Source organism: Heloderma suspectum, chromosome 2 (genome assembly GCF_057233095.1).
Source record: "Heloderma suspectum isolate Gila_16-S chromosome 2, 16-S_ref, whole genome shotgun sequence".
Taxonomy (NCBI): Eukaryota; Metazoa; Chordata; class Lepidosauria; order Squamata; family Helodermatidae; genus Heloderma; species Heloderma suspectum.
Window position 1 is genome coordinate 97,253,206 of NC_139459.1, and position 59,214 is coordinate 97,312,419.

The following is a 59,214-nucleotide window of genomic DNA, read 5'->3' on the forward strand; positions in this document are numbered from 1 at the left end:
ATTGAAACGAATTAGGGCATGGACGCCCTTGTGCCGACAGAGGCAACTCCAAGGCATTTGAAGTCGAGGATTTTGCAAAGACAGCTCATCCCCTGCTAAAAGGAGTGGCACGAGTGCACATGCACCTTCTTCCCGCCATAGGAATGCATCGAATTTTCGACACCGGGCTGCGTTTAAACCAAGAGATCATCCCCAACTAGCAAGCTGGTCAAGTACTGTCCGTCCTTCCAGATGGCTGCAACTGCAGTTGTGTGTAGCAGTCGAACCTGTTCCCAAGGTTAAGGCCATTCAGTGGGCCAATGTGGTGCAGTGGTTTTGGACTTGGACTGGGGAGATCAGAGTTCAAATCCTCCCATATCCAAGAACCTCACTGCTGGATGACTTTTGTCCATTCACTCAGCTTAACACTCCTTGAAGAGAGGGAGGTAGAACATAGGAAGCTGCCTTATTCCAAGTCAGACTGTGGGTCTATCTAGTCCAGTATTGTCAACACTGACCAGCAGTGGCTCTTCAGGGTTTCAGGCATGCATTTTACCTGCCCTACCTGGAGATGCCGAAAGGAGTACGACAAGGCTGCATATTGTCACCCTGCTTATTTAACTTATATGCAGAGTACATCATGAGAAACGCCGGGTTGGATTAATCACAGGTCGGAATTAAGACTGCCGGGAGAATTATCAACAACCTCCGATATGCGGACGATACCACCCTAATGACAGAAAGCGAAGAGGATCTAAAGAGCCTCTCGTTGAGGGTGAAAGTGGAGAGTGCAAAAGCTGGTTTGAAACTCAACATTAAAAAAACGAAGATCATGGCATCTGGCCCCATCACTTCCTGGCATATAGAAGGGGAAGAAATGGAAGCAGTGACAGATTTTATTTTCATGGGCTCCGAGATCACCGCAGACGGTGATTGTAGCCATGAAATTAAAAGACGCTTGCTCCTTGGGAGGAAAGCTATGGCCAACCTAGACAGCATAGTAAGAAGCAGAGACATCACCTTGCCGACAACGGTCCATCTAATCAAAGCTATGGTTTTCCCAGTAGTAATGTATGGCTGTGAGAGCTGAACTTCGGCTGAGCGCCGAAGAATTGATGCTTCCGAACTGTGGTGCTGGAGAAGACTCTTACGAGTCCCCTGGACTGCAAGGAGGTCACATCAGTCAATCCTAAAGGAAATCAACCCTGAGTGCTCATTGAAAGGACAGATACTGAAGCTGAAGCTCAAATATTTTGGCCACCTAATGCGAAGAGAAAACTCTCTGGAAAAGACCCTGATGCTGGGAAAGACTGAAGGCAAAAGGAGAAGGGGACGGCAGAGGATGAGATGGCTAGATAGCATCACCGATGCAATGAATATGAACTTGAGCATGCTCCGGGAGAGAGCACAGGGCAGGAAGGCCTGGCATGCTATGGTCCATGGGGTCACGAAGAGTCGGACACGACTGAACAACTGAACAACAACCTGGAGATGCCAGGGATCAAACCTGGGGCCTTCTGCATGCAAAGCACATGCTCTACTACTAACCTACCACCCCTCCCCAAGTGGGATGTGATATAAAACCCCAGGTTCAGAGGTGGGGGGCTCCTTATGTGCCCCTGTGACTAAGAATGGGAATCCTTCCCAGAACTCTGACAGAACTAAGAGGCAGCGGCACTAAAATGGATTTCATGAGCTGGATTGAATGGATAATACAAAAACACCCAGTATATGGATCCTACTTCTCCCCCCACCCCCAACAAACACACCAGTTACAATACAGCTCTGTATGCAACTGCTTTGCACAATGTGCAACAGTAATAATTCCTAAACTCCTACATTCCTAAAAGCACTAAGTAACTGAGCAATGTTGATTTGATACAACTATCCGCGTTTGCTACAGCTAGGCTGTCATCTACTTGTTGCATTGCAGCTACACCACAGCTTAATAGTACAATAGGCTGCAGCCCAGCCTGTATGTGTACTGCAATTCTAGTCACCTGCCTGTTTACAAGCATGAAATTGGACAGCTTTGAGCTGCAAGCTGTTTGACATCACATTTGTTTTAGATTCACAAGTGTCACAAATGATTCACAAGTGATCAAGGATCTGAAAGGATCCTTGATCACTTGCTACACATCCATCCTTGCATTTGGACTCACTTGCACTTACTTACAGTGGCTTTGCACAATGGGTAGAAGAACTGAACACAAAGGTTTAAATACACCAGGAACAATGGGCAGCCTTCTTTTTAAGGAAGAGCCATACCTTACTTTTCAGACAAAAGGTCCAGGTTCAATCTCCAGGCAGGACTGCAAAAGACCTCTGTCTGAAACTGGAGACCCACTGCCGGTCGGTATAGACAGTAGTGAACTAGTTGAACCAACAGTCTAACTCAGTATAAGGCAGCTTCCTATGCTCACCCTGTCAGAAAACCAGTTCTTTCCACATTTGTCTCATTGGGAAGGGGCTGGGAATCAGGGATGTGATGTACTCTTTCAGTGTTATATTCAGTTCCTTTATTAATTCAGATCAAGGTTCAATTATTCATGGAGACAAATAGCGCAATCCTCACCCCACTGAAAGCCATGCAGTGCAGGGGGCGGGGAAAGCCACTGATTTTTAAGGGATGTGGATTGCCCTCACAGCACATTCCACAGATTATGAAATGGACAAACTGACGTCACGTATGAAGGACAAATGCTCTCGTCAGCTATGCAGGAAGCTGGCAAAATGGTCACTGAATTACTGCAGAAGACTTTATAGAAGGACCAAGAAACCAATGCCTCATGTAGAAGAATTGCAGAATTATTCTGTTTGCAGAAGAATTGCAAACTACTGAGAAACTGTCCAACCAACCAACTAAGCAGACACCTTTTAACTTGCATCATCAGGAGTGAACAGAACTTGTAAAGTGACAAATCCAGGTAATGGACACTGCAAGACATTCTGATAAATTATGCAACAAAAAGGGTCAGTGTATCGATTTAAAACTTTTGCCATCTCAAACATGAAGTACTCAAAAGTAGATCATTAACTATTATGCATGGTATTGGGGAGGTGTTTTTTTTAACCAAAATTCAACTATAATGGAGACAGTTCTATGCCTTTACATACCATATATATTACCTATGTGCTTCTTAAAGCAAAATAGACATATTGTTTTTATAAAAACAAAAAAGCCTTAAAATCAAGACCAAGCATTTACTACTAGCATGCAAAGCAGTTAAATTATCTTCATAGATTCCATTTAGTCAAGACGGAAGTATTATGAAATCCTCCTGCCATTTTAATTTTAGTAAAAGTAGTTACTCCTGAGCCACTGGCTCTCTATGGAAAACAAAATCAATTTGAGGGTTTTCAGTCAACTCGGGTTTAATGATAAGGATAATTCTTTTTTAAAGTGGGTAAGGTACCAAATTATTCACTGTAGGCTGACATCCAATATTACTTAGGCCTGGTTCACACGTGCATATACACAGTTATATTTATTGCTTGCTGAATGCCTAAAAACTAGGCAGTGTGTAAAACACATAGTAAGACCAAATAGGCTTTCAATCTAATACAAACGACAAAATATTTTGTTCTGAACTAGCCAAAGTTTCTGAGTAGTCTTCAAAGGTAACACATAACACACTGCATCAGCCTAATCATGTGTAAAGAAATTAAATGCTATCCTTTTAAATAATACAAATCCTGTTAGACATTTAAAAAATTCTTAGCTCTTTTGCTGACTCAATGTTTTCTTCCATACCCTTGTAATTAATACTTCTATTGAACGTTATTTCTGAGGAAAGAGTCTGTTTCCTCAGAGAACTCTTACTATTTGTATGAAAGATGTTGCTGCAATAAATCATGGGCCTAATCCATTTGCAGCAGCATACTACGGATATAGAACTATGTGAGTGTAGTTCCCTATAGTAAGCTGTTTCTGAGAAACAGCTTCCCATATGGCTTGCAAAGATGGTATTCTGAAAAGAAGATGTTACACTAGTGTGGCTGAAATCTGTTTCACACAATCAGCCTGCTCCAAAAACCACATGCTTCTGTGTTTGTATTATAGATGAAACAATGACCTGGTTCGCACGTAACGAACTGGCCTACAAACTCTTCTCCATTTACTCCAGATAACTCAAAATGGTGGAAAAGCACTTGCTAATTTTCCCAGCCAGACCTTTTTCTACTTCACTTTACCTTACATTAAACAGCAAAATCAATGAGCCTATCAAAAGATTTAAACTCCATTTTTTGCAGCTTCGTTACGCTTCTGCTCCTTAAAGGCACTGATCTATTGGCACAGCCCTGGCTATATAGGTCAATGATTATTTATATTCAATTGCCTGGAAATGTGGTTTGGGCAGGGGACTCAATTAATTTCTACAGAAGTGAGCATGCATTCACAGGAATGTAGCATACTTGTCTTTAATTCTTTTGTCATTAGGGTAAAGAGCCGGGGTTACATATTGCCTACGTAACCTTATTAATTTACAGATCTTTCACATGCAAAAACTGAACTATGAGAATATGCCAGTCTTACATATTGAAGAGCAGATAAAATAACCTTCATATTAAGTAGTTTTCATAAAAGGGGAGAGCAGCTCTCTGCAGCTGCATACAAAAGAAAAGTTCACTAAATTTCAGAAGGCCAGCGTTAGATTAAATATTACGGAAGTTTCCTAGCACTACAGTAATTGGACAACAGAAACAAAAGGTCATCTATATATACTCAGTTTTTAACGCTGACTCGGAGATGCTATTTGAATGTACATAGCTATAAAATACATCTATTGAAGTTGCCCCAGAAAGCTTTTCTGTTATAACCTTAAGCTGACAATCACAACAATTAAGCTCTGCACTGGGGTGGGCAACTTGTGGTCCTCCAGATGTTTTGGCCTACAGCTCCCATCAGCCCTACCAATATACTACTTTTGGCCTACAGCTCCCATCAGTCCTAGCCAGCCTAGCCAATGGTGTCACTGACACTGATACCCACTTTCGATACTTATCCAAATCTCCAGCAAGTCCAGAAATTGGAATTACTGGCTCTCCCTCCCTTTTCGGAGCAGTTACTGTGCTCCAGTGGATTTGTGCAAATCTCCTGAACAGTAAAAAAAACAAAAACCCTTAGAAGGCATGGGTTGGAGTGAATGGGGGCTGTGGTAGATGTAATTATACTGCCCATTTGCTCTGTCCCATTCAGCCACCATCTAAGGTGTTGTTGTTTTTTAAGTCAGAATATTTGTGTGAATTTAAAGGCTGGGAAGTAAATGGAGGTGAAATTGGCACATATTTAGAGGCTGGGCAGTAAACGGAGGTGAGATTTGCACACCTGCAGTAACTGCTCTGAAAAACAGCAGCGAGAAGTGGGGGGAGCCAATAATTCCCACTTCTGGACTTCCTGGAGAATCGGGTGTTAAACAGGGGGAGGATACTGACAAGTGTCAGTTCAAGGTTTAACAGCGGGAAGATGACATTGCCAAGTGGGAGTTATTGTCCCCGCCCCTTTTTGGAGGACATTTCTTTCGTATTTTCCCCCTTTTTCAGTGCTTCTGAATTGTGCAAATGGGTTCCTCCTTTCTCTTAGTATTACTTCCCCCCCACCCAGTCCGTCGCAACTGTATCCAAATTAGCCTATATGAAGTCTTGCCTTGTCATTTTCCTTGTATGTTACCTACTCCACATTGGCTCCCTTTGACAGCTGAAACACACAAGGAAATTGACAGGACTACAGGTATCAGACAGCTGAAACAGTGCTCTTTCACACTTGCATAAGGCTGTTAAAAAAAAAGAGAGACACCATTTGCGTATTCTCAAAGCACCGAAAAATATAATTTAAAAAAAGGTGGCAAACAAGTGATGGTCCCTCCAAAGTGCCATTTGTGCAATGGTGGAGGGGCAGACACTGGTGAGGAAGGCAGGAGGCGGCACTGGCGAAATCGTGCAGAGTGGCAAAGGCTTTTTTTCCTGCTCTCGCCAAGCAGCTTTGTAGCTGCTTTGCACAAGCTACAGTGCCAGGTTCAGACATCACGACAAGCCACCCTGAGAACAAGCTATTCTCAACAACCATACTACAAGCCATAGGTTCTCAGAGTGGCTTGTTGGGTGAAAACAACCCACACTGAATCACCTGCACCATTTTGGACATCACAGTAAGCCACACTGACAGTAACATGGCTCATAACCCACCATGGCTTATCATGACATGAGAATCCAGTCAAAGTATCCTCTTGGATCATAACGGATGCAAACTGAACATTATTCAATCAGTAATGGTATTTACAGAATCTTCACAGCTGGTTTAATTGTTTTAACATCTTTGAAGGTCTGTAGTAGTACTATAGGGTCTCTGCTGATTGATGGCAGTAAGTTAGTTTTAGTTTGAGGTGGCTTTTACCTAAAACTGTTGTTAGCAAGACTTTTATTCTGTGCTAGTTTTGGTTTTTAGTGTGGAATTTGATTGTAGTACGATTATGTTTCTTAATCTTGTTTTATATTTAACTGGATTGTATGCCACCTAGAGTATCTGTTATGAGGCAACTAATAAATTAATTAAAAAAAGAAACAAAAGCCCTTGAAATATTCAGTTTAATCAATATGGCTCCTCTTATTTAAAGTTATATATCTCCCCCCTCAAAAAAAGCAATGCTAAAAAGGAGGTACAGGTTTTATTTCTATATCTGATTCCCAATATTAATGGAAATTCACTTCGTGAATAAATACCTTACATAATATTAGGCATTACATTTGCCATCAAAATAAGTACTGACATAATAAACTATTTTTTTTAAAAAAAATCACTCAGTCATTTTATTCACTTGGAACTGTATCATTTGAAAACTTTACTCACGTTAGAATTATAGATGACAATTATCTGAACACTTGAGATTCTTTATAAAATTATATACAAGAAAAATGCACAATCAATCCTTTTGGATATTGCCAACACGTATTCTTGCTAAGATTTACATAGCAAGCAGACAGACATGAAGTAAATCATAGAGTGTAGGTTGTTGCATAAAATTTAAGAATATATTTCTCTCAAAAGACCCACAAAGTGAATGGATCACAGCAAGCTACCTACTGGGAATGGATTTTTCAAACACTTGAGATAGAATGGATGCTTTCTTGTATTTCAGAATCAGACCCTATTGTGTCATTTCTAGAAGGAGCACTTTGATGTATACTTTGATCTCCTCTAGCAGCAAAGCTTGCAGTATAGGGAAGTCCTTTTGAAGTAACTTTACTATTTTCACTAGCTAGAGCACTGCATTTATTGCTGTGCCCACTATATACATTTACACTGGGATCAGAGATTGAATGCTGACTAATAACTGGTTGCCTCACAGAGGAATCTTTTGCTTCCAATTCCACAGGTTGACTGCTCTTTTTAGAAGGTGTTGCCTGGCTGATTTTTGATGCGCTGTCTTCCATTCTCCAACTACCAACTTTACCTTCAGTGTTTTGCCATAAGCTTTGCTGGGACTGACCAATGACCTGAAGTTCTTGTGCTTTTGTTGTAGCAGGTAGGACATTATTTGCAAATTGACTTGGACCTAAATTAGCCTGGAAATAGACAGGACCACAAAGAACAGCCGATCCAGAATTCTAGGAAGAAGAAGAAATAAAATCAACTGAAGCCCAGCAAGTGTGCTGTACTTATAAACTTAACAAGCATTATGGGAGAAAGATTGCTCCCCCTGGTATAAGACATCCTCAGTATGCTCAGAACTGACTGCCACTTTCTCTGTTGCTTTATTCACACTGAAAAAAGGAAGGTAGCTGGAAAATGTGAGAATGAGCAAATCTCACCACATTACAAGAATGCAGCTAACAATTCTTTCCAATTCTTTCCTTTGTTTGCTGGTTCAGTCTATTCCCATCTCTTAAGAATTCTGATGGCATATGCTGCTATAAGTTACAAGGATGATAACGCCCATGAATTTTAGAGTTCATCACTTGGAAGTACAGGTAAAGAAATGCCACTTGACCACTTGGTATGTCTGACCAAAGAGTTTAAGAAGAACTTAGAGGACTTCCTTACCACCATAATCCAGGGAACATTAAGATAATTAGGACAAGCAGAGGAATTCTCTACACAGCTAATCCTCCAGCTATGGACTTTCTCCAAGTATAGGTTTAAAGATCAAGTATCATTTAGAAGCACTCTGAGGCCTTAGCATTTCAGTTGGCTTTTTAGGGTCAGAACCAAACTATGAGAGTGAGTTCTCATCATTTAATTGTATTTCTTATCTGGTACACAGTGTGTGCATACATGTATATATCCATAACAGTTTCTATTACATTTATAAGGGGATGTGGTTTTAAAAGTTCCGTTATCAAATCATCGGGCATTTCACTTCAAGACTTACAGCCCTGCATTCTCCTTGGGCAGATATATTCTAAGGATCTCAATGGAGACCACTTTATGTAAAGTACCTGAAGCACAATTTCCTGGCATGGAGACATACGACAGCAGCCTTGTATTTAAGCAGTCACCCGGTAGCCATAGGCAACACGGAACTGCAGGCAAGTGAGTGAACAGGCTGGCAGAGGAGGGATGGAGTGCTCCGTTCCTCCTCTAGGAGTCCATAGCAAGCTAGTGAATAAATAATCTGCAGGCTAGTAACACTTGTGGACTTATTTCATAGAATCATACAATAGTATGGTTGGAAGGGGCCTATAAGACCATCCAACCTCCTACTCATTGCAGGAATCCAAGTCAGCATCCCTGACAGATGGCTATCCAATTTCATCTTGAATGCCTCCAGTGTGGAAGAGCCCACCACCTCCCTAAGTAATTGGTTCCACTGTTGTATTGCTCTAACAGTCAGGAAGTTTTTCCTGATGTTCAGCCAGAATCTGGCTTCCTGTAACTTGAGCCCATTATTCCGTGTCCTGCACTCTTAGGATGATCAAGAAGAGATCCTGGCCTTCTTCTCTGTGACAATCTCTGACGTACTTGAAGAGTGCTATCATATCTATCTCAGTCTTCTCTTCCCAAGGTTAAACATGCCCAGTTCTTTCAGTCTCTCCTCATAGGGCTTTGTTTCCAGTTTCTTCATTAAGCTGTCCACCACAACCCCAAGATCTCTTTACAGGGCTCCACAACCGCATAAGGGGAAGGGGCAGTGTTGGAACCAAGAAACCATGCAGAAAGATTTGTAGGTAAGAGCAAAAAAGGAAGGATTTTAAGAACACAGGTCATTAATTTTGGGTAAGCAGTATTCTTCACTTGTCACTTTACTTACTTTGAAATTCTCCATGTGTTCTTGTCTTTCTTCCTCAAATGACTTCTCCCTTTGTGTTACTGCAGGTTTAGTTAGAGTAGAGGTCATTTGGGGATGCCGTAATAAGCCAAAATCTGATTGGTCTATCCCAGCCATTGCTGCAAGCTGTCCAAGTCTGCAGGATACAAGAAATCATATGCTAAATGCAGCTGTTCATAGCACAAGTATACAGAAGGACGTGGTATTATATAGATAAATGTAATAAACTCATAAGTATTAATGAGTTTCTCTATAATAAAAATAAACAGTAAAGAAAAATTAAAACATAAAATATATAATTTATATAATCACATTAAACACTAAAATCAACAAGTAAAAAGCAACACAAACAATACTCAAACCAATTAATACAACACAAACACAAGAGGATTCCATAACTGAATCCCTACAATATTTTTGTATTGTAACAGTCATAATCAGACTATACAAATGCGCAGATCATCAAGTTCACTGTGCTTCTTATGTCTGGAGAGAAGAACAGGATCACAGATTAGTGCCAAAGGTGGAATGTTGTGTCCTCCCACATCCTTAAACACCCATCTCTGATAATAACTATTTTAACCATTTAGCTGGATACCGGTATGTGCTCAAAATGATCTCTGAACATCTTGGTCTCAAATGTAGGGAAACCACCAATGCTTCCCCAACTCTGCCAGTGGAGCAGTGGCATCTTGAATCTTCCTTATGTATTACACTTTCCGTGCAGCGCATCCAATCGTATACACAGAAATAAAAAAAAGAGTAGCCACTGCTGCTATTGTCAGGAGCATGAAAAGAATTTCTGCAGTTTCAGATACATTGACTGAATCAGGATAATTTTTTCTCTTTTAACAATGATGGCTTTGATCCCAAAAGATTGTGCACAGAACATAACAAGACCCTAGCACTGTTCCACAAATGCCTAAGAGCTTGTGCAAAGGTTCACACAGTGTAATAATAAGAAGAATAGGTAGGTTCTATAACAGTTCTCATGCTTCTGCAAAACATTTCATATGCTGTTGAACAAGAACATCTTTAGATTTAGTTTCAATTTTCTCATAAAATGCTGTAGTACGAGGTGCAGTACAGCTAGCTATTCCACAAGCAGGAGACACATTCCACATGCAGAAGAGCACCTTGATAGATACTGCACTATAACACTCAAAATATTTCTAAAATGCAGTTTCTCATCCCTGGGCCAGATTTTGTGTTTAAGTTTAATATCAGTCAACTTTTTTCAACAAAACGGTGTAAGGGTTGTGGCAACATTCCATCTTCAAAGAAAACTCTTTGCCTGTATGATTCGGGATGACCAGCAGTCAATTTACCGACTCACTAGCTTCATGGACACAGCCTGACGACAATCTAATAAACTGATTACGCATCTTTTTAGGGGAGAGACCTTCAGAAGATTGAGCACTGTTGTAGTTGAACTCCGTTATGGCACAGAGAGAGATATAAAAAAGGGTAATGGGTAACTGGTGAAGAGAAAACTCATAAGAAGATAATTGTCTCTTACCCAGCATCTTTAAGAAGATCTAAAAAAGCATGAAACTTTTGGAAAGAGCTCTCAATGCTGCCCAAAACTCCTTCATCGTCCAGAATTGTGCTGGCTACTGACTGTGCATGAAGAACCTCTGACAGAGAGCAGTTTAGATTCCGTAATCGGGTATTTTCCGCTTCTAGCTACAAGAAACCATGAAACAAAATTGCTTTAATATTGAAAATGCCTCTTTTGAGACACCTGGTAGCGACAACTAAGTGCCATCATTTTAAAATTTAGGTATCCCCAACACTTTGGCCTCACAATACACTTCCCAGTATCTTAGGTGAAAAGTCCAATAATCACAATTTAGACAGCTGTAACACTATGGGGCAGTGAGTGAAGGACTTCAGGCAATAAAGTCCATGGGCCATATCTGAAAACACACATCTCCATCTGCTGAGATGCAACTCATTTGCAGATTTGTAGTTCTTAGGAAAAACCTTGGAAAACCAAAAATGGCCAAATTGGCTTTACACTCCCTATCACTGGAGTGAGAGAAAGGTTACCATAACTCAACACTGTGGTAGCCAGATCATACAATTTATCAGAAATGTACCTGATAAAAACCTTTGAGACTTTCAATAGTCTAGGCAAAAAAAAAACAGTTCTCTCAAAGCAAATATACCTAGAAACTATACCGGAAAATCAAAGTGGTTACCCCAGTATATTCATCGTTTAGATTTAGGAGTCACACAGGATTTAAATGCAACAGCCTTTTCAAAGGCATGAGGGGCATTTGCCCTGGACTGTAGCATCCAGAGTTAAAAGACACAGTGTAGGATGCTGGAGATGGGGAGGAAAACGAAACTTTGTCTTATTTTGGGTTTTCTGCTTAGTCAGAGCAGCTAGATATCTAGCTGTATATCTATAGCATGAGTTTTACAATGATATACTGCAGTGCTGTTACCAGGTAACTTATGTGTGCCTCAGAAGCCACACACATATCCCTTGCAGGCTGCATATATGGCCTTCAGTGGAGAATAAGTTAATGCCTCTTCTCCCCCCTCCCGCCCAAATTATACACTCATTTAAACAGGGGTTATATTATCAGGTGGAGTTCAAAGGCCTTGAACAGAAAGGAAATTACATCCTACTGCATGTCGAAGTCCTTATGGCTTTAAAGCTGACAAACTGTGTATGCTCGGTTGAACTCAATTTGGAAAGCCCCTAAAACCTAAAGTCCTAGAAAATTCAATTTTCTGCCAATGTGAGTAAAAGACTGAAATTATATTTAAAATGGAGCTGGTGAGATTATTTAACTATGGAGAGCTCTTCTTAAAAAAAGAAATGCTAAGAAAGAAAATGTGTGCTACCTCCATTATTCGTTCTTCAGCAGTTACCCTTGCTTTTCGTTCTTCTTTTAATCTTAACTGACATTCTTCATAATCCATCTGTCAGAAAGAAGAAGACTGTGGTCTCTTGAGGCACTTGCCAATATCATTCTATGGGCACTGTACTCAAATCACACTCTCCCTTTGGATATAGTCATTTAGAATTTCGGAATTTTAACATTTGCTAGTTTAAAATGTACTCTCTACTCTCTAGTCAGAGGTTTTAACATCAAGAGGTTAAATCAAATTAAACAAACACATTATTGTCCTGGATTTATAAATTATTTATTTATGTATTTATTACATTTAATATCCCACCATTTTCTTCTGTAAGGAACCCAAATTAAACGATACCTCAAACTTTTGTAAAATTTCCAGGGATCTTGCAAATCTTAGATAATTCTCTTATTTGTTCCAGTTGTTTACTTTCAAGATCAGTACTCCAAGTAATATTACTATCACTCTGATCAGAAGCATCTTACATGGATGTAAATTCAATTAAACTAGCTATCACTCAACTATTATTTACAATCTTATACTCTTAAAAAAAAACCTTTTCATATAATAATTCTTTCAAGAAGTTTTTATTCCCTCTAGTGGATCTTGTTTGAAACAGCATTTACAATGGAAGAGAAAAAGCCTAAAACCAAAGAGACATCACTTTGGAAAGAAACTAGAGAGTGGCTGTCAAAGGAACTGAGCCATTTAAAAGTCTAATTTCTCTCACACACAAAAATATTCTGCAATGAATCAATGGAAACATTTTACATTTAGGAGCAAGCTATACCAGTCATTCATTATCAACGACTCTAGGATCCTGTATTCAGCTAACAAGCTGAGTGAGAAATGGGGCACCTCATGGTCCTATAGAGAATCTCAGACAGGAGAGGCCACAGCTCCGTAGAGAGCACGTGCTTTCTATGTAGAAGTTCCTACATTCAATCTGTAGCACTAACGGTTTTTAAAAAGCTCAGATACCAGGCCTGGGGGAAAAACCCTGCCTGAAACCAGGGACACCCATCACAGCACACAATTCTGGGTTAGACAGATCAATGGTCTGACTATAAAACAACTGCATATGCTCGTAAGCGTCTCTGGTTGAATGTTAAGAAGTGTTTGGGTATTTTTTTTAACAGTTTCTGTAAAGAAATGTAAGACAGCCAAGGCACTGAATTCATAGAAATACATTCTAAATTACAACTTGGTCTGTATCACCTGCTTGATCATTATGCCTTTAAGGGACACCACATGGTCAAGCTTATCTATCCATGCAGTGTAAAAGAACCCAATTATATGCAGCCAAAGTACAGGCAGCCAGGGAACTCTCTTGTTTTTGCCACTGCAGCTCCCAGTCAATGAGTCAAGCAGCTTCTGTTTTAAAAGTTGCTTACTCCATGGTCCCCAGCAAAAAAGAAGGGAAGTCCCAAGGCATGTATGGCTTCCTTGCCAACATTCATCTGGATTACAGCCTATATTTGCAATTCATTTCTATGATTACCCCTCTAAAGACCTGCATACAAGATGTTTTTAGAGAAGTCAACAATTACATATTTATTTAAAAGATGTATAAGCTGCCTTTTAGGGTAAACCCTCCCAAGGTGGCACACAGCAAGATTTAAAACCACGAAACACAGTAAGATTATAAAAACAATGAGAAAAAAATTAACAATTAAAACCAGATAGCACTGTATACACAACCGTGCCCATTGAAATCTTAACTCAGTTATAGGCCCCAATAAACAGTTAAGAATTCAGGGCCTACTTGAAGGCTTGTAATGATGGGGTCTCATGGACATCAACTGCACCCAAGTTCCACAAAGCAGGCAGGTCTACTACCGAGAAGGCCCTCTCTCTCATGCCCACCAGCATAATTGCTCTTACAGGCTGATCTTGGAGTGTGGGCATGATCCATGTACTGTAACAGGATCACTGAATTAAATCTGTCTTTTATAAAATCTAAGGTAGTTGTCAGGAGCGCCCTGGCAGCCTCTTTCAGTCTACTCCAATAGCTAACTCAAGACACAGACAATAGGATTCTTTTCAAGGCTTTAATCCTTTTACATCTTAATGACTCTTTCAGATGCTAATCACCAGCAACTAAGCAAGGGACAGCAGAGTAGCCTATGCTCCGGGTTGAGCGGTTGGTCCCCATTTGAAGGAGAAACACAGGAAGACCCTGAAATTATGGGCTAGGGAGAGTTACTCCCTCTTTCCCTTGGGTCCTCGGGACGCGACCGTTGCTTGCGCGCCAAACGAGCACTACGCCTCCTTTCCACGCCCTACAGCTGTCAGCGCTCCCGGCGTCTAGCATCCAGCAAGCCCCCCTCCCGCACTCTCTTGCTGCCAGGGTCATTATCTATCTCAGGAATGCTGGCAGGAGGAATCTCTGCCAGCTGCTGTGCTTGTGAGAGATGAGCATGCTCCTCTCCCACGGATTGCTGTTTCACCTCAGAATCAGAACTGCTCTGGCGTTCTATCGGCTCAGTTTCCACTCTGACAGTAGTAACCATACCTGTAACTGATGGCATTGTTTCAAGTTAACTAATTCTGAAGACTTTGTGGCATCAGTTTCACAGATAGCATCCTCTATGGCACCATCTGTCTCAGTTTCAGATGTAGAAGCACTTTCCACAGTAACTTTCACAGGAATACCAGCCTGCATACATAAAGGAGGCATGGCAGGATTATACAGTTAGGTCTAATTATGCTAATATATTTCCTTTTACAGGTGGATTATATAACATTGTGAATGTTTCAATTAGATATCTTTTATCTAAGTTGGCACAGAGAGTACGCCTCTTCCACAAATGAAGATCACACTGTACTTGTTATTGAATAGTAATATTTATGTTAAACTCCCTTAGCTAAATTAAGGAAACATCTTTATATGGTTAAAAATATTAAGCTGTACTTCACAAAACCAATGATAAAGCTTTAACTCATTTCCTAGAACTAAGTAGAAAGCATGTTACCTGGATTTGCAATGGAAATTCATGGGTTTTCTTCCCAGATGAAGCCCTAAAAACAAGTTCAGTGTTTTAGGAAAAGAGAAAGTCTAATCTCTGCAATATCAATCCACAGAGTTAACACAAAACTAACAGTTAACATTTAACTGAATTTGAGTTCATCCTGAGAACTTGATATATATACATCTCAATAGCAGGAGATACTCCACTCTATTCACTACCCTTGCTTTTCTTGTTTCCCACATTTATCTGTAGAATTGGTCATTTCTACTCAGAGGTAAGAGTTCAACCACCATGACAAAATACTAACTGTGGGCCTCTTCCCCCAATCTCAAGAGATACTAACTGTGGTACAAGAGATACTAGGTGGGTTCACCAGAACATAAGTAGAGTGAATTACTTTACTTGCCACTTACATTTTTCTTTAAGTGGATAGGCCATTCTGCATACAATGAGTGCAGCATTCATGAATGATCAAAATAGTCCCCACAATATTTATTTTATTTTATATGCTGCCCTATAACAAAAAAGTTCACTGTATCAAGAGTTTTTTTCTAACCCACACAAGAGCCATGCTTTTCAAAACAAAGTTATGTTAGCAGACAACTTCCTCTTGTCTAAAGAAGTTGACAAGCTGCAGGGCATGGAGGGTGCAATCCTATGGGGATACTCGGCCTGCCTTGAGGGTGGCCAACTATCCAATGCAGGGCGGGCACAGTGCAGAGGGGATCTACTCCTCCACGCTCTGGCCACTCTGTATTCGCAGCTAGACATCCGATTTCAGCTGTCTAACTGGGGTGCTTCAGAGCTGGCGGGGGGGAGGCCGGACGGTGCACAGGAAATGTAATGGCGCTTCCACGGACCTCTCACCCAGGAACACCCCCTTTTCAGCCGCTCAGCACTGCTCTTCTGAGCGCAGAGCTGGGGACGACTCGCACCTCCTATGAGGCAGCAGGGGCGAGGAGTTAGATTTCTGGGAACCAAGTGCCAAGCACTGGCTCCAACCTCAGTTCCCAGAAACTGAAAACCCTATGGCCGTCTAGACACTGTCTAGTGGCCGTAGGATTGCACCTTTAAAAGCTTAAAACAATTTGAGCTATTGAATACTATGCAGAGGTGGAAGCCACTTAGCTACTTCTTTAAAAAAGGCACCTTCAAGAACCTGATGGTAGGGCTTTGCACAGCTTCGGCCCGAGGCCTGAACCCCGAGTCGAAGCAGGCTGCTTCGGGCCACTTTGATCCCCTTCTGAGGTGAAGTCGAGGGGGCACGAAGCAACCTGGAGCAGGTCGGGGGCTCTCTGGGGTAGTCGGTGCACTTCAGAGCTTCAGCACCCCCTGGCACCTCCAGGTCCTTACCTGAGCCGCCTTCGCCTTGCCACCTTCTCCTTACCGCTGCCATCTCCTGAGGCCTGGACGCACAGTGACTTGTCTTCTTGCAGGAAGTCGCCACTTTTAAAATGGCAACTTTCTGGAACTTCCAGGAGGTTGCCATTTTAAAAATGGCGACTCTCTGCAAGAAGACAAGTTCCACACATCCAGGCCACAGGAGCTGGCAGCGGATGGTGGCGGCGAAGGCAGCAGCGACAGAGGAGGCGGCGGCTGTGGCGGAGGAGGCAGCAGCCCAGGTAAGGGGATGGGGGGGTTGCGCGGGGGTGTCAAGGGGAACCCAAAGCAGGGATCACTATCTGAATCCCGCTTCAGGTTCGGGGCTGAGTCGGGTTGCCTCCCCCCACCCCGAGTCTGCCTGAGTTGAATTGGGCCTGCCTCGGAAGCTGCAAAGCGGCTTCCGAGTCAGATCGGGGGGGGTCCCTGCACAGCTCTGCTTGATGGTGGATTAATTATTACTGCATGAACAAGGCATAAATCAACAGTTGTAAGAACAATAATTTCTCCTTCTGAGGCAGGTTGTCATTTACCATACCGATCAAACTCCAGCATCAAAGCCGGAAGTGGCATATAATGTCACGACAATTACACTGTGATCCACTTTTTTATACTAAATTGATTCTATGGGGAAACCCAGATTTAAAAATTTGTAAGAAAATATTTCTGTGGCAGATTTGGATGGATAAGTTGATTTTTACATTGAATAAAGTAGTGGGGGTTGAGGAGGATTTTTTTCTTCATTCTCAGCTTTGCATGCCACATACAATTTGCTTGCTACGGAAGAATGGCAATATGTGGAACTGCAACATTGGTCAGAATCTAGGTTTGGCCCTCCCATTTTATTGCTTCAGAGTCTCCTTTGCTATTCGAAACACTTACTGAGGCCGGTCAGTTCTATCGATCCACGATCCATGTTTATAAATACTTATTATTGGTGAATAATATACAGGGACTTAAGGAACAGGGAATTGGATTGCCCCATTTTGCCTAATCAATGCATCGGCAATTTAGCATCTTTAACTTACGCATCTATGGATCTGAGGTTATAACTTATCCAGCAATAACTCTTGTTCCATGTCTATTGGATGCCACAACGTCTCTTTAATAAGGGTTTGTCTAATTTGCCTAATTGCTGGAGGCATAACACAGCTAATGTTTCTTGGCAATGCTGAACAGTTGCCTCTTTTTGGGAGGTGGTTATTATATGGATAGACTTTGTGTATGAACACTTTAATATTTTCTAATGAATATGTTCTTTTAAATTATCTACCTGTTTCCTAGAAGTTAACGTACAGTCAGCACAAATGGATTCTCAGCGCCCTTTCAACAGCTAAAAGATTGGTATTACAACATTGGAAGAATAAATGCTCTCCTCCTATAATGCAATGGATTGAAGAACTTACAACGCTTTCAACATTTGAATGGGTGGTGTATAGATGCCACCTGCGAATGGACACTTGCTTGAATATTTGGTCTGCTTTTATTGAAGTTCATGTATAGTTCTTAGAAAGCCAGTTTTCATACACACACACACACACACACACTCTCTCACACACTTCAATGCATTGAACTCGATATATTCAAATTTATGTAGCTACATTTTGTTTGTTTGTATTGTTGGAATTACAGAATAAAAATTTCAAAAAGAACATCCTTGGTATCTGCATGCTATGATTTCTCACTGCCTCCATATACATTACCTGTGCTGTTTTGCACGTTCAGCTGTACGCCAAGGCAAAAAACCATGTGCCTCTGGGGGCAATGGCTTTGGAGCATAGGTGTTTTGATCACATGAGGTCATCCTACCAGGACTTAAAGATTTTTTGGAAGAAAATCCTGTATCAGGCAAGAGAAAGAAGAGACATTGTTACAGATAAGCTACAGGAAAAAATGTAGAATTTTTAAGATTTAGAGATAGAAGTGGATGAAAGTTGGTTTCCACTCTCAAGTCACAAACTACACGAACTGCCAATCTTCTAAGAGAAGGGTACTACTGAATTGACCCAGAATCTATTTTCATTTCAGAAGTTGTAGGGGTCAGGGGTGCAAAACCTCAGGGCTGGGGGCCAAAACGGGCTTTTCTGGCATCCCATTTTGGCCCTCTTGGTTTCTCCAGATGGCTGCGCCCCCTTCCCCTGGCCCCCAACCACCAGCTATTTAGTGTCTTCCTGGCTTTTGTTTTTTTCCCCCATTCTAAAAGGCTGAAATGCCTCTCCTAAGGCTTAATTACTGGCAGTAATAACTTTAAGATAAAATATACTGGTCTTGGCTTTACCTTGTGCATTTGGCCCACCAACCACTGGAATGGGGCCCCTGAGAGCTTCTCCAAAATGGAAATCAGCCCTCAGGCTGAAAAGCTATTGTAGGTTATGCTCCACAATAGGAAACTACCACACAGTTGCAGTAGCCTGGACAGATGCCAGTAACAAACAATTCTCTTCCTGCCTATTTCTACCACATAGGGTGTTTCCAGATGGAGGGTTCCTAGAACTATCAATGTGAAGGCATTGTGCAGCGATTCCTTCTTCATTCTTAACTGATTTTCTGCAATAGGAGAAATGATGGAAAAAGTGGTAGGAAAACATAGGAGGGTTAGGAGTTGAAGACAATATCTGAACCCCCTGTAAAAGCCTCGACTGGAAGCACCCATAGGTTCATAGAACTTTGTGAGACTCAATAACTTGCTTACATAAGGATTTTTTTTCAAGCTCATTAAGCACATGTTTTTAAAAGAATATTTTACAAAGGAGCAACTGATGTCAAGGCAAGTGGATAAGGAAGTGCATCAGACTTGAAAGTTATACCACTGCAATTCATATTCCAGACACCAGAGTATGCTGTTGCTGAAATCCCAGTGAAAATTATATATCTATGTATTTTTGCCTTAACAGAAATGTTCCTTTACAGTCAAATGCTATGTGCCCTTAACTTAAACAAAGTCCTACCAAGTCAAATAGAACTCACTTCTTAGTAAGTTAAGATTGCAATTGTATATCCAATCTTATCCATGTCTACATGGAAAAAAGCCCCACTGAATTTAGCGGGGTTATACCCAAGATGGATTTCAGTTTTACTACGTAATCCTATACATATTTATGGAACAAACATATTCAGTGGGGCTTACTCTAAGGCTAAGTGTGCATAGGAGGTTAAGTGCGCATAACCTTAGTTTCCAAATATCTTATAGATAGTACTGTTTTGTATACTTACCTTTGTGTCGCCAAATTACTGAAGCAGAAGTAGGAAACATAGCCATAAATAAACATAGCCATAAACATAAATTAAGCAAGATCATATATTTTAGATAGGCTTCAGTTTAAAACAAGCTTCAGTGTCTGACTGACTCAGGAGTTATCAAGGTTCTTCCATACCAACTAAAAGCTCACATTTAGAACAAGAAACTCCTGTTACTATTACAGTCTGAAAATAAATTTTTTGTGTCTAATAGAAAATAAAACTTAGGACATGAAAGTTGTTGCATAAGGCTAGCACAGATCAAGCCAAGCCCCCTATAGATAGAATCAGTGGCAAAACCTACAGCGGTTTGTGAATTGTGGGTGAAATGAACACACAAAAGCTGGGAAATCATTTTTCCAACCATAACGCCCGCCCCCTTTGAAATCACAAGGGGCCTTGGGTAAAGGGACCAGCCCATGTGTGGCAAGTGACGAAGGGCAGGAGCCCACTGGGATGCACATGTTGGCTGTTGAACCACAGGGCTCTGGGACCTATTGCCCCCTCATTTCGTGTTGATTAAGCATCTCTGAATGTCTGCTTCTATAGCCTTCCTGTACCTGAAGATCAAGCTGCCTATAGTCCTGTAGCAGGGAAGAGGTAATCAGCCTGAGTGCTGGCTAGCAGAGAGGAAGGTGGGATATCGAAAGAAAGCCAGTGGCCAGCAGTACAAGGGTTAACAAGTTTGGCCCCCATTGCGCTGCACCACCACTGCAGGGGTTAATACCCCCTATGTCCCTCTCCCTGATTTCCCCATCTCTCCCAATCTTGTGCCATCAGCGGAAGCTGCTAGCACCATATAGCATTGCAGGGGCGGTACTCATTGTAGTAGCTTAGAGGCTTCAACAATCAGTTGATACATTGTAGCTAAAAATGCATGCACGCGCACGCGCGCACGCACACACACACACACACACACCCAGCTAATTACAGGCCACTGCAAATGTATCCACAGCCACTGATAGCCTGTTAACATCAACAATGGGCGGATACCATTTGCAGCTAGCGACTGGAGTTGCCTGAAATGAACTCCTGCACTCCTGTGGGCAGACAGAAATGGGGTGGAGGCTATGTAGGGGGACAGGACTGTTTGTCTTGCCAATTGCCATTCTGCTGCGGCCCAATGGGGGCCAAACCATTAACTGTTTGTTGTGCTGGGCACTAGCTTTCCCCTCTACCCAGTATGACATCCCAACTTCCTCTCTGCCAACCAGCACTCACGCTGTTGCCCCCTTCACTGCTGACAGAGACACAGGGTGGGTGGGTGGAACAAATGGGAAGTGGGATATGATGAGGTGGAGGCTATGGGTGCCAAACAGTTAATCCCTGTACTGCTGGCTTTCCCTCAGCTGTTTTCACTCAGGCATGAGGTGAAATCTGGCATGCATAATATCCCACAGGTCTGAGCACTCAGGCTATTGACTGGTAGGTCTCAAAGCCCTGTGGTTCGACAGTCACACGTGCATCCCAATGGGCTCCTGCCCCTCATCACTTGCCACACCTGTGCTGGTCCCTTTGCCCAAGGCACCTTGCAGTTTGAAAGGGGGCGGGCGTTATGGCTGGAAAAATGATTTCCCAGCTTTTGTGTACTCAGTTCAACCATAACTCATGAACCACCGCAAATTTTGCCACTGATATCGCAGGTTTTGTTAGGAAGGGTGTGGGGACTCTGGTGTTTGATGAACACTGGACTTGTAAGAGAAGATTTCCCCGCATTTAGAGTATGGGGCTAAACCAGCCCAACCTGATACACAATGGGTTTGCTCAGAAGAATACCATAATCACAATAGATTCCCACTTCAAGGCATAGTTCATGATGAGGGTAGGTGCCTGCCGGTGAGGGTTCATGCCTGGGCTGGAGCCAGAAGGTAGGGGCTCCAGGCTGCGGTGGGGGGGGGGATTGGTGGGGCAGCTTGGGAGGTGCACCTAGGTCTCTGCAGTGGAGGCTCATGGCCAATCTAACTGCTGGGGCGGAAAGGGGGGGGGGTCACTGGAGGAAGAGTCAAGGGGGTCACCAGAGGTGGACCCAAGGGTACCTATATGACTATACACAAGCCATTTGCTACACAGTTCAACCCACCCACCCCCTCCCAGACATTTCTCCTGTATAACAACACAGAGAAAGCAGTTTGTGGCAGAGCCCACTTACTGAAAGCAAAGGGGGGGGGAAGAAACCCAATTTGTACACATGGATACACATGCTTACATAGGAGTAAGTCCCATTGAATTCAGTAAGATATACTTCTGAGTAGACCTACATAGGATTGCTGTATATATCCTATCATTTAAAAGTACTTGACACACAATGCCAAGTTCATCTTTGCTGCCCTCCTCTGAACCCATTCCAGCTTGTCTGCAACCTTCTTAAAGTGTGGTGCCCAGAACTGGACACAGTACTCCAGATGAGGCCTAACCAGTGCTGAGTAGAGGGGAACTAGTACTTCCCGGGATTTGGAAGCTATGCTTCTATTAATGCAGTCCAAAAGAGCATTTGCCTTTTTTGCAGCCACATCACATTGTTGGCTCATATTCAGCTTGTGATCGACAACAATTCCAAGATCCTTCTCGCTTGTAGTGTTGTTGAGCCATATATCCCCCATCTTGTAACTGTGCATTTGGTTTCTTTTTCCTAGGTGCAGAACTTGGCATTTATCCCTATTAAATGTCATTCTGTTATTTTCTGCCCAGTCTGTTAAGATCACTTTGAACTTTGTTTCTGTCTTCCAAAGTATTAGCTATCCCGCCCAATTTTGTGTCATCTGCAATTCTGATCAGCATTCCCTGCACCTCCTCATCCAAGTCATTAATAAAAATGTTGAAGAGCACTGGGCCCAGGACTGAGAGGAGTTACCTCTCCCCAGTTTGAGAAGATCCCATTGATAAGCACTCTTTGAGTCCAATTCTGTAGCCAACTGTGGATCCACCTGATCGCTGTGTCATCTAGCCCACTTTGAGCTAGTTTGCTCATCAGGATATCATGGGGCACTTTATCGAAAGCTTTGCTGAAGTTGAGGTATATTATGTGCACAGTATTCCCACAGTCCACAAGCGAGGTTACCTGATCAAAAAATGAGATCAGATTCGTCTGGCATGATTTGTTCTTGACAAATCCATGTTGGCTTCGAGTAATTACTGCATTGTTTTCAAGGTGCTTGCAGATGGATTGCTTTATCATCTGCTCCAGAATTTTCCTTGGGATTGATGTCAAACTGACTGGTTTGTAGTTCCCAGGTTCCTCCTTCTTACCCTCTTTGAAGATAGGGACAACATTAGCCCTCCTCCAGTCATCTGGCATTTCACCCGTCCTCCATGATTTCTCAAAGATAATAGGTAGTGGTTCTGAGAGTTCTTCTGCCAGTTCCTTTATGACTCTAGGATGCAGCTCATCTGGCCCTGGAGATTGGAACTCATTCAAAGTAATTAGGTATTCCTTGACCATATGCCTATCAATCTCGAACTGCAATCCTGCCCCTACTTCACCTTTGCCAGGGGGGTCATAGACTCTCTTTCGGGAGAAGACTGAGCCAAAGTAGGAATTGAGCACTTCTGCCTTTTCTTTGTCATCTATCATTTTCCTATCCTTATTTAATAGCTGAACCACCATTTCTTTCTTCTGTCTTTTACTATGCACGTAGCTGAAGAAAGCTTTTTTGTTGCTTTTAACATCCCTTGCTAACCTCAACTCGTTCTCAGCTTCAGCCTTCCTGACGCCATCCCTGCAATTCTGTGCTACCTGCCTGTACTCTTCCTTTGTCACTTGGCCTTCTTTCCACTTCCTATATGTGTCCTTTTTTGTTTTCAGGGCATCTCTAAGCTTTTTGTGAAGCCACATGGGCTTCTTCTGTTGTCTTCCACCTTTTCTTGTTGGAATTGTTTGTAATTGTGCCTTGAGAATTTCCTTTTTTAAAAACTCTCACCCATCTTGGACTCCTTTTCTTGTTAAGAATCGCTTGTCATGGCACCTTCCTTATCATTGTTCTGTTTATTAAAATCAGCTTTCCTGAAATCCCGAGTACACATTTGGCTACACTCGGCTTTTGCTTCCTTTAGATATAAGAACTCAAGTATAACATGGTCGCTTTCCCACAGAGTTCCTGTAACTGCTACTTTATCCACTAAGTCATTTCTGTTACTTAGGATCAAGTCAAGGATAGCCAATCCTCTAGTTCCTTCCTCTACTTTCTGTAGGAGGAAGTTATCCGCCACACAAGTCAGAAATTTCCTGGAGGGGCCATGTTTTGCAGAATTTGTCTCCCAACAAATATTGGGGAAATTGAAGTCCCCCATTACTACTACATCATGCTTCCTTGAAACACTGGCTATTCAAAAGTTTTATCCTTGTCTTCTCCTTGATTGGGTGGCTGGTAGTAGACTCCGACCACCGTGTTCCTTTATTCTTTGCTCCATTTATTTTAACCCAGATGCTCTCGATGGGGCTACCAAGCTCATCCTCCTGTATTTCTGTGCAGAGATATGTATTTTTTACATACAGTGCAACCCCACCTCCCTTTCTGTTCCTCCTGTTCTTTTTGAACAAGTTATATCCTTCAATTGCTGTATTCCAGTCATGAAAGTCATCCCACCAAGTCTCAGTTACACCTATCAAGTTATAATTTCCCTCCTGTATTAAGAGTTCAAGTTCGTTCTGTTTGTTTCCCATACTCTGGGCATTAGTATATAGACCATCTGCTTCACAGCCTAGCTTTCTTCTTACATGTTTCTGAAACTATTATTGGGCACTATTAGAGCTGTTCTCTCCGTTGCGGTGCATGAGACTTTGTCCATTGTTACCCCCAACTTTACATCTCCTTCCCCTGTAGGATTCAGTTTAAAGCCCTCCTAATGAAGTTCTTCATGCTGTGGCCAAACACATTCTTCCCATCCTTCGTGAGGTGCAACCTGTCCCTTGCCAACAGCCCATCTTCCAGGAAGTATAGCCCGTGGTCCCAGAATCCAAATCTCTCGCACCAGCACCACCTTTGTAGCCAACCATTCACCTGAAGTATTTTTCTTTCCCATTCTATCCCTCTTCTGACTACTGGAAGGATGGATGAGAAAACTATCTGGGCCCCAAAGTTCTTGAGTTTCCTTCCCAAAGCTTCAAAGTCTGACATGATTTCTTCGTAGCTCTGCTTAGCGGTATCATTTGTTCCCACATGGATGAGAAGAAAGGGATACCTGTCAGTGGGCTTTATGAGTGCAGGCAACCCTTCAGTCACGTCTCTAATCCGTCCTCCCGGGAGACAGCATACCTGGCGAGTTCACGGGTCTTCTCAACATATTTGGGTTTCGATCCCATGCAGCAAGGAGTCTCCCACTACTACTACTCTTCTTGTTGTTGTAGGTCTTGGTTTCATCACCTCTGCTTGGCTGACCTTCAGCCCTTGCTCGCTCTCATGCAGGTTCCCCTGTAATTCTTCCTTTGCAGGCTGTCCTCCAGTCTCATCCTCAACTACCTGGAAATGTTCCCTAGTTCCATTGCCTCCATTGGTGCAGAGTGGCTTCTAATTCTTCTGCTCCTGTCACCCTTTTCCAAAGAGTATCCTCTACTTCATTTTTCCTCACCTCAGCAGTTTCCTCTTCTGCCTCAGCTTGCTGTTGCTCTTCTAACTTCTGTAGTTCCCCCATTCTGTCCAAGAACTCTTCGTGTTCTCTTATTCCCTGGAGGGTCGACACTTGCCACTCCAGTCCTCTTACTTTTTCTTCCAGCAATGTGATCAACTTGCACTTGTTGCACGTGTAGGCCATGTTGTTCTCAGTCAAGAAAACAAACATGTCAAACACCTTGCAGGTCACCACCACTGGAGAGTCTTGTCCTTCCATAGTCTCTTTTCCCTTTTTGTGTCTAGCTTTCTGGTTGTTCTAGAGTGCCTGTGCCTGGTCCTCTTCTCACTGCAGGTTAAAAACAGAGTCCCACTGGTATGGAGTGTGTGTAACAAGACAAATATTTTTTTTAAAAAATGAAAACAAAATGTTAAAAAAAAAATAGATATTTCTACTTATTTAATTTCTGTTCAGACTTACCCGAGCCTTCATATAACAGAGATATAAACATTAGGATTTTAAGCATAATGACACTTTGAAAATAAGAAAGCCTTTCAGAACTTAAAGAAAAGATCTCTCCTGTCTTTGTCTAATTGGGACAGTCAGTTCTTGATCTCTGTAGAATGCAAGTCAAAAGAGAAGGAGAACCTTTCAACTGGTTGAAATTCACTGATACAATTCTTGCATCATCTTTATTACAAAGATTAAAATATGACTAGCCCAAACAAAGCAAGCCCTGTCACCTTCACTAAGTAATGACAGTAGGGTAAAAAGAAAAAGAAGCCTAGACTAAAAGGAAGTGCATTCCAACTTAACTTGAAAGCTTTAGATTGCCTTCCACTGAAGTACAGGGCTAGAGCCAAGACTGAGATCCCCTTCCAGAAGGACACACATTTTTACATTATTGGTCCAACCTTCCGTAGAAGAGGAAGTCAACCCTTTCCTACCTGGTCCACTCCCTCATTGATCAAGAACAGTCAGGAGATAAACACAGCTTACTATCTCCAACACCCTTAAGCAAAGAAAAATCTATTAGAGAATCCTCTTCAGTTTATTAGCCAGCTCATTAAGAATTTTGTCAAAAATTTGTTTTTCCAATTTCATTGTTTTACAGTCTCACCTCTAGACAAATATGACCATCTACAACAAAATATCAGCTCATCTGATGCATCCATGAATTTGTATATCAACTCAAATAAATGAAGTTACCAATACGAATAGTAGCTTTTCCTTTCCTGCCATTTCCCAAGACAACTGTTCGTTTTTTAGGTTTACTTTTAACATCTTTTGAGGATGGAGATGGAAGCCACTTGTACTGGAACAGAGAAGAAAAACAGTTAAGGGATTTTGGTTCAGCAGTTGCTATTTCAATATGCACACACTTTTAAGGGTATGTACTTACTCAAACTAATATTAGAATTTGGAGGATACCCAAATTAACATGTCATTAGCAGATCCTCTCCCCTGCTCATTTGTGGCCACATACTGTCAATTCCAATTCTCTACAGAATCTCACACAAAAGCATGATATACATGCAACAGAAAAAGACAGAAGCCTGTAGGAAGCTATGGAAAGATCTTAAATACAAAAAGTCTCATGCATCACAGCTGTCTGAGACCTCCTTGCCACAAATGCGCAAAACTACTGGACAGCAGTACAAATAATATTTAATATAAGAGAAGGAAAGTTGTTTTGTATTATCAGCAATTCTGATCATGACATTTTTAGCTTTCACTTATTAGGAATACACTGAGATCACAAAGATCCGAACACACAGCCACAGCACCCTTTATGAACTATTTACAAAAAAAAAAGCAAAATAGTAAATATTGTTATCACAGTATACATGCTAACATGTTCTCAAACTATGAATAGTAAGTTTCTAAACCAGCATAGGTATTTGGGATTAGAGAAGCAAAATCCACTTGACCATTCCCACTGCTTTCCAGTCAATGCAATACAAGTATAACTATGTGAGACATTTCTGCTCTCCAGCCCTTTTTTCCATTGTTACTACTTCACCGATCAAAACGTTATAGTCTTTGCATCTGGTTGTGTCCTTCTTTAAGACCTTAAAGCATATACCAGCTCCAGTTATCCTTCTTTGATAATTCCATAATGCTTTCTTTCACAAGAGAGGCATAACTGGACTCAGTCGTCACAACAAGCCAATGCAACGCACTCCAAAGTTTTAAAGCTAGCCATCATCCACTCTGAATTTCAAAGCATGACACCCAACTCATATCAAAGACCCCTTTTTTGGCTCCCCTACTTGGTTTACTGAGGAACATGGAGATAGCTAGAACAACATGGGTGGAAAACCCACATCAAACCTCATTAAGTATGCCGTAACAGCTCATTCCCTGGCAACAGCAAATAAATCTTCCACCTCTGCATCAACAGCACTGCATTCAGCTCAGCGGCTTCAAGTGGTGCAGAGGTTATTAGGCCCAAAGACCATGTCAGCATCTGTAATTTGCTCTGACAGTTTTGCCTGATGCTTCACTGATAAAAGCCACTCAAATTCCCTCTGACTTGGACGCTATACAGAGTCTATACCAAAAGCAACCACAGTTACAGCTGCTTAGATTGACTTGATCAGATCTCTTGAGGATGGTGACAGGGTGCTTGGGGTTGTGAAAGTCACCATATGGTGTGTAGAGTTCACCGAACACAGTGTTTAGTGTTACCATTGATATTATTTAACATCTATATGCAACCACTAGGTGACATCATTCAGAACTTTGGGATTGGGTGCCAACCCTGTTGAGAACCACTGTCTGAAAACAAGACAGAGGTGATGCTGGTGGGAAATGTTCAGGATCTGGATAGAATTAATATGCTTGTAATAGATAAGGGTAACTGTCTCACTGTCTGAACAGGTAAGGAGTCTGCTTTGAGCATCCTGAAAAAACAGCCTCGTAACATTCTGAATGTTAAAGCCCTTGCCTTTATTATTCAAGAACATGTTATTGTAATAGTTTCATTGTCCAAAATACAGTTATCAGAACTCTGAGAAATTCAAGTGGGGGGAAAAGGTAGCATCAGTACTGTTTATTTAGTGTTTTATGGATTTTGCCATACTATTAACCATTAAATAAATCTGCTTAGACTATACCTCCACATTAGTTCCATCTGCATTCATAAGGACTTTTTCAATTATTTTCTTCATTAAGGCATGATCTACAAAAAGATTAATAAAGGTGTTAGTATTTATATGGCATGATATTTAAAAAACAATCCAGCCCCTGTGTCACTCACTCAGCCACTCCTCTTCCCTGCTTTCTAGCATGAAAAACACATGATAAACATTATGGGACTGAACTGCTCATACATACAGTCTCAATGGCTCACCCTTACATCTAGCACATGTCCAAGTGGTAGGGCCTAAATACATTGTCTCTTTCTCCAGAGGTAGAGAGCTGCTGGCTCCTAAATACTAGTGGGGAGAAAGAGTGAGAGCCAGCATCTACTACTTCCATGACTGCTAAATAGAGCTCTGAGTTATTAAGGCAATAACCCACTGCCAAAGGGCTATTTTCCCTCTTATGCTAGGAGAGCTGCCACTTCAGGCAAAACGTTTCAATTTTCCCTGGATACACGTCTGTTATTCACTTCCTTATGCGTTTCTATTAGCTGGTGGATGGGAGCCAGCAGCAGAGATGCCTAAGGAAAGAACCTGAACACAGGCCTGTTGCTGTTCATGCCAGGAACAGAGAGGAAACTAAAGAGCTCCTTCTATCTCACATTTGTGGAAATGGGTTGTCAGCACAGGCAACACTGATGGTTCTCCAACCCTTGCTCAGTTCAAGTAACAGCCTCTGTTAAAAGTCAAAGCCATAGGCAGTTGGTGTTACCCCTCTGCAATATTTGTTCAGTCTGTGTATTATATTATGTCAGCCTTTGGTCTTGCCCCTCAAAAGGAAACTTATTCTATAAAAACTGCTCTGAACTTCCCAACACTTGAAAAGAAGGGGGGGGGGGGTGGAGATGACAACACTATTATCACATGCCCTATAAAATGCATTGTTTTAAATCTGTATTTTAAATCTCTGCATTGCTGCTAGGTTTTATTCTGGTTGTACCATTATATTGTAGTTTTAAGCTTTCATATTTTAGATTGTTTTATGCTGCACTCTGTGGTTTTAATTCTTGTGAACTGCCCAGAAAGCTTCGGCTATTGGGCGGTACAGAAATGAAATAAAAGTATATTGTACAAATCACAATGAATGTGCATTTTTCTACTTTACGACAGTGAAACAGAAGCATACGTACCTACTAATGGATTTTTTCTGATGTCTAGAACCACTAGTGTTGCATTAGTCTTAAATGCTTCCAAAAAAGATTTTGCTCCTTCATTGGTAATTCCACATTGCTGCAAATCAAGTGCTAGAATATTAAAAAGGGTTAACATTACTATGGCATGATCTATAAGTATTTAAGCAGAGACATAAAAGAGTATACATAAACCACATGAATTTCAGAGAATGCACTCTGCTGTCTGCTCTAATCTACGTTCTGTAATAATTAAAATTCAGGAAGTAGTAAGTTATTTCAGCACCATATTTTGTGTAGTGCTATTACTCCCACTTTTCTGGTTTCAGATGCCAGACTGAGATTATTTAGCGCTACTTGAAGGAGGAAGGTACTCCCAGCAATGGAACAGAGGGGACTATGCTGCTGAAGGCCCTCTTGACTCGAGACTTCCCCGCATTCTTTAGAATTCAGCCCTTGGTTGATAAAGCCCACGGAGATCAAAACGGGGCGGGAGAGGAGAAAGAGAGAGAAGCTGTGATGGCCAAACTTATTTAAATGCAGAGCCCACATCAATCTGAAGGTTTAAGGTATGTTATTAAAAATAGGTAAAACTAAGAACCAAATGAACTAAACCTTATTTAAAAGACCATGTTAGGGCTATAAGGCATCTCACAGAAAAGGAGAGGCAGCCTAACACTTCTTACCCTGTGCCAGGGTGAGAAACGTTAGGGTACCTCTCCTTTTGAGTGCCATTTTTCTTGATAGAAAGGTGGAGGACAAAAAAAAATTAAATGAATACCAAGGACTGGGTCTTACAAAATATGCAAAAATTAACAGATACATATTCATAGCTGTATTTATAGGTGGCACACACCTTTTAGCCACAGGTCTTCTCCAAGGCATTCAGCTAAAACAGTAGCGCCTCGGTCACCAATAAGTGTGTTGCAGTTGAGAGTGATGCGCCTCAAGCCAGCCATGCAATCCAAGTCAGGTCTCCTATATCGTAGGCTCTCAGCCCAAGCTTCACCATGTCTTTTCATCGCCTGGTGCTTTGAAAAATAAAACCACCACAATACAAATAAAAATAGCTGCTGAGAAGGCTAGCTAGGATAAATAAAAATTGAATGACCATTGTATTGTTGAGGCTATTATGATAGTTAAATATTAACACACACATGAGAATGAGTGAAATTTCAGATTTATTCATTACTGTGTGAAGACAAATAGTTTGATAAAATTCCTTAGGAGCCAGCATACAGCATTTTGAATGGCTTAAAAGAAGACAATGTTTTAATGTACTAACTCGTAAGATTTCACTAAAAGTAGTGCTTTTGGACATGAACATTTTATCACCACCAGAAATACTACATGCTTAAAGATAATGGCATTGTGTTAAATTTATTTAATTAGAAGGCGAAACAGAAGACTAAGGGCACAATCCTCTGCATATTTAAACAGAAAAAGGCCTACAACCATGCCCCCATTTTGTCTATCTAGGATTACACCTCAAAGCTACAATTCCAAATACCCTAAGGAGTAAGTCCTTCTGAGCAGGATTTACTTCCAAATAAACATCCTGAGGATCATGCTGAAGGAACATGGTTCAGCATATCCATAATTAACCCGTTACAGCTGTCATAATTTAAAGTTGATTTTCAACTCAAAAAATTAAAAAAAATCTTGTAGGACAAAAAAAATAATCTTATAGATGAGCTGATATGTAGACTCAACAGAAGAGATAGCACATTACAACAAAGCTCTTTAATTAAATATGCAAATCTTGCTAGCATTGTGTTCACATATAAAAGACAGGCAGGAATTTTATTTATTTATTTAAGAGATTATTTTTTAGAGAGCAATCCCCTGGCCCCTAGATAGTGTCTTGGGGGCCATAGCATAGTTCAGATTCCCTGATCTGTGGTCAGAGACAGCACTTTGACCTCAGACCCAGGAATCTGAGCTCTCCTCCTCTCTGCAGAGAACCATGCCAGCTGCCTCTCCAAGATCCCAAAAGTGACCTTGGAGGGAAGCTAAGGGAACATTCCTGTGGGCAGGAAGGGAACCGGGGAGGCCAGTTTATGAGTAATCTTCCGGCCTCCCCAGCCTCCGTCCCTTCCCCTCCCCAATGCCTCAGCTAGATGGGCGAAAATGCCTCCACCTCACCTCCACTGCTCCTCCCCATCTCTATTAGATGGCCATAAGTTCAGAGTTCAGAGGCTTACAGCCATCCCAATAGGATTGTGCTGTTACTTGCCTTTCAGGTTGCACTGCCTTCATAAGGCGGCTTACAGTATTACAAAAAACATGAACATACAGTTACGATTAAACACACACACACACAGCAGCAGCAGCTCATTATTTTTAAGCACTAAATGCAGACTAGAATAAATGAGCCTTCATGGTTGCTGTTATTTTAAGTCAGCAGCGATTAAGCTTTATGTATCTTTCTAAGGAGGGAGTTCCAAAGGTGTGGGGCCACTACTGAAAAAGCCTTGTCCCTAGAACTGGCCAGCCTAATGGCTCTTGCTGGTGGGCCAGAGAGTAGGGCCTCTGACACTGATCTTAATGCTTGGATAGGCTCATCCAAGTGTAGGCAGTCTTTCAAATAACATGGCCCCAAATCATTAGGGTTTTAAAGGCATAAACCAGAACCTTGAAATGGGATCAGAAACTAAAAGGCAGCCAATGTAAATGATACACAATAGAAGTAATAGGGTCTGAGCACCTAGCTTCCACATGCTGCAGTTTCCAAATCATCTTCAAGTGTAGCCCCACGTAGAGTGCATTGCAGTAATCTAATCTAGATTAGACTGTGTCTAAACGAGCTTAGTTTAGATAGGCTGATTCAGCAGCTGCAGCCCTAAATTAGTAAAAAGCATTCATGGTGGTTGACGCCACCTGTACTTCTATGTAAAGCACTGAGTCCAAGAGCACTCCCAGATTGCATACTTGCCCTTTCATGGGGAGCATGACCCTATCCAGTGTCAGATAAAAACCTCCATCCAGATTAGCAGATTTCCCAACCCACAGTACTTCTGTCTTATCTGGATTAAGTTTCAGCTTGTTAACCCTCATCTGTTCCAATAATATGCAGTCACCTGTCTAGAGTCTCAGCTGCCTCCTTGGGATTAGATGGTGGAAAAGAATAATAGAACAGTATAGTAGGGCTGCAAGAGGCCTACAAGACCATCGAGTCCAACCCCAAGAGAGGTAGAGATGCATGTCATCCACATATTGATGACACCTCAGTCCAAACCTCTGGATGACTTCTCCCAGTGGTTTCATATAGCTGTTAAAAAGCATTAGGGACAAGACAGAACCTTGAAGCACCCCAAATGTCAATGGCCAAAGGTAGCAAAAGTACCTTAGCAAAAGTACCTTTTGTACCTTAGTGAGGAAAGAAAGTACCTTTCTGGTTCCATCCTCCCAGGAAGGACTGAAGCTACTGCAACACCATGCCCCTAGGTCCCTAGAGAGACAGTCCCAAAATATACCATGGTCAGTGGTATCAAAATTTGTTGAGAGGTCCAGGAGAACCAATAGGATCACACTGTCAGGAGGCGCCCTAGCGGCCTCTTTCAGTAGACTCCAACAGCCAACTCAAGACACAGATGAAAGGATTCTTTTCAAGGCTTTAATCCTTTTACAACTTAATGACTCTTTCAGATGCTCATCACCAGCGACTAAGCAAGGAACAGCAGAGTGGCCTATGCGCCGAGTAGACAGTTGATCCCCGTTTGAAGGAGAGTCACTTGAAGGCCCTGAACTTATGGGCTAGGGAGAGATCCTCCCTCTTTCCCTTGGGTCCACAGGAGGCGGCTGTTGCTTGCGCACCAAACAGGCACTACGCCTCCTTTCCGCGCCCTCCATCGCTCGTCACTCTTTGCGTCTGTGTTGAGCGTCCAGAAAGCCCCCCTCCCGCACGTTCTCACTGCTAGGATCACTATCTATCTCAGGAATGCCAGCAGGAGGAATCTCTGCCAGCTGCTGTGCCTGTGAGGGATGAGCTGGCTCCTCTCCCACGGATTGCTGCTCCTCCTCAGAATCAGAACTGCTTGGGGTTCTATCGGCTCAGTTTCCACCCTGACACACACTTCCCCTACCCATTCCCTGGTGCAAGTCATCCACCAGGCAACCAAGCCAGTTTCTGTCCCAAATCCCAGCAGGAAGCCAGACTCACATTAGAAATCAATCTTCAAAAGGGCTTTCATGAAAGCAAGTTTTACCTTTAAGATGCTGGCCATGTGTTCTGTTCCTCGCCAGGTCAAATTGCACCCTGTAAAATCTATAGATTTGATGCAAGCTGAATTCTTCACACTCTGACAAATTACTGAAAATAAAAAGAATACATTTCACTATTTCAATAGCTAAGGCTGCCATCTTAAATAGTTTACAATTAAAGGCACTGGGTGGGGGGGTATCTAGGTACTTTACTAAATTTCAGTCTTACCTACTTATTTACGCATCTTATCACATAGTAAAATGGAGTGGCAGGAGAGAACCTGTTGTACAGCAGCTGTGGTTCATGCAGATCTAGCTGGATCTGACTTAGATGGACTACTATGTCAGCAAATATATACTTCATGTAACATGGACAAACACTGGTTCTACACCCAGCAGGTAATTTTCCATTCCTTTGAAGCTCTTCTTTCTCACTGCTCAATAACAGCAACTATTATCAGTGGCAAGTTTCTGGAGTCCCTTCCAAAATCCAGTACACAAAAGTTATTTTCCTATGCAATTGCACATGCTATTCTTACAGTTTTAGAACTGTTAACAGAATACAGCTTTTGAATAACAAGGAACAGAGAATGATGTCACAGCCAAGACACAACCACCAGCTGATCAAGTATAGTTGATACACCATGGAAATCTTTCTCTGTTTCAGCAGAGAAATGGGAGAAATTCATCATTCTATTCATTCAAGGATGACAGAATGAAGAAAACCTCTTAACTATTAAGTCCAAGCCAGGGCTCCAAGGACAAAGTGCTTCTCCAAGGGGTTGAACACACATTGGTTTTGGAAGAAACCCAAGCTAATTAGAAGATAATACAAGTGAGGTTAACTCTAGGAAGAGCTGGTTATGCAAATATGGGTATTTCCAACATCTAAAGAGCAAAAGTATACAGCACCGTCCATTACCAGGCAGGCTTAAAAAACCTGCCATCTGGTGATTAAAATCAGATCGTATGTATTCTTTGCATTCTATTTTCAGAGAAGAATATATTAGCACATGTCTTTGTGATGTGAAACTACTACCTGCTCGCCATTAGATAGTCTGAGTTCACACGTCACAGCTAGCCAGGGTTTAAACAAACTCTAGGTAGCCATGAACTAGCTGGCTCCTGGCCGCCTGCCAGCTCCTCTGAGTGAAACAACACAGGGATGCACAGTCACTGGGTTGTTGACCATGACATCCAAATGCAGAATTCTGGATTGATGGGGATCGAACAACCCAGATGTGTAACCCAAGAATGTCACAGACAACAACCCAGGGATAGAGCAGGTTGTTTCAATTAAGCAGACAACAGAAGACCATGATATCAGGTACTTGCATTTGCAAAAGACAAACCATTTGTGCAGAATAGTAGTCACAACGCTCCCTGGTCAAAAACATAATGAGTCACTAAGTATGTAATAAACACTTCAGATGAAAGCTTCTGGGGGGCTTTTGTTTTTTTTGACCATGCATGAAAAGGATTATACTTTTTTGTAAATTTCAGATACATTTGGTCCTCTTTACAATTCAATGACCTGGTTTGCACGAGTGAAGCTATTTCCAATTTTAATCAAGAACCCAGGAACACCCACCCAACAACAAATCATGGACAACTGTTTGGTTAACTCTAGGTAGTTTAACCCCTAAAAACCCCAGAGTTTCTGGGTTGAGGCATCATGAAACAACCCAGGAAAAGGGTATTCTTGGGTTGTGGATTAAAATAAAAAATGGCTCTCATGCTCCTCTCATCAAACAACCCAAGAATTGCAGCCATGATGTGAGAATTGGGTCAATGCACCTGAAGCAACCTCAGCTATTATCCAGAAATCAAGACTGAATATGGCGACCACATCACTGTTCAGTTTTCAGTATACTATCAAAGGAACTGATATCAACTACACATTAGCCTAACAACTGATGTTAAATCCCAGTCCCAAGGACTAGTTTAAACATTACAAGATTAATTATACTGTTTAACTAATCATGATATTCTAATAACTTCCAGCAGAAAAAAGTCAAGACATAAGATATTAACAGACTGCCATAATTTCATTTCAAATATGGAAAATGCTTTAACATGCTAAAGGAAATATATCAAGGTTAAAAAGGAAATGTTATATTAACTTTACTTGTTGCAACAATATTATGAAGGTATGAGACTCAGCACAAACAGAAGCAAGACATAATCTATTTTAAAAACTACATTGCTTCACACATATGTCTATTTTTCTTTAGAAAATTCAGGACTTACTTTCCAAACCTCCATCACCAATTGGTGAGTGTGCTAAAGATAGTCGCTCTAAAGATGATGTGTTAGCCAACCCCTTCAAAACAAAGAATATTAATAATTTTAAAGTGGGCACAGAACAGCAGTATTTTCCTAAAAACACACATTTGTTACAACTGAGTAGTCTTACTTTTGTCAATAATATTAAGTCTTTTTCCCTCAAAAGCAGTCCCTGTAGTTCCAGATTTCCCAGGGTACTTGATATCATCAGACAACCTTTGATAGCTTTACATAGTTGACCTGTCAAGTCTTTGGATCGAATTGCTGGAATCCTTCTTCTAATATGAACTCCCAGTCTTTCAACACCTATCAAACAAGAACTAGAAATTAGATCACTCTTGATGTTAGTAAAATACACAATATGCAATTCTAAGTGTTTACATAGGGCATTCACACAATACGTTAATTCTGCCTACCACACCATCATATCTCTGCAATTAGATGCAATTTCTTTTATACCAATGACACTGTGCCCAAAGGCATTCCAAAACATGGGCAGGATGGAAGCCATGTGCATACTTCTCCCTCTGCTGTTAGTACTTGGAGAAATAAGGAGCAAGGGATTCCAACTGAAAAGCTGGAGAAAAGGGAAGTGATACCGTTAAAGGAGAAAATCAGATCGAATATGCAACAAAAAGAGGAAAATAACCACAATTCTTACTTTAAGCCTAAGCTTATTAATTTTTAATTTAACACAACAAAATGAACTTAATTTGATTTTATTACATGTTGGAATGCTCAAGAAGTGTTACTGTTCATCTATGGCTCCCAGTGACAAGTCATGTAGCAGTTGTGTGATCGACAGTTTAACTGGCCACTACCTGAGTCTCCAGGCCCCTGATGGTGAAAGCTCTTTATGGCGATAGAAGTCAAAGTTTTGTTGTGCCTGATAGCATTCAGGAGAGGTATCCAATCAGCAGCTTTGATGCGATCTGCATTTATATCAAGAACACCATGAGGCTTCTTAGATTTCACAGATGCTAGAGGGGCACAGCCTTGAACTGCACAGAGGTGCTCATAATGAGAGTAAAAATCCAAGCTGCACTGTCTTCTTATTCTGACTGAGTCAATCATTTCTAGTGATGTAATGAGCAGGAATTCAAAACTAGGAGAAAAAACAAACAATAAATTAATGTTGTAATTTTAAAGCTATACACAATATTTGACACATGCTATACTGAATTCACCAGAACTGTAGCTCTGTCCTGACATTATTTTCCTTCAAGACTGCACCCTGGGGGAGACTGGAAACAGGACCTGAGCATCCATGCTTCCCTGTAGGACAAGTGAACAACTGAACCAGGAGACGCTGTCCTCCTTTAAATGTGGGATCTTTCCTGACCATGAGAGATTAACATTGGGATCAGTCTGAAGGGTTAGGAAGGATCCAAGTTCAAATAAATGCAGGGTCTCCTGGTTCACTTCTCCCTGTAGTGAGAAGTGTGGGAGGGAGAATGCAAGCCCGAGGTCCACTCCCAGTCTCTCCCTGGGTACAATCCTAAGGGAACAACATCTGAACAAGGATATGAAGAAAACTTTACAAAACCATCATCCAAGTTATCCAAGGTATCAAGAAGCAATCATTTTATGAGAGAGAGAGCAACTGACCAAACTCCTTTCATGGGAACCAAGCTTAAAATATACAACTGAACGTTAATCACCTGCTGTAGGGACTTACTAAATTCTAGCCTATTTATGAGTATGAAAGAATCAGACAAAGGAAAAATGCTACAACTTCTAGCTAAAGCCAGATGGAATTTTCCTGCAAATTTCTTGGGTCTCTGAGAAGAGGTTCAGGAGCAAGGAGAGACTGGACCAAATGGTCAGGAACATGGCCCAAAGGAAGTGTGGAGACAACCAGGAACTACTCTAATGAACACAGGCAACCCACTGCAGAACAAAGCAGAGTAGGACCTGGAAGTAAAGAGATGCCAAGGAAAGAGAGATGGAGATAGTGAAAAAAGCTGAATGCTTTTATTACAATGATTTTATGTGATTATTCAATAAAAAGGTTTCTATTGCTTCAGTATGTGCATTAAGTGAATACCGGCAGCAAGAGATCTATTGATCTTTGCTATTATTCATTGTTGCAGACCTAAGAGTGATGCAAGAGCAGTCCAAGTGGCGGCTGTGGTTTTTCTAAATGGACACTATTATCAACCAAAAAAGCCACTAAACGGAATGGGCCATGCTAAAAGGCTTGCAATGCACAGATGGATGTCTTCTGACATTTACCATCCGGACTGTTTGAAAAAGTCTGCTCATCTGGGTTGAAACCCCACCCTTCAAACTCAGTAAGAATTTTTCCCTTGCTTATTTACAAAGAAAGTATTAATGTGATACTAAAACAAAGTGAAGGGTGTTATGCTCTGCCTCCATCCATCAACCAGAAGGCTATAGTCTGCTGGGTTGTGGGTTTGTGTACTTAAGGCAGGTATGCCCACCTATCCAGCTCAGATGATAAGTGCTATTACGTAACTTCAAGAACTGCTACATGAATTTCCTTGCTTTCCTCTTCCCTCCCCATTCTTTTTTGCCTTTTGTACCATGTATATTAGCTTATGAGCCAGCAGGCAGGGACTGCCTTATCTTTTAATTAAACTCTGTACAGTGCTTAGATAAAATGTAGGCACTTTATAAGTAATAAATAAATTAAATACTAATTGCTGCCTTCCTGTGCCTACCAGGCATTTGAACTATCTCAAACAACAGAGACTACAGGATTATAAATATCAATTCCACCATATAATGGCTCATATAATGAAACTCTAGTGGACACATCAGGATTAAGATGCTTTAAGTGTTACCCTAGTTTGCTATGTAAACCCCTTTGATAAATAAAATAATCTCAGTACCTTATTACCTTAAAATAAACCTTTATTGGAACATTTGAAAAATGTAAGCACAGCACCTATTGCCTCCACTGTATGTTTTGTCTTTCTATCATGTTTTTTCTTTTCTTTTTCAGAATTGGAAAAATGCCTAATTTGCATCAGAAAAATTTCCAATTCAAAATTTTCCAGAAAACCCACATTACTACCCACTACCCCAACAAGTGTTAATATGAATCATTCAGGTTTAATCAGTGGCAAGTGTTAGGCTAGATGAATCCAGTAGGACTGCAGGTTTTTAAACCGACGATGTTTGAACTGATGTGCCAGGTCATAGTACTTCCACTGTACATTTCAACGGCTGCTAGTCATGATAGCTTTATATTACCTCTGGAACCAGAAGCAGTATGCCTCTAAATACCAGTTGCTAGGGAACATGAGCAGGAGAGTGCTATTGCACTTGTGTCCTGCTCGTGGGATGCTCATAGGCATCTGGTTGGACACTGTGGGAAACAGGATGCTGGACTTGATAGGCCTTTGGTCTGATCCAGCACAATTCTTTTTATATTCTTATTTCCCATTATCTGAAGCATGCAGGAACTCTTCAGCAGAGAAGTCAAGGCGAAAATGACTTCCTGATGCTAGAAAGTTAAACCACTGCACCACAGGGATTGCACAACACCAGCCCCTAGCTTCCTTTTAAAATATGCACTGTGAAAGTTTGGTCGTCAGGCTTTCAGCCTGAAAGAAGCTCTTCCTTCTACTCTCGTTTACGTGGGAATAAGCCACACCCATTAGCGAGTAAAAGAAAGCCACTCCGCATATGTTCAGAGTCACCATTTTAGAATGTTGCTTTCTGTGTGCTGAGGCTGAGTGTTGGCAATGAAAGCGCCTCCTGAGAAGCCATTTCTCAAACTAACTTATTAAGCCGTGCGGCTAGACGGACATTACCAAAGTTTAAACAACAAAAAGATTGCATTGTGAAGAGAAGGTGTGTTGGCATGTGAACTGGCCATACTTTGTATGTTTAAAATTGTTTTTAGATATAGCTTGTCTGTGGGTGTGCTGTCTGCTTATATGTTTTATGTAAGTGGTTCTACACTTTGCATAATGTGTTTTTAAACTTCATAAACCACCCAGAGAGCTTCAGCTATGGGGCAGTATAGAAATGCAATAAATAAATAAATAAATAGGACTGTACTTGTAAGTGTATATGAGCAGGGATAATCCAAAACAGACTTAATGCAAGACATGTAAATAAAAGTAACCATTCTCAGCTGAACTACGTAAGGTGGACAAATATAGGTTGCCCCAATTCTAACATGCACACATATTAGGCTGCCTTGCAAATATATCTTAAAACAAATGAATATAACTTGAGATTTTAGATTCACAGTAATCATATATCTCTTGTAACAAAAATTCATTGTGCTATGCAGGGACATACTAAAACAAATGACAGTACTTGCTCACAGGGAAACCATGAATGCCCATAGGGAAACATAGGATTCTGCCTGCCCATAGGAAGATCCTGAATGCCCATGGGGGCTTCAACCTGCCAAGAGGAGGATCCTGAATGCCCCTATGGGCAAGTAGAAGCCTATGTTTCCCTATGGGCATTCAGGATCTTCCTATGGGCAGGTAGAATGCTATGTTTCCCTATGGGCATTCAGGATCTCCCTATGGGCAGGTAGAATCCTACGTTGCCCTATCCTTGTCCTTCTTCATGTGAATACCCCCCACCCTATGTATGCCTTGGGAGGATATTCACCTGTAGCCTGTTGGGAGAGTTATGTGTAAAGCCTAGAATTGAGCAGCACATATCTGGATTCCCAACAGCTCCTGGTATGAAGCTCAGACACAGATTCCCCCACCCAACTGTCTTCTTGGATTACACTATTTCCACGCTTACACACGCACGCACACACTACCTTGAATACACAGCTCTCCTTCCTTCCCACTTCATGTACACATCCAAAACAAAACAGACCAACGAAGTCCAGAAAACCAAGAGCTGCTTTCCCAGAAAGAATGTAAGGATACTGCCCGCCCCCGGGGGGAGGGGAAGAGAGAGAGAAGCTTCACCTGTTGAATTCTTACCAAGGAGGTGCTTCATCTGTTGAATTCCTATTATACTACTATCGAACATACAGGAAAGGAAGAGAAAGGCAGCTCAAGAAATGGATCTCTGACTAACTTTGGGGGACGAAGAGGACGGGGCGCGAGAGCCATGCAGAATGACACCACCCCGTCTCACCCCCGCCCCGGTGGCGGGATCTCACCTGGGGACTGCCTGACTTAAGCCCCGCCTCTCCACTCCGCGCGTGCAGCCGTTCCCTTGGTTTCCCAACCGCCTTTCCCACACACGCACGACTTCCTCCACGTGACCCAACAAACAGGCTCCCTTATCGGCAACCCCGTCAAATATTGGTTGCCGCCGCCGCCCGCCCCATCTCGGTCCAACGGTTGTTTTTGTTGTTTTTTAAAACCACAATTTCTCATCTTCCTGGATACTCAGATATCTCCGGTCAACACAAACTAGTTTACCTTAAACGCGGGGGGCGGCGGAAATCACCCCCACCAACCTTCCCCTTCCGTTGCTCCTCACAGACGCCCGCGGACACAACGGCAATGCCGACCGCCTACGGGCAACGGGCGGCCCTGTCCTCTCGCTAAACCACGCCCCCATCCTAGGCCCAACCTGGAAAGATTGGCTCCCTCAGAAACGGGCCGCTCCCCTCACCCGCAGTTTTGGTGCGCACGCGCAATGGCAAGAGCCGAAGCCGCTCCCCGGGAGTTGGAGGTCTTCGTAGCTTCATTGTTTCTCTTTCAGAACTAGATTTTATTTCCAGTTCCACAATTTTATGTGCTTCTATCTACCTAAAATTATTTCTAGGCTGCTTTTAAGGCTGGAACCCTTTCCACCCCTACCTCAAGCCCAACTGCAGATGCTTTCCCAGGCTTCCTAACAGCGCGATGCTACGCATGACTACTGGGAAGGAAGCCCCATTGAATTCAGTGGGGCTTACAGAAAAGTGTGCAGCTTTACCATGGAGTAAACACAGAGGGCCTTAAAATCGAGTAAACATGTTAAGCATTGTGCCATAAGCCTAGTTCAGTGGGCTTTAGCACTGCTTAATCCCAAGCACCCCCTTCATGGATCACTGCCTTGTTGTGGCGAAGGGGCTTGCGTAACTCAGTGAAGCCACAAGCTATGCCGTGCAGGGCCACCCAAGACGGACAGGTCATGGCGGAGAGTTCTGACAAAATGTGGTCCACTGGAGAAGGAAATGGCAACCCACTCCAGTATTCCTGCCAAGAAAACCCCATGGAACGTATCACAAGGCTAAAAGAGATGACTCCGGAAGATGAGCCCCTCAGGTCAGAAGGTGTCCAATATACTACTGGGGAAGAACAGAGGGAATTTCCAAGTAGTGCCAGAAAGAGGGAAGCGGCTGGGCCAAAGCCGAAAGGACACTCAGCTGTGGATGTGTCTGGTGGTGAAGAGAAAGTCCGATGCTGTAAAGAACAATATTGTTTAGGAACCTGGAATGTAAGATCAATGAATCAAGGTAAGCTGGAGGTGGTCAAACATGAGATGGCAAGATTGAACATCGACATCTTGGGAATCGGCGAACTAAAATGGACAGGCATGGGCGAATTTAATTCAGGTGACCATATCTACTACTGTGGGCAAGAATCCCTTAGAAGAAATGGAGTAGCACTCATAGTCAACGAAAGGGTGGGAAAAGCAGTACTGGGGTACAATCTCAAAAACGATAGAATGATCTCAGTACGAATCCAAGGCAAACCATTCAACATCACAGTAATTCAAGTCTATGCCCCAACCACTGAGGCCGAAAAAGCTGAGGTTGATTGGTTCTATGAAGACCTACAACACCGTCGAGAACTAACACCCAGAAAAGATGTCCTCTTCATCATAGGGGATTGGAATGCTAAAGTAGGAAGTCAAGAAATAACCAGGATAACAGGCAAACATGGCCTTGGTGTACAAAATGAAGCAGGACAAAGGCTAATAGAGTTTTGCCAAGAGAACACGCCGATCATAGCAAACACTCTTTTCCAACAGCACAAGAGGCGACTCTACGCATGGACATCACCAGATGGTCAATATCGAAATCGGATTGATTATGTCCTTTGCAGCCAAAGATGGAGAAGCTCCATACAGTCAGTAAAAACAAGACAGCCATCTATCAGGGATGCTCTGACTTGGATTCCTGCACTGAGCAGGGGGTTGGACTCGATGGCCTTGTAGGCCCCTTTCAACCCTACTATTCTATGATTCTATGAAGACCTGGAGCTGACTGTGGCTCAGATCATGAGCTGCTTCTTGCAAAATTTCAGCTTAAATTGAAGAACATAGGGAAAACCACTATACCATTCAGGTATGACCTAAATCATATCCCTTATGAATATACAGTGGAGGTGACAAATAGATTTAAGGGATTAGACCTGATAGACAGAGTGCCTGAGGAAGTATGGGCGGAGGTCCGTAACATTGCTCAGGAGACAGCAACTCAATCCATCCCAAAGAAAAAGAAATGCAAGAAAGCAAAGTGGCTGTCTGATGAGGCTTTACAAGTAGCTGACGAAAGAAGGGAAGCGAAAAGCAAGGGAGAAAGGGGAAGATATATCCAACTGAATGGAGAGTTCCAGAGAATAGCAAGGGGAGACAGGAAGGCCTTTTTAAATGAACAATGCAAAGAAATCGAGGAAAACGACAGAATGGGAAAGACTAGAGATCTTTTCAAGAAAATCGGAGAGCTCAAGGGAATGCTTTGTGCACAGACGGGCATGATAAAGGACAAAGAAGGCAGGGACCTAACAGAAGCAGATGAGATTAAGAAGAGATGGAAAGAATACACAGAAGAACTATACAGGAAAGATCTGAATGTCCCTGATAGCCATGATAGTGCGGTCACTGAACTTGAGCCGGACATCCTAGAGAGTGAAGTCAAGTGGGCCTTAGGAAGCATTACTAACAACAAAGCTAGAGGAGATGACAGTATTCCAGCTGAGCTATTTAACATTCTAAAAGGTGATGCTGTTAAAGTGCTGCACTCAATATGCCAACAAATTTGGAACACTGAGCAGTGGCCACAAGACTGGAAAAGGTCAGCTTACATTCCAATTCCAAAGAAGGGCCAAAGAGTATTCAAACTACCGTACAATTGCGCTCATTTCACATGCCAGCAAGGTTATGCTCAAAATCCTACAAGCTAGGCTTCAGCAGCATGTGAACCGAGAACTACCGGAAGTACAAGCGGGGTTTCGAAGAGGCAGAGGACCTAAAGATCAAATCGCCAACATTTCCTAGATCATGGAGAAAGCAAGAGAATTCAAGAAAAACGTCTATTTCTGCTTCATTGACTACGCTAAAGCCTTTGTTTGTGTGGATCACAACAAACTGTGGCAAATTCTTAAAGTGATGGGAGTACCAGACCACCTTACCTGTCTCCTGAGAAACCTGTACGAGGGACAAGAAGCAACAGTAAGAATGGGACATGGAACAACCGAGTGGTTCAAAATTGGGAAAGGGGTACGACAAGGCTGTATGTTGTCACCCTGCTTATTTAATTTATATGCAGAGTACATCATGAGAAACGCCGGGCTGGATGAATCACAGGTCGGAATTAAGATTGCCAGGAGAATTATCAACAACCTCAGATACGCAGACGATACCACCCTAATGGCAGAAAGCGAAGAGGATCTAAAGAGCCTCTTGTTGAGGGTGAAAGTGGAGAGTGCAAAAGCTGGTTTGAAACTCAACATTAAAAAAACGAAGATCATGGCATCTGGCCCCATCACTTCCTGGCATATAGAAGGGGAAGAAATGGAAGCAGTGACAGATGTTATTTTCTTGGGCTCCAAGATCACTGCAGACGGTGACTGTAGCCATGAAATTAAAAGACGCTTGTTCCTTGGGAGGAAAGCTATGGCAAACCAAGACAGCATAGTAAGAAGCAGAGACATCACCTTGCCGACAAAGGTCCGTCTAATCAAAGCTATGGTTTTCCCAGTAGCAACGTATGGCTGTGAGAGCTGGACTATAAGGAGCGCCAAAGAATTGATGCCTTTGAACTGTGGTGCTGGAGAAGACTCTTACGAGTCCCCTGGACTGCAAGGAGGTCAAATCAGTCCATCCTAAAGGAAATCAACCCTGACTGCTCATTGGAAGGACAGATACTGAAACTGAAGCTCAAATATTTTGGCCACCTAATGCGAAGAAAAAAATCACTGGAAAAGACCCTGATGCTGGGAAAGATTGAAGGCAAAAGGAGTAGGGGACGGCAGAGGATGAGATGGCTAGATAGCATCACCCATGCAATGAATATGAATTTGAGCACACTCCGGGAGAGAGCGGAGGACAGGATTGCCTGGCGTGCTATGGTCCATGGGGTCACGAAGAGTCGGACACGACTTAACGACTGAACAACAACAATCCCAAACACATGGACTGAAGTGCACAGTAGTCCACAAAACTTTATGCCCTAATAAATTTGTTGGTCTTTAAGATGCCACAAGATTCTGTTGTTTTTAAATACGTATTGTAACTGGGATCAGCTTGGATAGGGTTAGGCCTTTATTTGTATCTTAAGGCACAATGCTGTGCATGTTTAGACAGAAGAAAGTCCTAAAACTCCCAGCATTCCCCAGTCGAATGCTTTGAGTTGTAGCATTTTTTCCTGTCTAAACACGCATAGGATTGCACCCTTACTCTTCTTACAAAGTCAAAGGCAGCTAACATTAGAATTAACAGCCATCCAGTGTATACTATTTTTTATCAAGACATGCAATACAGATCAAATTTAAAGTTGTGAAATTTACCAGGTTGTTGTAAATAGGTTTAGATGTGAGGGACTTGCTTTTGACTAAATATGCATACTACCTTCTGACTAAATATTTTGCATTTCATTCATCTATATTCCAAACGTAAATCTATATTGGCTAGAATATATATTTGAATTCATAATAGCCTTCATCTACTTTCTATCCCACCATTCATTCCACACATTCTCTTTCCCTGCCCTTTATGTGCCACATCTTTTCCTAGATTGCAAAAATGCAGTCAGCAGTGGTTTCTGTAAAGTGCCTAATCAATTTTTATCATAATTCCTCTCTCCCTCATTTCCTCTCTCTGTAAACGACGATATTCACATGTGATCACAAATACTGCAAAATAAGTTCAAGGCTTTTATGCAGACCTATTGTATGTCTGCTTACTAAGAAGTAAATTCTACTGAATTCAAACAGATTTACTCTACTGTAAGTGTGCCACTAGGATTGCATCCCAATTCTGTGCAGAGACAGGGATGCTAATGTATGTGATGTGCTGTGAACACAAAAATTGGAACTGCAGCATGTTACAGAGCCTTTATACATGAGGCATTTATTGTGCGCTCATGATTCTTCACTCCATTTTAACGGAGGGGTTTCTAATGAAGAAAGTCTGGTATATTTATGAATGGTGGCATGGAACCCTGGTGTATTTGCATAATTCTGCTATACCACAGCGCCACCTAGTGGTGTTGTAATGGAACATATAGAAGCAAAAGCCTTGGTAAAGTGACGGGTTAAAAGCCTCATTTTAAAAAGCCCACAGTGTGGAGTGCCCCTGTTCAGGTTTGTTCTTGTGTATGGATGGTGCTGCTTTAATAACAGAAGGAGAATATAGCTCTCTTCAGGCATTCACTTCTGAATGCATGAAGGGGCCTGTGGGCATATGCTAGGCTAGCTCCACCCCCTCAGCACTGCATGTATTGGCAACACTCCTGAGCCAGTGCACAATTGGCTGAGTCTGAAGGGGGGCACCTTCCTGTGTGAGGGTCAGGGAGGTTTCTGAACAATGGGAGTTTGGGCGAGACTGCTTGCCTAACAGGGCAATTCTATACGTGTTTACTAAGAAGTAGGTTCCATTGAGTTCAATGGGTCTTACTCCTAGGTAAATAGGTATAGGATTGCAGCCTAAGGGTGCAGCCCTATGCATGTTTAGACAGAAAAAAGTCCTACAGCTTCTAGTGTCCTTCCAGCCAGTCATTCATAGGATTACATTCTAAGTTAATTTAGGGCGTAGTCCTATCTGGATGCCCCATCAGCCTCCGAACTCAGTGACTGATGGGCATCCTATGCAGAGCGGGAGAAGCATGGAGGTGATCATCGCCTCTGTATTTCTCCTGTTCTGAATTTTTGCTAAATGGGTGTTTTTGCCCATCTAGTTAGGGCTCTGTGGAGAGGGAGGGAAGGAAACTAGGGAAGGCTGGGGATAGCTTGTATCCCTGCTTCTTTACTCCCCTCCCCGTCCACAGAACTGCCCCCCTTTTCGTCCTCTCTGAGGTCACTTTTGCAAGAATGGAAAGACAGCTGCCGTGGTTCTCTCCACACCAGCTGGAAGGGAGAGGGATCAGGGAGCTCAGATTCCTGGGTCTGAGGTCAGAGTACTGTCTCCAACCTTGGATCCAGGAAGCCTAACTATCCTATGGCCACCCAGACACTCTCTAGGGGCCATAGGATTCCTCCCTTATTTTAGGATCCAAGCCCAAGTTTGGGTGCATCTTCCTTCCCTTAGCAGGCCCCTGTGCTCTACCTCACATTATTGAGGGAGCCCCACAACCCCTGCAAGAGATTTTTTTGGGTTCACAATTATTGCTAAAATATTTTCTGGTAGAATGTTTTTTAAAAAGAAAGTAAGTGTTAATTCTAAAGAAAAATAATTAAAATGTTTTTAAAATTAGGATTATTGTATTAGGGCACAATCCTATGGCCGCTAGACAGCCATAGGATTGTTCGGTTTCCAGGAACTGACCTCAGAGCACATGCTCCAAGGTCGGTGCCTGGAAAACTGCTTCCCCGCCCCCGCCGCCTCATAGGCAGCATGGATCGTCCCATCGAATAATTCAGATTCCTGGCTCTAAGGTTGAAGACAGTGCTCTGACCACAGATCCAGGAAGCTGCACTCCCCACCCTCTCCTCTTCACAGCCAGCACAGAGAGAACTATGCCAGCTGTCTCTCCGAGGTTGCCTAGGGATAAAGGGGGCATGCCAGTAGGTGGGGAGGAGACTGGGGAAGCAGGGATACAATGTATCCTGAGGCCACCCCAGCCTCCTTTCCTCCCACTCTGACGTGCTCCACCTAAATGGGCAAAAAAGCCTGTCTAGCCAAAATGCAGAGTAGGAGGAGCGCAGGAATGAAGATAACCTCTGCCGCTCCTCCCGCTCTGCATAAGATGCCTGTAAGCTTCCAAGTTCATTGGCTTATGGGCATCGCCATAGGATTGTGCCCTAAAAAACCAAAAATGAGCCATAAAATGGCTCCCAAAGTTTATACAACGTGTGCTGAGCTTCAAATGGCTCCACCAACCAAGGAGAGAGAGAGAATATATAAATACTCTTGATAGTGTAGGAAGTCAACTACAATTCCGCAATCAGTTGCAATCCAATGATTGGCTAGCGCTAGGAGCCAACTGTCTAGCTCCTAGTCCTGTTTTCTTTCTTGAAAGTTGGCTCCAGAATCGTTAAAGACTGTCTGGGTTTTTATTATAATAATGGTGATGATGATGATAATGATAATAGAAGAAGAAGAAGTCCATGTAAGCAGTGAGATATCATTTGGACAATACTGATTTATTTATTTAAAAAAGTCAGAAACATGAACTTATTTTGTATAGGAGACTACAACATTCTGGATGATTCTTAGTTATTTCTTGGGCAGACATTTTGTTGTCAGTTTCCTGTCACATAAAGTGAACTGGGATTGTGCAGATGAATTATGAATCTCAGAAGCATTGCTGTTGACATAGAAATGAAGAGAAGAGATATTTTCTTTCATATTTTCAACTTTTTTTATATTAATCCTGTCATCTTTTGAAAAATAAATTGGTCAGGCTGAAAACAGGAAGAAAAATACAGAATGGAGAATGGAAGTGTGTAAGGTAACTGTCCTCAAACAATTCTACTTAATGCAATTCCCATTAAATTCTATGGAACAAGACTAGACATGGTGATTTAAGAATCAGATGGATAACAGCAGCCCCCACCCCTGTTGCCAAATTATTCACAAACGAACTCCTCTAATTACAACCGCTTAGGGATTTTATTAAGGGTGCAATCCTATGGCCACTAGACAGTGGCTAGACGGCCATAGGATTAGTCAGTTTTCGGGAACGGCCTCTCTGCCCCCGCTGCCTTTTAAAAGGTACACTTTGTCATGGGCTTCGTGCTCATAAGAGCAGAGCAGAGGAAAAAGGGGCATTCCTGAGGGCGGGGAAGGGCAGAAGCGTCATTACAACACTTTGTATGGGCTGGCCGGCCAGGCCAGGCTGGCCAGCCAGCCAGCCCGCCCCCCGCCCCGCTGTGCTGCAGCTAGACAGCTGAAATTGTCCGTCTAGACACTAATGCAGGGTGGCCGGAGCACAGAGGAGAAGTTCCTGTCCGTGCTCCAACCGCCCTGCACTGGATAGTCACCTCCGAGTTTGAAGGCGGCCCCCTATCCCCATAGGATTGCTCCCTAAGTGGTACAGAAGTATCACAAATAAATATCCACACATTCTAATAAGTTTTTCCAGTTTGTTGACTTAATACATTCAAAAAACGCAAGTGTTACCAGATAGGAATTTTCATTCAGAATGGAATTCAGTAATTATGCAGTATATTTATATATTTAAATGACTATCCCCTGCCAATCCAAGGATGCAGGGCCAGAAAACAACAATTTTAACAAAAACTCATCAAGGGGACAAAAAAATCCCCCAGTTCTGCTGAGCACCGAAAATGCTGTGAAACATACATGTATTTCAGGACTCTGATGCTAGTCGGACAGGGATGATAAGGTACTGAGACACAGCAAGTTGCCTTACACCAAGTCAGACCAGTGGTCTGTCTAGCTCAGTATTGTCTACACTGACTGACCGAGGCTTCCAGGGTTTCAGACAGCAGCCTTTCCCTTCCCTGCTTGGAGATGCCAGGGATTGAACCTAGAACAGTTTGCATGCAAAGCATGTATCCTACCACTGAGCTTCAGACCTTTCCCTTTTACAAGATAGTTGGCACCCATCTGCCACCAAGATGGAAGCATCTGGTTCTTATGACTCATATGTATTGCTGGAATGCTGCCATAGACCCTCGCTCACCCTTCCACCCCCAGGGAAAGCAAAGACAGCTGGATCATCAGAGCAAAGACAACTGGACCTCACTGTTTACAAGCCCGCATTGCAAGAAATGACTATTTATTGCTACTCTATACTTTCTGTTCTTTAACCAGTTAATGATCCATAAGAGGACCTCTTTCTTATTCCATGACTGCTAAGTTTGCTTAAGAGTTTTGGTGAAGGGCTTTATGAAAAGCCTTTTGGAAGTCCAAGTAAACAATGTCTACAAGTTCTATCCTGTCCAAATGACACTCTCAGAGAACTCTAGAAATTTAGTGTGACAGGACATACCTTTGCAGAAGCCATATTGATTTTTTTTTTCAGCAGGGCTTGTTCTTCTATATATGGCTGGCAGGGGCATACTGAGAGTTGGACCTCTTTTTTCTGTCTAAACATGCATCGGACGTCACCTTAACGTATTGTAAGAACATGAGTTGAAAAAACAAAATCCCACTGCTTGTTTAATTTTATTCCAAGAGGCAGGGGAGGAGACAAATGTTAAAAAAGAAACCTCCACCAGTAGATAGTGCTATATTGTTGTCTCAGTGCTGAGTTGTTGATGTCTGTTCTTTGGTCTAGGGCAGAGAAAGAGGCCAGGGGAATTTAACAAGGGGTTGGAACAGCTTCATTTGTTGCAGTGAGTACTGGGAGATAGCAGAGCCATTGTTGTTGGTAGATGAACAAATCCGACACAGGCGTCTGAGTGCCTTCAGGTACCACTTCTCAGATGGCTCATAGTTCTTGTGTCTAGTTCCCACTTCTTATATCCTGATAGGATCCAGTTACATTGAATCATCCTTAGGAACCAATGTTTCCAGCTTCTGGTTCAGCCTGACCATTGCCTGCATCCGTGATTGCCCCTTCAGCATTGAACATCAGGTTTATGTATTAATTTATTATCCCACCCTTCCTCAATACATGCTAAAACGCTCACACAGCCAGTTAGAAAGTACAGATTTCAATTATTAACAGCAAACTAGAAAGACCTACCAAAGAAGGAACACCTTGGGTCACAATAACAAGACACCTGTAATAAATAACTGGGAAATCTGCCAGTGAACAACAGGAGTTTAAGTGCAAAAAAGCAAGCACACACACAGCCATGACAACACTTAATTGCCTCCAAAAAGTACAATTTGGTGTTGAGCCAGCATTAAAATGCTTACTTGAAAAATATGAAAGAGCAAAATATAACAAAGTCACCATGTGTGGGAGAAGTAGAGGGTGGAATGAAAAAGTGGAAGGAAAGGAATTCAGTAATGTGTAAAGCCAGCCCTTTACACATTACTGTTTTGGTGTGGGGGACAGGGGGAGGTTTTTTTTGTTTGCTAGCATTCAACCTGGAAATAAATGCTATCAACTGGAAAACCATGGCCCCCAATCTTTAATATGTAGGGCCATTTTGTTATAGAGCTTCACCGCATGGGGCTAAAATCCTGCAACCTTACCAGGGCTTCTGCTTCCAGATTCTTTGTGGAATTAAGATCACCTCCTTTAAACAGGCAGACACATGCTTTAAACTGGGGAATTCCTTTCTCAGGAAGTTCTATATGTTTCATTTTACAGCCACTAGATGGTGCTGTGGGTATAGTGGAACTGCACAATTACACACAGCTGATGTATTAGTTTAGCGTTCTTAATTGGGTTATCTCCGATCTTTTAAAAAGCGGGATAAAGGTCAGAAAGTGTGGGAGATTCCATGGAAGTTGACGATATTGAGTAAGGACCCACAAACTTCTGTGAGTGACCAAACAAGAGTGAGCAATAAAGGCCTAGTGTAGAAATGCTCATACTCAGCGGTGGAGGAAATGCAGTCTGCACACACTCAGAGATATTGTCCTTCATTATTGCTCTGTGTATTCCAGGCTGAATTCTGAGACAGAAAATAGGTTTGGGGTTTAACCCTGCTTTGTAGAGCATCAATGTGACAAAACATAACTCCCCTGCTGAAATCCTACTGTTAACATCACAACAAAGGCAAAGAAGAACATTATGTAATCTTCCATCCTGCTCACAAAGGAGAAACTTGAACAAAAGCAATATGCAGTTTGATCTAATGGATGTTTATCCTAAGTTCCACTAAGTTCAATGGGATTTCTTCCTAAGTAAGTGGATAGGATTGCAGTCTTACTTTATCTGGACTTAATTTTCTGTAAAACACACATCACGGTAATTGCAAATCTCACTTATCAGCTTTTCAGCTTAATGCAGATTTGGCAAACACTGTGAAATGCCTCAATGAAAGAATCAAGGTGCAACATATTATATGCCTCATTATTTCTAAAGTGCATTCCATCCTGAATATGAACTTACTGAAACATATTAGTGCTTCACATTCATAATGTCCTACTTACCTTTCATATTTGTTCAGTTTTAAAATCAAGCCAAGTTCCACCAGTCTCTTAAATAATAAATATCGGTTAAGCTAATTTTTGCCCTAAGCCTTGGATTGACTAATGGCAAATCTTGGTGAATTTTCTTCAGGAATCACTGAAGAAGTGGGGCTATAAGTGGTGCTGTTATCTACAGTCTTTATCAAATCAAAAATCTACTTGGATTATCAGCATATAGTAGTGTTGTCAGTTCAATATTTCAAATATAAGGGTGTGGAGCTGTGGATAATATTATATAGCGTGCTTTCAGAAGGAAGGCTCCTATCGCTAACAGTCAAAAGGCATTGTGGATCTTTTCTGTTTTTAATTCCTTAACATATTTTTTTTAAGAAAAAAGATGGAAGAAGCAGTGGGAAACCATGGGAAAGCTACTACCTGAAGATTAGGAGCTCCCCCACCCCATAAAATTATGAGAAGGCGGCAGTATGCAATCATAATAAAATCACAATAAAATCAATCATAATAAAAGCTTCATTGGAAGCACCCATAGAGTACTATGGATCGATGATATTTTGTTCTGACACAAAGCATTTTTTCTCATGTTCTAAGGCAGTGAATATCAAACATTCTGCCTCACACAATATTAATTAATTTGTGGAGAAGCCATTACATGTCTGTCAAGGAACTGGAGGTAGGATTCTACAGTGTATACTCAGTTTCAGGGGCTCCCACTAGGGGGCTGTCTTCATGAGCAGTCTGAGTTGTTTCACAACGGATGACGTCATCACCAATTTGCTGCCAACCAGCTGCTTCCCTCTTGAAAAGATGAAACTCCTTTTACTCCGACTTTTTTTTTTTTTTTTACTAAAAGCGGCTCCCTGGCGGTTTTACCACCATGTGCTATGTCCCTCCAGCATTAAATCCTGGACATGCCTCTGTGACCTGGCAATGACATGGTCAAGGGGATGGAATGCCCCATTCCCTCTCGTTTCCCCAATGGAAGTAGTTTTTCCCATTGAGAAAATCCCCAAGAGCACAGCAGCAACCCCTCATATTACTGTAGTAATGGGGACACTCATTTACCTTAGGTAGCCTGCTTTTCATCTTTAACATATCCCCCCCCCTTCTGTGCATGTTTACTCAGAAGAAATCTCACACCCCTGCAACGAAAGGGTTAAAAGCTAACTTTAGTAACTTGCTCTAAAGCACTCTTTCGCTTCTCCAATGCTCTCTTAAATCCCTATTGGGATGCTGTGCATCTTTGATGTTCTGTAGTTTCTCTGATGTAAAGTTGTTCTCTGTTGTTATGTAAAGTCCCTTCTCCACTTTATCGCAGTAACAATCTTTTGGGTTTACGGGAACTTCTTGTTGCGAGCAGGGAGAAGGAGAAAGGGTGTGTGTGGAAGCAATAACTCTACAGCAGAGTGCTGGAATGGAGCAAAATTAGGGAGCTAGGCTGCTCTCAGGGGGAGCGTTCAGATACTGCACTCGAGAATTGGGGATTTTGGCTTCTTCAGGGAAATCTGCACACATGGGGAAAATTAGTTGTTCTCCATTCATACTAATGTAGTAGCAGGGGGGAGCCTGGACAGGGGTGAGAAACAAGCCTCTTTCATTGGTTGAGCAGCCCCTGCCATTTTGATGATGTTCAGTTCTACTCTCCCCCGCCCCACCCAGAGGTATGTTCCTTTCAAGCACTGTGTGACCCCTGAAAACCACATTTTAAAGTTATGGTACATTTGGCTTATCTTGCTTCGTGGGTCCCTGATGAACCAAAGCCGATTCCATGAAAATCCGGGTAATACTCCAATGCGCTTCTCATTCTGTTGTCATGAAGATCCTCCCCCCTGCCCCGGTGCTTCCAGACAGAGGGCTCCTAATGCTGCCAATCATAGAATAATAGGGTTGGAAGGGGCCTACAAGACCATGGAGTCCAACCCCCTGCTCAATGCAGGAATCCAATCCAATCAAAAGGCATTGTGCACTTATTCTGTCTCTTCCTCCTTAACGTTTTTTTTTTTCCTAGTAAGAAAAAAGATGGAAGAAGGGGTGGAAAAACATAGAACAGTTACAAATGGAAGACAATGTCATCTGGTCCTCTTGTAAAATTACATGAATAAGGCAGTGCGACTGCAGGATAAAAGGCTCATCAGGAAGCATCCCAAGTCTGTTGCACTAGCTGTTGTCTTGCATGAACTGAGGTCTAGTTTAGAAATAGAGCAAAATGAAGTGGTAGAATGCATTGGTGATAAAATGGATTGCACCACTTCAGACTGCAGATAAGAGATACCATTTCTGAATGCTCCATGTGAAAACTCCCTCCAAGCCCACAAAACAGCACATTAGGAGAAAAGTTAGCCCAGCCCACCTCCTTCTGTGCTCTTTTTCTACCTACAGAGAGCTCTTATATATATGAGGATTCAATAAGCCTTATTGTATAAGATGACCCCACCTGCAGCCTGAAGTGGTACAGTCCATTCTACCACCTTAGTCTGCTGCATGGGGAGATCTAGACCAAGAGTGCCTCTGAGAATATGCCCAGCAATTTACTGCAGTTGCAAAGCACATTGTAAAGAAAACCCAGTAATGGTGGACTACCTGTCTTTTGTCAACTCATCCAGTACTATTTTTATTTATGTATTTATTTGCAATACTTTTATACCCCTTAATATAATTTCCCTATAAATATTAAAAATCACCTTGAAAATACACTATTAAAAACAATCCCAACAACAGTAACAATACAAAACAATACAAGAAACAGTAAGATGGAACAGAATATGATTAATTGCAATTAATTACAAGCCAGAGAAAGCCTGGGGGAACAAGTGCTTTTACAGAAGGTATTTAAAGATACCACATTTTCTGCCTCCCAAACTGCATGGGGGAAGGTTTTCCTGAGGGTGGATGCTGCCACCAAGAAGGCCCGCCTTCAAGATATTACATGATGACATTCTGTTGGTCACAGAACGACCAGCAAGATCAATGAATCAAGGTAAGCTGGAGGTGGTCAAACATGAGATGGCAAAATTGAACATCGGCATCTTGGGAATCAGCGAACTAAAATGGACAGGCATGGGCGAATTTAATTCAGGTGACCATCATATCTACTACTGTGGGCAAGAATCCCTTAGAAGAAATGGAGTAGCACTCATAGTCAACAAAAGGGTGGGAAAAGCAGTACTGGGGTACAATCTTAAAAATGATAGAATGATCTCAGTACGAATCCAAGGCAAACCATTCAACATCACAGTAATTCAAGTCTATGCCCCAACCACTGAGGCCGAAGAAGCTGAGGTTGAACAGTTCTATGAAGACCTACAACACCTTCTAGAAATAACACCAAAAAAAGATGTCCTCTTCATCATAGGGGATTGGATTGCTAAAGTAGGAAATCAAGAAATCACCGGGATAACAGGCAAGCATGGCCTTGGTGTACAAAATGAAGCAGGACAAAGGCTAATAGAGTTTTGCCAAGAGAACACGCTGATCATAGCAAACACTCAAGGAACACCTCATTACTTTGAATGAGTTCAAATCTCCAGGGCCAGATGAACTTCATCCTAGAGTAATAAAGGAACTGGCAGAAGAACTCTCAGAACCGCTGTCTATTCTCTTTGAGAAATCATGGAGGACCGGGGAAGTGCCAGATGACTGGAGGAGGGCTAACGTTGTCCCTATCTTCAAAAAGGGTAAAAAGGAGGAACCTGGGAACTACAGACCAGTCAGTCTGACATCAATCCCTGGGAAAATTCTGGAGCAGATCATAAAGCAATCCATCTGGAAGCACCTTGACAACAATGCCGTGATTACTCGAAGCCAACATGGATTTGTCAAAAACAAGTCCTGCCAGACAAATCTGATCTCATTTTTTGATCAAGTCACTTCCCTTGTAGACCGTGGGAATGCTGTAGACATCATATACCTCGACTTCAGCAAAGCTTTCGACAAAGTGCCCCATGATATCCTGATGAGCAAACTTGCTCAAAGTGGGCTAGATGAAACAACGATCATGTGGATCCACAGTTGGCTACAGAATCGGACTCAAAGAGTGCTTATCAATGGGACCTTCTCAAGCTGGGGAGAGGTAACGAGTGGGGTACCGCAGGGCTCAGTCCTGGGCCCAGTGCTCTTCAACATTTTTATTAATGACTTGGAGGAGGAGGTGCAGGGAATGCTGATCAAATTTGCAGATGACACAAAATTGGGTGGGATAGCTAATACTTTGGAAGACAGAAACAAAATTCAAAGTGATCTGGATAGACTGGAGTGCTGAGCAGAAAACAACAGAATGGCATTTAATAGGGACAAATGCCAAGTTCTGCACCTAGGAAAAAGAAACCAAATGCACAGTTACAAGATGGGGGATACGTGGCTCAACCACACTACGAGCGAGAAGGATCTTGGAATTGTCGTCGATCACAAGCTGAATATGAGCCAACAATGTGATGTGGCTGCAAAAAAGGCAAATGCTATTTTGGGCTGCATTAATAGAAGCATCGCTTCCAAATCCCGGGAATTACTAGTTCCCCTCTACTCAGCACTGGTTAGGCCTCATCTGGAGTACTGTGTCCAGTTCTGGGCACCACACTTTAAGAAGGATGCAGACAAACTGGAGAGGGTTCAAAGGAGGGCAACAAAGATGATCAGGGGACTGGAAACAAAGCCCTATGAAGAGAGACTGAAAGAACTGGGCATGTTTAGCCTTGAGAAGAGAAGACTGAGGGGAGATATGATAGCACTCTTCAAGTACTTGAAAGGTTGTCACAGAGAAGGAGGCCAGGATCTCTTCTTGATCATCCCAGAGTGCAGGACACGGAATAATGGGCTCAAGTTACAGGAAGCCAGATTCCGGCTGAACATCAGGAAAAACTTCCTGAGTGTCAGAGCAATACGGCAATGGAACCAATTACCTGGGGAGGTGGTGGGCTCTCCCACACTGGAGGCCTTTAAGACGAGGCTGGACAGCCATTTGTCAGGGATGCTCTGACTTGGATTCCTGCATTGAGCAGGGGGTTGGACTCGATGGCCTTGTAGGCCCCTTCCAACCCTACTATTCTATGATTCTATGATTCTTTTCCAACTGCACAAGAGGCGACTCTACGCATGGACATCACCAGATGGTCAATATCGAAATCAGATTGATTATGTCCTTTGCAGCCAAAGATGGAGAAGCTCTATACAGTCAGTAAAAACAAGACCTGGTGCTGACTGTGGCTCAGATCATGAGCTTCTTGTTGCAAAATTTCGGCTTCAATTGAAGAACGTAGGGAAAACCACTAAACCATTCAGGAATGACCTAAATCATATCCCTTATGAATATACAGTGGAGGTGAGGAATAGATTTCAGGGATTAGACCTGATAGACAGAGTGCCTGAGGAACTATGGGCGGAGGTCCGTAACATTGTTCAGGAGGCAGCAACTCAATCCATCCCAAAGAAAAAGAAATGCAAGAAAGCAAAGTGGCTGTCTGAGGAGGCTTTACAAGTAGCTCACGAAAGAAGGGAAGCGAAAAGCAAGGGAGAAAGAGGAAGATATATCCAACTGAATTCAGAGTTCCAGAGAATAGCAAGGAGAGACAAGAAGGCCTTCTTAAATGAACAATGCAAAGAAATTGAGGAAAACAACAGAATGGGAAAGACTAGAGATCTCTTCAAGAAAATCGGAGATCTCAAGGGAACGTTTTGTGCAATGATAAAGGGCAAAGAAGGCAGGGACCTTAGAGAAGCAAATGAGATTAAGAAGAGGTGGAAAGAATACACAGAAGAACTATAAAGGAAACATCTTAATGTCCCTGATAGCCATGATAGTGCGGTCACTGAACTTGAGCTGGACATCCTAGAAAGTGAAGTCAAGTGGGCCTTAGGAAGCATTACTAACAACAAAGCTAGTGGAGATGACAGTATTCCAGCCGAGCTATTTAAAATCCTAAAAGATGATGCTGTTAAAGTGCTGCACTCAATATGCCAAGAAATTTGGGACACTGAGCAGTGGCCACAAGACTGGAAAAGGTCGGCTTACATTCCAATTCCAAAGAAGGGCAATGCCAAAGAGTGTTCAAACTACCATACAGTTGCGCTCATTTCACATGCCAGCAAGGTTATGCTCAAAATCCTACAAGCTAGGCTTCAGCAGTATGCAAACTGAGAACTACCGGAAGTACAAGTTGGGTTTCGAAGAGGCAAAGGAACTAGAGATCAAATTGCCAACTTTCGCTGGATCATGGAGAAAGCAAGAGAATCCAGAAAAACGTCTATTTCTGCTTCATTGACTATGCGAAAGCCTTTGATTGTGTGGATCACAACAAACTCTAGCAAATTCTGAAAGAGATGGGGGTACCAGACCACCTTACCTGTCTCCTGAGAAACCTGTACGAGGGTCAAGAAGCAAGAGTAAGAACCAGACATGGAACAACCGATTGGTTCCAAATTGGGAAAGGAGTACGACAAGGCTGCATATTGTCGCCCTGCTTATTTAACTTATATGCAGAGTACATCATGAGAAACGCCAGGATGGGTGAATCACAGGTCGGAATTAAGATTGCCGGGAGAATTATCAACAACCTCAGATACACAGATGATACCACCCTAATGGCAGAAAGCGAAGAGGATCTAAAGAGCCTCTTGTTGAGGGTGAAAGAGGAGAGTGCAAAAGCTGGTTTGAAATTCAACATTAAAAAAACGAAGATCATGGCATCTGGCCCCATCACTTCCTGGCATATGGAAGGGGAAGAAATGGAAGCAGTGACAGATGTTATTTTCTTGGGCTCCAAGATCACCGCAGATTGTGACTGTAGCCATGAAATTAAAAGACGCTTGCTCCTTGGGAGGAAAGCTATGGCAAACCTAGACAGCATAGTCAGAAGCA

General features: G+C 42.3%; 1 protein-coding gene across 3 annotated transcripts; it reads right to left on the bottom strand.

Moving 5' to 3' along the window:
- Nucleotides 1-6,546: 6,546 nt before the first annotated feature.
- CEP78 (centrosomal protein 78) lies at nt 6,547-41,620 on the bottom strand. Of its 3 annotated transcripts, none has more exons than XM_084834247.1 (16): nt 41,396-41,620; nt 36,839-37,122; nt 36,148-36,323; nt 35,982-36,054; nt 33,737-33,840; nt 30,385-30,559; nt 29,529-29,642; nt 28,372-28,436; nt 26,462-26,567; nt 18,175-18,310; nt 15,095-15,140; nt 14,635-14,778; nt 12,105-12,182; nt 10,765-10,931; nt 9,228-9,381; nt 6,547-7,584 (listed from the first exon to the last, which is right to left on the bottom strand). In XM_084834247.1, the coding sequence occupies exons 2-16, from the start codon at nt 37,089-37,091 to the stop codon at nt 7,075-7,077; spliced, it is 2,301 nt and encodes a 766-aa protein (XP_084690373.1). In that variant the 5' UTR covers nt 37,092-37,122; nt 41,396-41,620; the 3' UTR covers nt 6,547-7,074. The 3 variants fall into 3 exon arrangements, with proteins under 3 accessions (XP_084690373.1, XP_084690375.1, XP_084690374.1); XM_084834249.1 differs by lacking the exon at nt 41,396-41,620 and adding an exon at nt 41,131-41,305; XM_084834248.1 differs by lacking the exon at nt 41,396-41,620 and adding an exon at nt 40,949-41,163.
- Between the last annotated feature and the right edge of the window lie 17,594 nt (nt 41,621-59,214).

What these genes read in the sequence shown, in the direction of transcription:
- CEP78 (XM_084834247.1), bottom strand. Translation starts at nt 37,091, where the DNA reads ATGATTGACTCAGTCAGAATAAGAAGACAGTGCAGCTTGGATTTTTAC. An exon ending in CAGAAAAAATCCATTAGTAG is followed by an intron (nt 28,437 to 29,528) that starts GTACGTATGCTT and finishes ATCTTTTTGTAG; the next exon opens with ATCATGCCTTAATGAAGAAA. An exon ending in CTGAAGAACGAATAATGGAG is followed by an intron (nt 10,932 to 12,104) that starts GTAGCACACATT and finishes GGTTTCTTGTAG; the next exon opens with CTAGAAGCGGAAAATACCCG.